The following is a 60,948-nucleotide window of genomic DNA, read 5'->3' on the forward strand; positions in this document are numbered from 1 at the left end:
TATTTCATAAATATACTAACAAGTAAATTTATTTCATTTATAGTATAAAATTATTTATTAAGTGACATGGGATTAATGTGTAATTTAAATAAGTTGTAGGTGTAACTGAAAAAGTATAAAGAGTATATGACTATTTTATTTTTTTGGGTTTGAGTTAGGCATAATTGACTGGAGTAAAACTACTTTTTGAGAGAACTCATACTTAAAAATGAGTTTGAATTTAGTGTGAATGGTTGGAAATGAGTTGAGATGAAGTGTACTAATTAATAATTATAGTAGAGTGGATTTAACCTCTAATGTAGCATCGATAAGATGTTGGAATATCATAGCAACTGATACTTACTACTAATATCACTTCTTAGTACTATCCAAGTTTGAAAAAATAGAAATATTAAGATAACACTTTTAACTATTGGGCCAATAAAAGAAGTAGGCCCATGACTGTGTGATGAAGGACTCGAATTTTCTCTATAAACAATGAAAAGCTTTTCCAAATAGATTTAACAATAACGATAACAATAATCTCTACAAGTTGGTAGCGCATGAGTTAGTAGTTTATAAACTACTAAAGAAAATGACATTGCCTTTTACCTTTATGGTTAACAAAAGATAAATAATGTCCACAAAGCATGAAATTCGCCTGAAATTTAGCTTCATGATTTTAGGTGTGATTTGATCATTTACTTAATACTTTGATTGAAAATAATATGAATAATTTACACTCACTACTATGAACTTTGAGTTTGTGAATATTGTTACGTGGTCGAGAATATATGTAAATCCTACAACACTTTCTCTGTGTTGAGCGGTCAAATATGTCATCAAATACATAGCAATCATAATTCATAACGCATATGACAAGAGTTATAACATCACGACTGAATCAAGAAGTCAAACCATCAACTTTGACTTTCAATTTCGTACACTACACCAAACCTATATATATATATACAACCAATCAAAACATTACCAAATCCAATTCAATTAACTAAAATACTGTAAATAAGAGAAAGATAGAAAGTAAAAGTGATGGAAAGTGCATCAGAGCCGAAAGCAGCCAAGTACCGAGGAATCCGGAGGCGGCCGTGGGGCAAATTCGCAGCTGAAATACGAGACCCCAACCGCAACGGCGCGCGTCTCTGGCTCGGCACCTTTGACACGGCCGAGGACGCAGCCCGTGCCTACGACAGAGCCGCTTTCGCTCTAAGGGGCCATCAAGCCATCCTCAACTTCCCTAACGACGGCCATTATAGAAATCCCCCGCATCAACAACCACCCTCAGCAGCGCAGGCGGGGGTGGAGGTGGAGGTGAATGGAGGGCGGCGCCGCCAGCAAGATGGGGTGATCGAGTTTGAGTATTTAGATGATAATTTGTTGGAGGATCTTCTCGCCACACAAAACGATTCTACAAGATTTTGATTTTGTTAATCCCATTCATTTTTCCTTTCTTTTTATACTTCAGCATTTCTTTGATTCATTTGTTTGTTTTTGTTTCCACTATTTCAAGTTTTGATTTTTTTAATAATTTTTAATTTGAGAATTATAGATTTTATGTGATAAATGAGAACTATGGTTACCAACATATTAATATAAATATACAATTTTACTAATTTTATTATTCATCCAACTAAAAACATACATTCTTGTTGATTCCTATGTATAGAAAAGAGTTCGGATATAACCAAATAAATAGTAGGAGTATTTCTTTTTATTAAGTTCAAATCTATCATGAACACTAATGTTAATAAACAAACACTAATGTGTGCTCGTCAAGTTACAGACCATTTAATTTCACCCTAATGTTAATAAACAAACACTCATGTGTGCTCGTCAAGTTACCGACCATTTAATTTGTGAAATGAAATGATATAGAATCCATCTATGATCTGAATAGATGAATAGATGATTGTGATATATTCATTTTTTCTTAACCGATCTCGGTGATTGAAAAATAATGAATTAAAGTACTCCTATGTCCCAGTAATATGGAGTTAAGAGATTAATTAATTAATCACACACTGGACACGTAGACCAAAACACATGGCAAATAAGCATGCATGGCTTCACACGTAATCGTCCATGCGTGCACATTGATCGGATTGTCCAGGTACGTCTCTGGAACGAACAACTACATGAGATGTGTCTAGATACATCTGTTCATGTTCACGTTCCATGATAGATATCTATAACGTTTGTAATATTCGACTGTTATTAATTGCAGAGTTGACTTTGCATTGATTACACTAGCTGCACTTGTACTAGGCTTGGCCTATAAATAGAAAGGCAAACTCATGCATTCTCTACGCACCACGACACATGAAATCTCTACATGCATTAGCATAAGTTCTCTCTCTCTCTCTTTGTTAGTCGAAGCTCTACCCTTGCTATTATCTAGTTAGTCGGAACTTTATTGTTAGCGATGCTGCTACACCAGATACGAAGTCGTTTTACCTTCGGAGATGAATCATCAAATCCGAGATCACTACGGGGTATCTCGTCATACGGAAAGAAAATTTTTCAACTCGACTAATATCTCTATGGTTTTAGTTTCAATTTAATTTTTAGTTTATTTAGTGTAATCTTCTTTTTCTTGTTCATTTTCTAGTTTCTATTCGCCATACCTTTACCTTACCAAAATTACCGGATGCCTCATTTTGAGTATGAAGGATTTCAATATCGATATTGTACCTCATTTTTTTAGTATGAAAAATTTACCGAAAAATTAAGACAGTTATTAAAGTTCGTTATTTATCTGACTAACTTTAAAGATTGTGGAAAATACCAAATTTCAGCAGTAGTTCAAAATTTTTCCTACCAATTACGGTATAACAAAAATTTTGTATTTCTAGTATTTTTCGTTCCAATTAGGCCGGTACCGGGATATTCCGGTATTTTTCACCATCCCTAGCCGTCACCCAATTCAAAAAACAATGGTAATGCTCTTCATGTTGGGCCTTCGCAATCGTCGGTACTGTTGAAGGAGCTTATCATATAGAGAGATGTTGTCTCCTAAACCTGTCCGCTAAAAAGCTTCTCGATCGTAGTAAAGCCCAAAGTCGCATGTGTTGCGATGCCTTTATTTATATTGCTGGAAATGGAATACACACGGAGGAAGATTATCCCTATCGGGCAAAGTCTGGAATGTTCTGGACAAACAAGTTAAAAGGACGCAAAGTTGTTTATATTGACGAGATTGAAATGCTACCCCTTAACAATGAGGGGTGTGTAGACAAGATGAAGATACAAAGGTTTGTTGTGAAACAACTTCTTCGTTGTGTTATATCTTCAAAATACTTGAACTATTATAAGGATAATGGTTTATTCTATATCTGGTGGACAAACAAATTCAATCATATAGTATTAATCGTGGGGTATGATACGTCTAAAGGTGGATACAACTATAGGATCGTAAAGATTTCATGAGGTCTGAACTAAGAGAATAGATAGGTATATACATATAATACGAAATTCAGGTATCTCCCAAGGTATATGCTGGATCAACAAGGAAGCATACTACCATGTCATATATATTAGCCCAATTTCATCTGTGTTGTCAAATATCTTTTGGATCTCTAATTCTATAGTGTTTGTAAGGATGTCAATTTAACTCGAAATGCACAAAACAACATAATAATCCGGTAAAATTATATTGTTAGGGCTATATAATTTTATAACCTGAATAATAAACAGGGTCATCTAGGTTAGCCCATTCGGGCTGGTGGGTTACACTGGTAGGGTTGTGCGTCAATACATCGAGTTGCACCGGTTAATTTCAAGGCATAACAATCGGACTATAGCATATTCCATAAATAATGTTTAAGAATTTTTATTAGATAATGATGTAAAAAAGAAAATAAAATAAAATGTGTACGTCGGCCAAGGCTTTCTTGGCCTTGGACGCAACGTACGCGCACATCAGATTGCACCGCCCCTGAACCTCCCGCTCGGTGGTCAGTGAAATAGCTTTCTCGGCTATTTCACTGAGAAATGCCGCCTTCACGTCCCAATCTCCCGGCGGAGTTGGCGGCGCATCCGCCTCGTACCGAGATGAAACTCCAACTTCTCGATGCTGGTGTACTCTTCTTCTTCCAACCTCTTGACGATTTCCCGTCGCAGGACAAACCTGAAATTGAAACCCAAAAAATTGAAACTGAACCGCATTTTGCCTTGAAATTGAAGCTGGACTTAGAGATATTGAAGTGAAGTGAAGTACAGTAACTCTCAGTCTCTCAGCGAATAAAATAGGAGTACTAAAGTGGCGATTATACTCCTTATGTCCCACTCTAAGTGGGGCATTTCTAATTTGGCACTTTATACGGATTATTGGCACCCTTATGTGGATTATTGACACACTCAAATGGATTATCGGCACTCCTATGTGGACTATCGACACCCTTATGTGGGTTATCGGCACCCACGTATGGGTTATCGGTACCCCTATGCGGATTATTGACATACTCATATAGTTTATTGTTACTAGAATGTTCACGAACTTATGATTTGATATTGAGTAATAGGAATGTTGATATTAAAAATGTGATTCATGACATATTGCCAATAATGAGACAATACATCGAGTTGCACCGGTTAATTTCAAGGCATAACAATCAGACAATAACATCTACCATAAATACTGTTTAAAAATTATTATTAGATAATGATGTAAAAAAGGAAACAAAAAAATATGTGTAATGATGTCGAATCACTTTCTCCAAAAGAAAAAACTGTTTAAACACGAATTAATTTAATGTTAAATTATGGCATTAAAAAATAAGATTAATTAGCATTGGGATTGTCCACTACCATATGAGAGGCGTGATGGTTCGTAAAATGTAAATCGGATTATAAATTTAATATTGATATACATTTATACTTTTAAAATGGATGCCAGCGGTAAAATATACTAACAATACCAATAATATATGATAATATCCATAATAGTATGTGATTTTATATAGGGTTAGAATATGTTAAATCATCCAGAAAAAAAATTGAAAATAGGAGAATACATAAAAGTGGAAGTGATATATTTAATTTATTAATGCTTAATAGAGCTTATTATTGTTTTAATATATCTAAGGTACAAAGTAAAACCACTATTTATGAAAAAGGTGAAATACGTGTTCAATTAGTTATTCATGAGAATTCGGTGTTTATATTCAATTTGTTATCATGAGAATGAAATTAATATATATAGCCCGATTGATCCGATGGGTTAGCCAGAAATCCGAAGATTTATGGTTATGGCTGAAATTTATAGCCCGAAAAATTCAAACTCAAATAGTATGCACCCAAATAGTTCGATAACTGAAGTGAGTTGACCAGATTGACATCCCTAATTGCTTGCAAGAGAAAGCTTAAGAGTAGTACCGATTGAAATATTTGACACTGGTAGGGTTGTGAGTCAATACATCGAGTTGCACCGGTTAATTTTAAGGCATAGCAATCAGACAATAGCATCTGCCATAAATACTGCTTAAAAATTATTATTAGATAATGATGTAAAAAAGAGAACAAAAGAAAATGCGGGTAATGATGTCAAATCACTTTCTCCAAAAGAAAAAACTGTTTAAACACGAATTAGTTTAATGCTAAATTATGGCATTAAAAATAAGATTAATTAGCATTGGGATTGTCCACTACCAGATGAGAGGCGTGATGGTTCGTAAAATGTAAATCGGATTATAAATTTAATATTGATATACATTTATACTTTTAAAATGGATGCCACCGGTAAAATATACTAACAATACCAATAATATATGATAATATCCATAATAGTATGTGATTTTTTATAGGGTTAGAATATGTTAAATCACCCAGAAAAAAAAATTGAAAATAGGAGAATACATAAAAGTGGAAGTGATATATTTAATTTATTAATGCTTAGTAGAGCTTATTATTGTTTTAATACATCTAAGGTACAAAGTAAAACCACTATTTATGAAGAACGGTGAAGATGTGTTCAATTAGTTATTCATGAGAATCCGGTGTTTATATTCAATTTGTTATTATGAGAATGAAATTAATATATATAGCCCGATTGATCCGATGGGTTAGCCCGGAATCCGAAGATTTATGGTTATGGCTGAAATTTATAGCCCGAAAAATTCAAACTCAAATAGTCTTCACCCGAATAGTTTGATAACTGAAGCGAGTTGACCTGATTGACATCCCTAATTGCTTGCAAGAGAAAGCTTAAGAGAAGTACCGATTGAAATATTTGATCCACTTGCAAATTTGAAATTTTGATCATATGATTTTTTTAAAAGTAGAATCAAGAAGTGATAGTACAGTCAAAACACCGAAAACTTTTGGTCCTTGCTACATTATTTTCACTTTGAATTAAGAACCAACATCAATCAGAATAACCTTTGTTGGCCAAATAGGTTACACTGGAGAAAAACTGTTCAAAGCTAAATTGATTCAAATTTTCAGAACTACACTTGAGTGTTAATTGATCTGTATGATAGTTTCAAACTTTTAGGATGTAAATGGCTCCTTAAACGTAAGTTTAAGGAACATGGAACAGTTGATAAGTATAAGACTCGATTAGTGGTCAAATACTTGAAACGAAAGGAATTGTACGATTTCTTCGATATCTACTCACCTGAAATGAGGATTTTACCATTCTTGGGGTTCTCGTGATTGTTACACTGTACAATCTTGAGATTCACCAAATGCATGTTAAAACCGTGTTTCCAAATGATGACCTTGAAGAGAAAATCTTATGGAACAATCCGAAGGTTTTGTAGTACCTGGACAAGAGAGGAATGTATTGAAATTGGTAAAGTCAATATATAAATTGAAACAAGCATGGTTACAATTGCGGTAAGTGACCGGCTCTCGTTGACATTATTCTCTCTCACTTTACTTTTTCTCCACTTAAACTATTTATTACTATGTGTGAAAATGAAATGTCTCGCTTAGGCTGGGACGGAGAGAGTACTAGTATAGTAGAAGCTCATATTTGAATGTTGAATATATACTTTTTCTTTGTTCAGACATTCCTTTTGAGAAACTTAAATTCTAGAATTTTGAATAAAAATATACTCCTAATTTTATGATAATCTAATTTGTGGGAAATACGAAGTTGAAATATGAGTTTCAAAAATAGAAGAGTATTGTTTTCGTTTTATCTATATTTTGCCGGGTATATATTTAATTGTTTCGAGATCAGAGAGGATGATCGTCTAAATCATCAATACACATATGACATATATGTTGCAAACTGAAGAAAATCTATGCCAAATGGGCCTTCATCAAATTGCCTGACAATTCTTATTAGTGGATTGATCCAAATTAACACACCTAATTCATTCTAAAATCCGCAAATTACGCATTAATTGTAGTCTCTTATTTAATGATATAACATAAATTTTATTAGTATATATCATCTATAGAAATAAATTGGTTCAGTATTGGGACCAGAGGCCCAAATCTATACACACATTTTTCTCACAATATTCTTGACTTGATTACTTGATTATCATACTAATTTAGAGCATTTGAAAGATTAGTATGCATTACAAACTTTATAATATTCGTTTTTCTCGCCATTTTGGTACTAACTACTTCTAACATATCTTACCAAATACTAGTAATAATTTTTGAAATGATATTCTATTTTAAAGTGACCGAATATTTACTGTACTAAATATAAATTGGAAAACATCTCGTATGTATGGGGATGGATTCGCCACATACGTCACGTTAGTTGCATCACATTGTTGCATCATGATTAATGACATAGTAATGTTTATTAAAAATACAGAATCGATTATAGTAGTAATATAATTAGACGAAATGTTCAATTATCAAAGCACGTGGCCGACGGTGCAGTTAATTGGGCAGCCGTTTCAACACTTATAATTTCCAGATGTTTTTCTTTAATTTAATTAATTTAATGATGTTGATTAGGAATGGATAAAGAAATCGCACTGAGTCGAAAGTGGCGAAATCACAATCAATGAGTCTAAACTAAATCTTTGATTGATTTGTGAGTTGGTCAGTCTAATTATTCAGGCTTATATATCTAAACTATAAAAAGATGTCATTTTCCCTAAAAAAAGTGTACTTGTCAATTACTCCATAATCAAATTCAACCCGTAAGAAAGTAAATTGAAAAGTTTGACATCATTTTTTCTATAGTAATTTAATTAAAAATCTCATTAGTTAAGTAATGGTTTTATTATAATTAGTTGAACTCTTAATATGTGAATACGTTCGAATCACCAAATTTTTGTTGTAGTCATTAAAGAACACTGTCAAACACCATCATGCTGAAGCAAGCTTTACCTTGTTGGCAATCATGTCATTTCATAAATTAAATACTAGTAAAGTTGCATTATAATAAAGTTGTGTTGATATTACATGAGAGGTCGAAGAAATTTTTTATTGACATAATTGAATACGTATTTAGAATATTATAATTGCAATTGACTTACTGATGATAATGTAGTGACATGTACACAATTGTTAACCAACGAAATGGTGATGTCATAACATGACATACTTCAATTAGGGATGTCAATCGGGCCGGCCCGTCGAGTTTTGGGCCAACCCTACTCGGGTTGCGGGTCAATCGGGTGCGGGCTAATCAGGCTGTGATTTCTTTTGGGTTATAAAAGCTCAGCCCTAACCCTAAAAGCTCGGGTTTCGGGCTAGCCCGGCGGGTTAATCAGGTTGCTACGGATAATATTAACATGCGATTAATCCAATAAATAATGATTAAAATTACTAATATTCATACAATGCAAAACAATTAATTATGATATATTTGAGATATATGCTTAAACTCAATCATAAACATGATCAAATACTAATATTTGAGATATTTCGTAGAATTTTAATGCATGTTTTAGAAATTTAAATATTTGTTTTGTGAATTTGAAGTTTTTAATTTATTTATCAATTATTATATTAATAAAATTTCAATATATAATTTGTATATTTAATATAAAATTGAAAGTTATTTTTTAGTTAAAATTAATCAATGAAATGTCGAATTAGAAGTAAAAAAATAGAATAATTGAAATTTTATCGGGTTTTCAGGCTAGCCCGTCGGATTTTCAGGTCTGACCCTAATGGGTTGCGGGCTAATCGGGTGTGGGCTAATCGGGTTTTGATTTTATCGGGCTAGAAATTTTCAACCCTAACCCTATAAATTTGGCGGGCTATTCGTACCAGCCCACGGGTTACGGGCTACATTGACATCCCTATCTTCAATTATTTCATTTCCAATGGAATAATCACAAAAAAGAAAACTTTTCATTTTTAATGGAAGAGAGAAAATATAAAACTAATATAAAAGTGAGATTCGAATTTCACTAATATTTTCAGTTAATTTTATTTAAATTTCTTAAAATTTGTGTCCAACACAGGTGGACTGAAAATGAGGAACATAGAAATAGAAGTACACGAAAATTGAGACTCACATTTTACTAATATTGTGGTCATATATTTATGATTTATGGATAATTTTTTTACTTTTTTGGAACCATAAATATAATTAGTGCATACTTTAATTCAAATTTTAAAAACGATAGAAAGGAAATTCATGAAATATAAAAATAAAAAATAAAGCTAAAAGACTAATAAGTCTTTTTAACTTGTCCACTCACTACATTTATTATTTTAATATATAATTAATACATCAAATTATTAATATAACCTATTTTGGTTGTATAAAATTTGGTTGTTTTTCATCACTCATTTACAAATGGGGCGGTTGCTGTTAGCTTGGATTAACACATCCTTGATTAGTCACCAATGATGTCATTACAATTGCATCATTAGGAGCTGATCAGTCAATCTCGTGTAATGATCAACTTGTAGTTTATTTCTTCCTTAAAAAAGCAGTAGTTAATTTCAATGATTTTGCATTAATAAATTATGTGAAAACAGACAAAGTGATTATGTAGTAGATGAGAACTTGGAATGGCTTGGTTCATTTCGACATGCGTGACATAATATAAAACACAGGCTAGCATACATTATTCGTCTATGAATAATATTTAAGACATAGCTTTCGAAAATGCCCAATATCTTTATTTCTATACTTTATTTCTATATAAACATGATGATGTGTTGGGAATGACGTCAAACAATTCGTCACAAAGTATTGTCACGTTCTGACGATTTATTTGTTGTTTTCTTTTATTTACTACTCACTCCGTATTAAAAAAAATATGCACTTTGAGTTCGACACGGATTTTAATGCAAAATTGGTAAAGTAAAAGAAATTTAGAGAGAAAAAATTATTAAAGTATTGTTAGTGAAAAATGGGTTCCACTTCATTAGGTAAAAAGAGTTTTCAAAATTGAAAATTGCATATTCTTGTGAGACGGACTAAAAATGGAAGAATGCATATTCTTGTGGGTCGGATAGAGTACTACTCCCTCTATCTCCAAAGAGTATACATTTTGGATTCGGCACGAATTTTAATGTAAAATTGATAAAGTAAGAGAGAGGTTGAGAGAAAAAAATAATTAAAGTATTGTTAGTGGAGATTGGGTCCCACCTCAATAGAGAGAAAATAGTTTCTAAAATTAGAAAGTCTTTTGGGATAGACTAAAAGGGAAAGATTGCATATTCTTGTGGGACTGGGGAGTATTAAGTACTAACTCACAATTGTCTTATGGTCGATGTTCTCGTGTTTTATTGAATTGTAACTAATAAAAAAAATTTTACGAAAACGGTGCGTGATCATCTATTCGAGCATATTGTATCTTAATCAAAACATAATACGAGATATATAAGCACATTTGTAGATGTTGATTAGCCTGTGAAATTTACATTGCATTTAAAAAAAATTAAAGGTACTTCTTGTCAGTAAAATAGAAAAACCAATCAGAAATTGTCATGTTCATTGTGATGGAGTTAACATTATCACATGGTTAACTAAAAAACTATATATATGTCAACCAATTTTTAATTAATCTACTATAGTCCATCAAGAACATCAATTTTTGTTTCTAAATACACCATTTATGTTAATTTAATTTTGATTAATCGAACTATTTTTAATTTAGCAAAAGCACTGAATCATTTGATTATTCACCTGTTGAAGATGAGACGTCCGTTATTAGTCATCAATGATATCACTTCTGCATTTGCGTCATTATTCCGTTAGCACTAATCATCCAATTGATGCAAAGTTAACTTTTAATAATGACCAACTGATTTGGACCTGAAAGTCTTGGTTCATTTCAGCATGTGTGATAGGATGATAATTGGTCAGTTGACCATATAATAATCTTATAGTAGTAGTAGTAGTATTATTATTACAATATTGGAAAATGGAAGAGGCTAGATATATTATAGGAGTATTTTTTATTTACTCTCCCATAAAATATTTAAAATGGCATACTGCCAAATAAATTATTAAAGATGATCAAAATTTGTAATGTTTCACAATTACCACATCCGTATGCTTTCCGGCAAGTTACACATTGATATGACAGTTGATATTAAACAGATAAAAATGTTATGACTATATTAGGAATGTTAAATATCTTCTTTTAGGGAATGTAGTGTGTGGCATGTTTAAAATCGTCCGCGCATTTTGCCGAGATGACATAGAAGAAATAATTGCTAAAATTGCAAAATTCAATTTTGAAAAATATGGGATTGATGGATCGGCGAATTTTCGATGGTGATGAATGCAGGAAAATGCAGATCACGACACAGAGATTTACGTGGTTCGATTTACTGAGGTAAATCTACGTCCACGGGAAGAAAAGAGGGCAGAGTTGTATTGCTTGATCTGTTTTCTACAGCTTACAATACAGACTTGCTATTTGATATTTTATCTCTAGAGAGCGAGAGAGTCTAACAGAAATTAACCCTATCTATCTGATCTAAGTTCTATTTATACATTGAACCAAGATCGTGGCATGCAGCTATTTACTAGGTAGTGGATGTCGTGGAGATCGTGGCGATCTTGCATGGGTCCACTATCCTGCATGAGTTAATGACTGCTTGACACCACTAAATAGATCGTGGGTGTAGTGGAGGTGGAAATCCTGCATGAGTCCACTATCTCCTAGTTCGGTCGAATACTGAGACCGAACTACTGAATTATTGCCGAGCAGCTTTTGCCGATCTGAGAGTAGAGCTTGATGCCGACCTGAGAGCAGAGTTTGATTGGTTGGCTTTTACCGAGCTGTAGGCTGGGGCCGAACTCTTTGGTTGTGCCGAACTGAACTCTTTAGTCATGCCGGACTGATACTCTTTAGTCATGCCGAACTGATACTCTTTCTTGGGCTTTAGGCTGATGGGCTTTACTGCTGTTGGGCTTGTTTAGTACGTACTCCATCACTACCCCCCCGGAAAGCGAAGTGAATTACTTCGGCATTCTGGATAAAGATACGGGGTAAGTTGATGTTTGTCCTCGGTCTTATGAAGTGAATTCTTCTTTGACCGGACTCGTCTTTGGTCTGATGAAATAAACATCTTTGACTGGACTCGTCTTTGGTCTGATGAAATAAACATCTTTGACCGGACTCGTTTTTGGTCTGATGAAATAAACATCTTTGACCGGACTCGTCTTTGGTCTGATGAAATAAACATCTTTGACCGGACTAAGCTTGTGTCCTAATTTGGCGAGTTTTATCGCTCGGATCGGACTTTCCGTTGTCCTAATTTGGGGATTGGACTTTCCCTTGTCCTAATTCAGGCAAGTTTTATCGCGAGAATCGGACTTTCGTTGCAGTTCGTTTCAGACGAAGTGCTTGATTCTTAAGCTGAATTGTGGTCTTGTATCCTCTTTAGAAGCTTGGACTTCACAATCGTTGGCTTATTGCAGTTCGTTTCAGACGAACTGCTTGTTTAAGCTGAATTGTGGTCTTGTATCCTCTTTAGAAGCTTTGACTCACAATCGTTGGCTTGTTGCAGCTCGTTTCAGACGAACTGCTTGTTTAAGCTGAATTGTGGTCTTGTATCCTCTTTAGAAGCTTTGACTCACAATCGTTGGCTTGTTGCAGCTCGTTTCAGACGAACTGCTTGTTTAAGCTAAATTGTGGTCTTGTATCCTCTTTAGAAGCTTGGACTCACAATCGTTGGCTTGTATATGTTCTAAGAAGGGGATCAGCCTTCGAAGAACAAGATACCTCAGTAACATTTGTAAGAGACGACACGCACAGAGACGGACAAAACACACAGACAAAACGCACAGAGACAAATAAAGACCAAGCAAACCAAATAAAGCACATTGACCGGACAGGACTCAAGACTGACTGACCGGACTGTCTCTTACAAATGAAACTTCTTGAGGTTGGAAATGTGCCATGTTCGGGGTACCTGTTCTCCTGACATGTGAGCCAATTTGTAAGACCCTTTGCCGAGGACTTCTGACACCCGATACGGACCTTCCCATGTGGGTTCGAGCTTGCCCAGCTTTTCTGCTCGGCTTACTTCGTTGTTTCTCAAGACGAGATCTCCCACTTGAAATTGCAGCTTCTTCACCCTTTGGCTGTAATACCGGGCTACTTGCTCCTTGTACTTGGCTGCTTTTATGCATGCCAATTCTCTTCTTTCTTCGGCAAGATCTAGCTCGGCTCTCAGTCCGTCGTCATTCATTTCTGCTGAGAAATTTAGAGTTCGGGGACTGGGTATGCCGATCTCCACCGGAATCACGGCTTCAGTGCCGTACACAAGACTGTACGGAGTTTCACCGTTGGAGGTTGTGGGTGTAGTTCGGTAGGACCATAGGACTTGAGGGAGATTCTCTACCCATTGTCCTTTGGCTTGTTCTAACCGAGCTTTTAACCCTTTCACCAGGATACGATTTGTTACCTCCGTTTGTCCGTTTGCTTGTGGATGAGAGACCGAAGTGAACCGCTGTTGAATATTCAGCTCTTGGCACCAATTCTTGAACGTCTTGTCGGTGAACTGAGTCCCGTTATCCGAGATGAGGATGTGGGGTATGCCAAATCGGCACACTATGTTCTTCCAGACGAAATCCAATGCCTTCGAGCTCGTTATCGTAGCTAATGGTTCAGCTTCCACCCACTTCGTAAAGTAGTCCACGGCAACGATAAGGAATTTCATTTGCCGAGGAGCTTGAGGAAGTGGTCCCACTATGTCTATGCCCCATTGCATGAAAGGCCAAGGGCTTTGCATAGTGTATAGATCGGTCTGCGGCATCCTTGGGACATTTGCATGAATTTGGCACTTCGTACACTTCTTGACGAGCTGCACTGCCTCTTGTACCAAGGTTGGCCAATAATATCCCCATCTTAGAACTTTTTTAGCTAAAGCTCTAGCTCCGATGTGGCTACCGCACGATCCTTCATGAACTTCTCTGAGGATGTAGTCCGTCTCTTCTGGTCCTACGCACCGCAATAACGGCTGGAGGTAAGACTTTCTAAAGAGGACTCCTTCATGAAGTTCGTACCGAAGTGCTCGGCACGTGATCTTCCGAGCTTCTCTCTTATCCTCGGGCAATTGTCCTTGATCCAGATACTGCAAGATCGGCGTCATCCAGTTCGGCGAGCTGGATACTGAATGTACCTCGGCTTCATCAATGCTTCGATGCATTAATTCTTCCGCCTTTGAGCTCGGATCTGAGGCCAACTTACTTAAGGTATCTGCTCGGCTATTTTCCGCTCTGGGAATGCGGATTATCCGAAAATAGGAGAAACTTCGGCTGATGCTTTGCGCTTTGTCCAAATACTTCTTCATTCTCTCGTCACGAGCTTCACTTGTACCCAACATGTGATTTACTATGACTTGTGAATCACAATGGACTTTGAGAGATTTGACGAGCAGACTTTGCGCTAACTGGAGTCCGGCCAGGAGGGCTTCGTACTCGGCTTCATTATTAGTAGTGGGGAATAGGAACCGAAGTGAGTAGGTTACCTCGGGTCCGTCGGGAGCGATAAGCAGAATACCAGCTCCACTTCCCGTTTTATTCGAAGCTCCATCTACGAATCCGCTCCAGCAGTCCGGCGGCTCTTCTTCGGATTCCAAGGGCTGTGCTAGTTCGGCATTGGCAGAATTTTTCTGTTCGGCAATGACAGGGATTGCTTGATCGAACTTGGCCTCTGCAAGAAAATCTGCCAAGGCTTGTCCCTTGATGGCTTTTCGAGGTAGGTACTCGATTGAGTGTTCTCCCAGCTCTATGGCCCATTTGGCGATTCTGCCTGATGCTTCTGGCTTGGTCAAAACTTGCCGAAGAGGCAGATCGGTTAAGACGCATACCTTGTGAGCATAGAAGTATGGCCGCAGTCTCCTTGCTGCATTTACTAACGCCAGAGCAATTTTTTCCAGAGGTTGATACCTTGTTTCTGGACCTCTTAATGCTCGGCTTGTAAAGTAGATGGGAAACTGCTTTAGGCCTTCTTCTCGTACAAGCACCGCGCTAATGGTTTGATCGGATGCCGCTAAGTATAAGAAAATCACTTCGGCATCTGTTGGAGCAGAGAGAATTGGAAGCTCGGCTAAATAACTTTTGAGCTCGTCAAAAGCCTTTTTCTGCTCTATGACTTCAGAGACGATTTAGTCTTCTCGGCAGGGAGAGCGTCAATAGTTAGGATTACTCCATCATATTGCGGCTCGTTATCGTCTTCGGGATCCCGTTGCCTTTTCGGATCCTGAGGAGCGCAGTTCGCACCTCCCTGCTTTTTGTTCCTTTTCGGCTGCTTGCTTTGGTATTTTTTTAATGTCCCTGCTTTCACAAGGGCATCAATACCTGCAGCCAAATGTCGGCACTCCTCGGTATCGTGACCGTAGTCTTGATGGAAGGAGCAATATTGATCCTGAGGTCGGCGCGCGGCCGATTTCGTCATCCGCCTTGGTTTTTCGAACATATCGGAATGTAGTTCGAAAATTTCCGCTCTTGACTTGTTTAAGGGTACGAACTGAGCGGGCGGCTTCTCAGGATTGAGACGTGGCCCCAATCTGCCTTGTACCGGTGCCCTTTGAATTCTTTCAAAAGGAGTTCGGCGAGGAAGCCTCTGATCGCTATGATCGGGCTTCCTTCTGTCTCCTCGGGACGATGAGCTGTCTAACGACCGTTTGCGACGGTCTGCCTCATCAGCTCGGGAGTACTGGTCCGCAATGTCCCACATTTCCTGAGCTGTCTGCGGACCGCACTCAACGAGCTTCCTGTAGAGAGCTCCGGGCAGGATTCCATTTTGGAATGCCGAGATGACAAGCAGATCGTTGAGATCGTCTACTTGCAGGCATTCCTTGTGGAATCTTGTCATAAAGTCGCTGATCTTTTCGTCGCAACCTTGACGTATAGAAAGCAGCTGAGCCGAAGTACTTCGGGCTTCCGCTTTCTGAAAGAACCTCCTGTGGAAAGCATCCATTAGATCTCGGTAGGATCTAATGCTGCCTTGAGGAAGGCTGTCGAACCACCTTCTGGCGTTCCCGATGAGCAGCTCGGGGAACAGCTTGCACATATGGACCTCATTGAGACCCTGGTTCGCCATATTATACTGATAGCGTCCCAGGAAGTCATGAGGATCCACCAACCCGTCATAAGTCATCGACGGAGTTCGGTAGTTCTGTGGAAGGGGAGTTCGGGTGATATCGTCCGAGAACGGAGTCTTCAATGCTCCGTACATGGCGAACCCGACATCTCTTCGGTATGGAGGAGATGGAGATCTCCTGTGATTCCGGTACCGAGGAGGAACAGGAACATGTCGGGGTTGAGGATTCTTCTTCCTGGAAGACACGGCACTACTGCGGTAGTGACTTTCATGTCTGGATGAGGAAGGAGAATCCACCGTTCTCGTCTTCGGCTCTTGGCTCTTTTGCAGGAAGGCTAAGAACTCATCCTGCTTCTCAGCCAAGAACAGCTTGACAGCCTCATTCAAATCAGGCTGCTGGGAAGACTCGGTGTGTGGACCTTTTGAGCGGCTTGTTCCTTCATCGTGAAAACTGGAAGTAGATGTCTCCCGAGGCTGTTTTCCGGACCTGCGGGCTGTACTAGCTTCCTCATGGTTTTCACGAACGGTATTACGGGTAGTGTGTGATCTGGTATGCATTTTTTTTGGGGTGGAAAAAGGGTCAAAAATTCGCTTTATCACAAATTTGGTTCTCTGCTTCCCACAGACGGCGCCAGTGATGGATCGGCGAATTTTCGATGGCGATGAATGCAGGAAAATGCAGATCACGACACAGAGATTTACGTGGTTCGATTTACTGAGGTAAATCTACGTCCACGGGAAGAAAAGAGGGCAGAGTTGTATTGCTTGATCTGTTTTCTACAGCTTACAATACAGACTTGCTATTTGATATTTTATCTCTAGAGAGCGAGAGAGTCTAACAGAAATTAACCCTATCTATCTGATCTAGGTTCTATTTATACATTGAACCAAGATCGTGGCATGCAGCTATTTACTAGGTAGTGGATGTCGTGGAGATCGTGGCGATCTTGCATGGGTCCACTATCCTGCATGAGTTAATGACTGCTTGACACCACTAAATAGATCGTGGGTGTAGTGGAGGTGGAAATCCTGCATGAGTCCACTATCTCCTAGTTCGGTCGAATACTGAGACCGAACTACTGAATTATTGCCGAGCAGCTTTTGCCGATCTGAGAGTAGAGCTTGATGCCGACCTGAGAGCAGAGTTTGATTGGTTGGCTTTTACCGAGCTGTAGGCTGGGGCCGAACTCTTTGGTTGTGCCGAACTGAACTCTTTAGTCATGCCGGACTGATACTCTTTAGTCATGCCGAACTGATACTCTTTCTTGGGCTTTAGGCTGATGGGCTTTACTGCTGTTGGGCTTGTTTAGTACGTACTCCATCAGGGATGAACCCGAATTTGGTGATTTATTTGTGATTTATTTGAAAATTTGTCATATTCAATATGAATATATTTAGAATCAATTTGCAGCAAGAAAGGGTTTGATTGCAGTAATCTTAGTACAATCAGTCTTAACTGAAAAAAAAAATTGTTTGAAACATATGTTAATTAATTTTGAGGGTGGGTTGATGGCATATCAAAACTTATAACTTTAAATACTTCAACAATACTACTAGTATAAATGCATTATAATAAAAGTATATCTCAATCTTGCACTGCTGAATCAATGCAATATAATTTGTTAGCATGCCATGGACCCAAATTTTCAAATTTAATTTAATTTAATTTATTAAGCCATTACTCTGTTTAACCATGTGTTACTCTGTTCTACCATTCCCGATTGGCTACGTGACATTCATAAGCAAAGAAACTATAGTAAAGTAGGAGTAATAAATACGATGATTACTATTTAGTTGTATTTTTTTCTCCAAATTCAAGAAGATCCTCCAGCAACTTGTTATCCAAGTACTCAATCTCGATCACTTGTTTCCCCTCCTCCACTTCATTTCTCGGCGCCACGCCGGATAAAGCCGAAGACGAGGATGACGACGAGGACGAGGATGAGGACCGGCAAGCGAATGCGGGATACTCGTGGGGGAAATTGAGGACAGCCAGCTGTCCTCTCATGGTATACGCGGCCTGATCATATGCTCTGGCCGCCTCCTCAGCTGTGCCGAACGTCCCAAGCCAAACCCGGGCGCCGTGGCGGTTGGAGTCGCGAATCTCGGCCGCGTACCTCCCCCACGGCCGCCGCCGCACGCCCCGGAACTTTGCGCCGCTGCTGCTCTCTTTGGGATTTTCGTCCATCTGCTCTCCTCTCAAATTATGGGAGTAGTAACTATGCATATATATATAACGAAAAAGGGCAAAAGCAAATAGGGGTGTCAAAAAGTCTTTATGAATATGGGAATGGGATTGCTGATTTCGTCACTGCAAGAATAAATCATCTCAAATACTATGAATATTTAGTATGCTGAATCTTTATATATTGACGGGCGGCTCGACTTTCTGTTCAACTTTAGTGATTTATGTGGGTATTAATTAGAAATTATATAAGTCAATCTTCAGAGAAATCATATTGCGAAGCTCTTGTTTTATTTGGTCAAATACACAAGCGACGTTGTCACTTCGTCAGCGTGGCCATTGCGTCATCTGATGATGTCAGACTGAAATATGTAATATAGTTTCTACTCCATATCATATTATGCACTATATAAAACTGCATTCTATCAAAAGATGTTTACCGTTTGTGAATTTAAATCATGAACGGAAGGAAGGAGTATATTTTAGAAAAAACTAAAGGGTGACATCCCGCATTTTGCAGCCGGTCGACTCGATCCATCCAATGGCATTGCGGAGGAGAATGAGACAAGGAGAGGTCGGAGAATGAGACAATTTATTTAACGACTAGTTGGAATCAACGGCCAGGAAATAAACTTCCTAACCAACTCTTGATTGGACGACTCCTCAGCTAAAAGCTATCAACAAGCTTGATCTTCACTCCTTTCTTCTTCTTATCTCCTCCTTAGGGAATCCATAATGGGGCGCCCTAAGAGCATCCACAATGGGGTGCCCGAAGGCGCGCCCGATGCGTGCCATCGTCCTCGGGCGCGCCATCGGGCATCATTGTGGGTGCCCAGACGATGCGACGCCCTAAGCCCACGCCCTATGCTTTGTCCGCGGTAGAAGCTCGCCCGATAGACCATCGAGCGCCATTGTGGGCGACGAGGACTATGGCGCGCCTGATGGCACGTGTTTTTTATTTTTTTAATGCTAAATTCGAAAACTTTGTTTAAATACCCCCTACCCCACCTTCATTTGTAACATTTCATTTCACGTTTCCATTCTCGAAACTCACATTTACTACGAAATGGATTCAAGTCCCAATAGTCCGATGTTTGGAGGTGATGCGCGTTGGCCGGGTACAGAACCCGATGAATATCGGTCGTTCGACGCTAACGCGCAGTGCGATCCCGAATTCATTACGGATTCGTACGGTTTATCTGACATGGAGCCGTCTCCAACCCGACCCGTCGCCGCTGCCGCCCCCGCCAGAAAGAAGCGGATCCAGCACCGGGCGTACAAGGTGCCACCACCTGAAACGAATGAATAGTACGCCCCCGGGAGGACGAACTACCAACCGGATGAAACCCTCGTCTTGGGGAGGTGTTGGGTAGATATTTCGGAGGACCCGGTATTCGTGAACAACCAGAAGCAGCTTGCGTACTAGGAGCGCATCGCCGAGCACTACAATGAGGCGAAGCCGTCGAGCGCGTACAAGCGTCATAGGGAGTAGCTCCGCAAGCACTGGAACTAGGTGAAGAAGCAAGTCAACTTGTTCCCGGCGGAGTACGAGAAGTGCTCGATGGAGCAGGGAAGCAGCGAGAGCTTGAGCGATGTGCGCGATAGAGCGCTGTTGTCGTACCAGTCCATGTACGACAACTTCAAGAATTTCAACATCTGGGCGCTCTTGAGGGACAAGCAGAAATTCCAAGGTGGGATTCTGCACACCTGTGCGACAAAGAGGACGAAGACCACCGAAGCTGGTGGTTACACAAGCAGCGAAAGCGGAACTCGTCCGGTGGACCTCAACCGGACGTACGCGGAGGATGAGAGTTCCGGCATACCGATGTCCTCCCGGCGTCCCATAGGCGTCAAGGCTGCGAAGAACTAGGGGAAAGCGACGGCGACGGCGACATCATCCTCGACCGCCGCCGCCCCATCGCCGATCCCGGTCCCGATCCAGACCCCGACGGCCGCAGAGTATGTGGAGTTGGCAACAGCCTTGATGGTGCGGACGTTGTTGCGGACGCAAAAGGCCCTCGAGAAGTGTACGGATCCCGCCAAAGCCGAATACCTCCGGGGGTTGATCGATGAGCTGCGCCGGAAGTTGGGAATTTCATAGATTAGCCAACTTGAATCGTGTAACTTTTGCTTAATCAATACATTCTTCGCCGGTTTTTATTTAATCGTTGCGTTTTTTAATTAGTTTGCATTATATATTTTAAAAACATTTAAATTAATTAACTAAACAATAGCAAAACCTATAGGGCGCGACGCCCCTTAGGGCGTCCCATAGGGCGCCCCACTGCAGGTGGAAGGGTAGGAGGATAAAAAAGATGACGTGGCGGTGCATAGAGCGCCCCATTGCTAATGCTCTAAAGCCCGCCCTATGCACCGCCACGTCAGCATTTTATCCTCATGCTCTTCCACCTGCCGTGGGGCGCCCTATAGGTTTTACTATTGTTTTGTTAATTAATTTAAATGTTTTCAAATATATAAATGCAAACTAATTAAAAAACACAACGATTAAATAGAAACGGCAAATAATACATTGATTAAAAAAAAGTTTTAAATGAAATCTAAGGATGAGGTATTTATATAAACAAAATTTTCGAATTAAAAAAAAACGCGTTGCATCGTCCGCGCCATCGTTCGCGTCGCCCACAGTGGGCGGACGATGCCCTATCGTCCGCGCTTCGTCCGCGGACTAAGCTTAGGGCGCGGCTCTATCGTCCGCCCCATTGTGGATGCTCTTAATCACAAACTCCATCCCACAACACAATTCAGCAGCTCAACTCCACATTATCTGTTGACTATAAGTTACTCAACTATTCGCCCACCAATCTCTCATCCGGTTTAACTACAATATATTTTCAATAATTAATTCAATTTTATAATAAAGTAATACTCCCTCCGTCCCCAAAGAATATACACTTTGGATTCAACACAGGCTTTAATGCAAAATTGGGAAAATAAGAAAAAGATAGAGAGAAAAAGTAATTAAAGTATTGTAAGTGGAGAATGAGTCTCATCTCATTAGAGTGAAAAGAGTTTGTAAAATTGGAAAATGCATATTTTCGTGAAACAAAAGGAAAAGACTTTTGTGGGACGGAGGGAGTAGTTAACTAATAAAATTATAATTGCTTACCATGTGTTGAGATGGCCGAGTTGGTCTAAGGCGCCAGATTAAGGTTCTGGTCCGAAAGGGCGTGGGTTCAAATCCCACTCTCAACAATTATTTATGTTTTTTTAATTCATTAAGTTTTCTCCTATCAAAAATAAAATGAAAATTGGAAACCAATTCAATTACGCATCTAGATTTTTAAATTTGCTTATTGTAAAAAGAAAATTTGAAAAGACTAATCTTATGTACCTACCTCGTCAGAAACTAGAGTAGGAAAAATATAAGCATGCAACAATTCGTTGATTTATCATTTTATTGAAAGTAAAAATTGGTCGTGTGTTCTCAGTCAAGATACTAATCTTGCTTAAAATAAAAGATTAAGTATGTTTGCAACATAGACCTACATAAATACTAGTACAGTAGTACTACCTGATAGTAGTAATCTTGTTACAAGTAAGGATTGGATACATTTCACAACCCACTCCAAATACTAAATTTTTTTTTTGTTGGTTAACCCACTCTAATTTCAGGCTATACCTGTGGGCTCCTACTATTTTTATTTGTGTTGGGTTAGAGATTTTTTGCCTAGGCTTTTTATTTTTGTCCATCAATTTCATGCTAAATTAACATCCCTAGATCCAACTAATCGACTTTGATATTTTAGTTTTAGAAGTAATAAGAAGAATTTGAGTTAGAAGGATATACAGAATACGGGCATTTTACAACACTTGATTTTTGGTGATTGGACTATGAAACTTTCTACTCAGTATGGTATAGCCCAAAATCTAAACCGATGCCATCAAAAAAAAATTACTATTGTTGATTGGAGAAAAACGGCTTGCCAATTTGTATTTGATCATATGATCAGTCGATCATGATTGAAAATGTTATGTTTAGTCTATTAATTGGACAAAAATGACTTACAAATTTGTGCTTCATCCGTCTTATAAAAATAGTCAACTTTTATTTTTGGCAAGTTTTTATCTCTTGAACTCATTATTCACTAATAATAATATACAAACTTACAATACTCTAATCACTTTTTTTTTTCTATCTCACTTATGTTATCAATTTTGTATTAAAACTCGTGTCATATTCGAATCTCTATTTTTATGAGACGAATGGACTATTTGGTAATGCAATTTATTTTCATGTCTAAATAAATTGTAAATTTGATATAAAAAAACAGCAGTGGAGTACCAACAATCTATGTATAGTTGTACACCCATTCTTCTTATTCTTCTGTACTCTCCTAATTAAATAAGGTTTCTAAACTAATTAGTAGGTTTGCCGGATTTGTATATTCATTCTTCTTCTGTACTCTCTAATTAATTAAGGTTTCTAGAATGATTACGTCAAAGCCCAAACCCCTCGTGTTCGTGTCTCTCTACCTATACTAAAGGAAGGAACTTTTCTGAGAAAGTAAACTGAAAATGGCGAACCCTCCGAAGCCATGGAAAGCAGAGTATGCCAAGTCATCAAGATCATCATGCAAGACCTGCAAGAGTTCCATCGAGAAGGAGACTCTCAGGCTTGGGAAGATGGTCCAGGCCTCTCAGTTTGACGGTTTCATGCCTGTATTTTCTATTCCCCACTCCTTGCTGTCAAATTAGCCCCTTAATTTTCTGTTTTCTATCAAACCCCCTAAAAATGCTTTCTTTTTGCAACGTCTTTCTTGTTCTTGGCAATGCGGGTTCTGTATTTTGATTTGTTTTTATTTCTAGGTGTATTCCCCTCTTTTTTCCTTGAAGCCCAATTGCCTGGACATAATCCTTTCCTTGTTTTTCTGGCTCCTTGATTTCGAGATATTGACCTTTTCTTACCAAAATTATGTAGTCTGTTCTCTTCATTTCACTTGGATAGCTTCTACTGTGGCTTCTATGGGTTTGTTTTTTTGAACTGGACTTATGCTGTTGTGTTAATTGTTAAATGGATGGATTGAGGCTGCCTCTAAGTTGTTTCTCGTTAGTATTAGTGAATAAAAAAAAATTGTGTATAATGTTGATTGCTTCATTCTTGTCTGGGAGGTAAACTTCTTGTTTATGCCACTTGAGTTGAGTTTATTTCTGGAGCCAGATGTGGAACCATGCTTCTTGCATCCTAAGGAAAGCGAAGCTGATAAAACTGTACGTATCTTTACTACCGGAAAAAACAAGGTAAATAATAGGTAAGGGGATTTTCTTATTCATGTAGCGATTTTTGCAGGGTTGATGATGTGGAAGGTTTGGAGTCACTTCGCTGGGATGATCAGCAGAGGATAAGGAAGTATGTTGAAGATGCAGTTGTATCGAGCTCCACTGCTGTTCAGGATGTAGAGTGTGGTGTTGATGTTTCCCCATCGGCTCGTGCTACTTGCCGTAGCTGCAAAGAGAAGATTGCAAAGGGAGAGGTAAGGCTTATAAGGCCGATCTTGATAAACTATCTTTTCTTTTCATTCTCTAAATATCACCCTGCCTACTCTGGTTAGATGGACATTCTCAGATGGAAATGAATGTCATGTTTGTTTTACTGTATGAAACACGTGTTAACCAAATGTTATCATGATCGTTAATATCATGCCATAAGAGAACCAAATGATGAATTATTTGGCTCTGGATCTGTTGTAAGTGTGGACTGGAATACATATATAGTAATTCCTTATAACTTACGAGTTATGTGCAGGGGCGTAGCCAGGATTTGGCGTGAGGAGATGCAAAAATATCTTTATAAGCAAATTTTCTAGTAAGGAGAAGGAGCATTTAAAAAAGAATTTAAAATAAATTTTTAAATTTGAAGAAAAATGCCATTGATATAAATTTTTGAGGAGGGGCAAATGCCCCACCACCCCTCCATGTAGATCTGCCCATGGTTATGTGACAAGTTGCTCCCCTTATTATTCATTAACCAAAAGGACTTTTACCGAGTTGTCTCATACCAACTTAGAAAATGGTATTTGTAAAGAATAAGTAGTCATGGATACCTTGCATGTTCATCTAGTGACTAATTCTATTTCCTTATTAGTAATCAGCATCAAGTGTTTCAGAGTTTTCTTATCAAATTCAATTCTAGTACTATTTCTATTGTAACGCAGAATGTGATAGCTCGGGTTGTCTCAAACTGTTCATCTTACATACAGAGTATTTAATTTTGCACGTTCCTTTTGCAAAGAATATGAATTTACATGTTTCTTGCATAAACTTTTTGGTCCATGATAAACTTTCGGCTTGATACAATTGTGTTTATCTCACTGGAACTTTATATTGAATAAATTGGTGTCAATGGGTACTTGATGACAATGCTTAGCTACTTATTTGTATGATTACCCATTTCCTTTTGTTTATTGGTTGTGTGTATTAGCTTCGGATATCGACCAAGCCTCAAGGTCAAGGTGCCAGAGCATTGTCCTGGAACCATGCTAAGTGTTACCTGGACACGGCATCAAATCCCCAACTGGAGAAGTTTTCCGGATTGGACAGTCTTACAGCTTCGGACCGAGCTACACTGCAGTCGCTTGTGAAGAAACCTTCTGCACCTGGAGGTTTGAGTTTTACTTTATTTAATTGATTGTTTTCTTTGACTATGTCACTGAAACTGCCCATTGCAGGCACAAAACTGGAGCATGATGAGAAGGGGGATCTCCAACAGGCAGAACCCAAAGGTGGGGCCAAGAGGAAAAGAGCCCTTGAGAGTGATGATACTCCTCTAAGAAAGACCTCATCTTCCAAGAATACTAAAGACTTAAAGGATGAAAAACCTGCCCTGGAAAACCAGTTGGAGATGCAAAGTAAGAGCCTCTGGGCCCTTAAAGATGATCTCAAAAAGCATGTTACTACATCAGAGTTGAAAGAGATGCTAGAAGTCAATGAACAAGATTCAAAAGGATCGGAACTTGACTTGCGCGCACGCTGGTAGTGTATATTCTGCTTTCATTACGATTATGAAAAAACTATGTCGTCTTTTTAAATTTTGATGAAATATTTTCATAGTTAGAGGTAAAATTATTACCTGGTGTTGTGTTTTGGTTCTTTTTACATATTTTGCAATTTTATCCTTTTCCCTGTTTCAGGTTTGAGCTCTTTTTCCTTAATGTAATGGTCTTTTTTTCTTTCCCATTATAATCCTTACTCGCCTATTGATCTTTCTTTTTACTTCATTTTTCTTTACTCATGTGGTTGCTTTTCTCAAACCTTACATCCCCCAGTCTTGTAATCATTAAAAAAAGTAGAATATGCTAAAAGTCTAATGCTAAATCTATCATGAAATATGCATTTTAAAGTTCTTTTTTCTTCTCTGAGGTGTTCAGTGCTGATGGAATGTTTTTTGGAGCACTTGCAAAATGCCCTATTTGTTCTGGATGCCTCCATTATTCCTCCGGAATGTATAGATGCTCTGGGTATTTATCAGAGTGGAGCAAGTGCTCCTATGCTTCGCACGAACCTCAACGTATTAAGGGGAAGTGGAAGATACCTGAAGAAACAAGCAATGATTATCTTGTTAAGGTAATGAGAAGAAGCTCACTAACTTCCACATTTTAACCTTAACATTGGTTGCCTGATGGGTCATTATTTGCAGTGGTTTAAGTCACAAAAAGTAAAGAAACCAGAAAGAGTGCTTTCTCCAAAGTCCCCCGGTGGACCATCAGGCAGTCAATTTGCTAGTGGGCTTAGTCCATCCTCCAAGGTTGAAAACATTGGAGATTTGAAGGTTGCCATCGCTGGAGTACCTGATAAATCAGTGGTATGGTCTTAAATTTATTTTCTTTAGTGTTGCCATCTTATGTTAAAACCTTGTCACTCAGCTTTATTTTGGTGTAAGAGCTAGCTGTATATTTTCTCTTTTTTCAGGAGGAGTGGAAAAACCAAATTGAAGGATCAGGTGGACAAGTTCATATGAAGATTAAGAAAGGTTGAACATTAAAATGATCTAATCTTGTATCTTTTGTATTTAGGAAATTTTTGTTACTTAACCGTCTTTTTGAATTATTTTTCACAGAAACCAATTGCCTAGTTGTCTCTGGTATGCTGGATAACACTGCTGCTGAGGTTAAAAAGGCAAGGTAATTGCTAACTGTTAGACATTTTACTTTAGTTCCACCTTAATTTCCTATTCAAACTGGTAAATCCCTATTCCCTAAAGGGCACGGTGTTTTTAATCAGTCTCATTTTGCATTTGTCTTTTGACTTACTGGGATCAACAATTTCATCTCTGACAGGAGGATGAAGTTACCTATTGTGAGGGAAGATTATCTAGTTGATTGCATCAAAAGACAGAAGAAACTTCCTTTTGACTCATACCGAGTGGAAGCAATTGAGAAGACTCATAGCATGGCTACTATTAAGGTGAAAGGGCAAAGTGCTGTGCATATGCAATCTGGCTTACAAGATTCTGGGCACATTCTTGAGGATGGAAAGAGTATCTATAATACAACATTGAATATGTCTGACTTATCAACTGGTGTTAATAGGTATATCATTCTTATTCTGAATCTTCTTTGAAGTAATGGAATCAGCAGTTTTATTTTGACAAAGAGTAGCATTTTAAACTTCATTGATACTAAACATCTCGTCTGATTATTTATACTTTTCCATTAATCTGTACTTTTCTCTATGTTAACGAAATTATAAGGTGTTCCCTCTTTTGTAAATATAAATGTACATGCTCTGTAATGTGAGCAGAAGACAAAGTTGAATTTATTTTTCTATGTAGTCTCGGTTATTTGGTTAACAATAGCACATGTATCTACTGCATTATATGATGTTTGTATGATTATTTTGCCAATTGCAAACACTGGATCATGAGTGTGTGCCTAGATTTTGTTGCTTTCGATTGTTGAATGCACACACCTGTATAACAAATGGTGTTTTGGTGCTTTGCTCAAACAAATCATCACATAACCTTAACTCCAATGTTGACTACCATGTGAGTCGATGATCTGTAGTTTATTTTTCAGTCTCATTTTAGTTTTTGCTATAATACTATATTTCTGTCCATTATGTGTGTCTTTTGTCTGCTGTTTCTAAAATCTGACTTGGTTAATTTCTTTTGGTTTTTCCTTTAATCTTATATATGTCTGATATAATTTTGTAATCTGCGTGTGAAGTTACTACATTCTTCAAGTCATTCAAGATGACAAAAGCTCCGACTGTTTCGTGTTCCGGAAATGGGGCAGAGTTGGAAACGAGAAGATTGGTGGAAACAAGCTGGAAGAAATGCATAAATCTAACGCAATTCAAGAATTCAAACGGTTATTTCTGGAGAAGACTGGGAATACATGGGAGTCGTGGGAGAGAAAAGAAGATTTTCACAAGCAACCTGGCAGATTCTTTCCATTAGATATTGTATGCTATTCTTTTTCCCTTCACTTAGAAATTCTTTTGCAGTGGGTTGAATGAGAAATTTTATCAAAATCTTGAATATCTATGATTATAGGATTATGGAGTAAAAGACTCATCTAAGAAGAAACAGCTTGATTTCACAAGCAGCAAACTTGCGCCTCAGTTGGTGGAATTGATGAAAATGCTTTTCAATGTGGAGGCATATAGGTTTTGGGATTTATTTGTGATGACAATATTATGTTTTATGATCTACAATATAACTGAAAACCCAAATCATGCAGGGAAGCTATGATGGAATTCGAGATTAATTTGTCTGAAATGCCTCTGGGGAAACTAAGTAAAAGCAATATCCAAAAAGGTACAACAAACAAGCTTTATTGTACGTTACACTATAATACCTCATGTGAATTTTTGTAGGTCAATTGTATTCACTCCTACGTTCAGCTAGAAACCGAGTACTAATTAGTTATATCTATGTGGTTATTATTCATTTTCCAGGTTTTGAGGCGTTAACACAGATCCAAAATTTGTTAAAGAACAATGATTATGATCCTACAGTGAAGGAGAGCCTCATAGTTGATGCTAGCAACAAATTTTTCACTGTTATTCCTTCAATCCATCCGCATGTTATTAAGGATGAGGATGACTTTAAACTAAAGGTACATTGTGATGCTCCTAACTCTGTTTTGTCATTGGTTATTATTCTGTTGAGTCTCGTTGAAACTCATGCTAGTGTTCCCTTTGTATTTCGAAGCTATTTTATGTTATTACCTTAGACCGTGCACTATCAATATGCAGCGGTAAAAATGACTTGTGCATCTTGTCTGCATATGCTAACTTTCTTTTCTGTGATATGAGCTGGTGATGACTCATGTTATCATTGTATCTGAAGCACATATTAAAAAGAACCAAGACGATTCAGAAGATATTGATTAGTAATAGTTTGGAGAAGTTGCAAGGACAATGTTTAACCAGCAAAAATTCTTTGCTAATTTGTTACTTGGAAAATGACGCTTGAATGGATGGCTTCATTCGATTGTAACATGGTAAATCAACAACTTTAAATTATAGAATTGACCACATCCTGCCAAATTTTCATTTCTAACTTAAACCAAATGCAGCTTACTTTCACTACTTTATTATGATGACAAGCTGAACAAAGCAATCCAATGATTCCATTAGGCTCTCCCTTATCCTGTAGTGTCTGTTAAAATATCTTCTTCCATTCTCCGTTTATTCTGACTATTAGCACCTTTATTATAGGTCCAATCTATTAACTTAAAATATAGTTACGTATACATCTATTACCTTTAAAGGGTGAAGCTATGTGTTCTCTGCTTAAAGAAAAACTATTTCTGTATTGTAAGTAAATGGCTTGAATATGGAGTGTTACGTTCTTGTATAGAAACCTTTTAAATGAGTGGAGTACTTTTGATTGAAATAATGAAGTCATTTGACTTGTAAAACACTTAACATGATTGATATCGTCATTGTTTATTTGGTTTATGTACTTTTTTTGGCATTTCAGTAGCACTTTTACTCTCTTTCTTCAGGTGAAGATGCTGGAAGCACTCCAGGATATTGAAATAGCTTCAAAACTGGTTGGTTTTGATGCCAATACTGATGAATCTATTGATGAGAAGTACGAGAAACTATGCTGCCATGTTTCTCCACTTTCTCATGACAGTGAAGAGTTCCGACTGATTAAAAAGTATCTGCAGGCTACACATGCTCCTACTCACACAGTGGGTTATTTTCCCTATCTACTCCCCCCCTTTGCTGCATATTATTGGGAAGCACTATTGGCATTCTCTAATTTGTCCGCGTCACTCCATTTTTTGTTTTTTTCTGTCCATTAAAATGCAGGTGTGTATCTACCTATGTACATGAACAGTAAATTCTGATTTTACCTCAATCCACAGGAATGGGCACTTGAATTGGAGGAAGTATTTTCTCTTGAAAGACAAGGAGAAATGGACAAGTATGCTCCTTATCGATCAAAACTCAAAAACCAGATGCTTCTCTGGCATGGTGGGTTTGTCTATGCATAATTTTAACTCAGCTACTGAGGATATGCTTAGGAAATTGTATATAATATTCTGTTTTTTACAGGATCAAGATTGACCAACTTCGTTGGTATCCTTAGCCAAGGATTACGAATTGCGCCTCCCGAAGCCCCAGCAACTGGCTATATGGTTCTCTTATGACACTCATATTGTTTTAGTTGTAAAGGTTTAGTCAGTAAGCTTCATCCACTTACTTAAAAAGGTTTAATGATTTGCAGTTCGGGAAGGGAGTTTACTTTGCTGACTTGGTCAGTAAAAGTGCTCAATACTGTTTCACCGACAAGAAAAATCCCGTGGGACTAATGCTTCTCAGTGAAGTTGCCTTGGGCGACGTTTATGAACTAACAAAGGCGCAGGTAACATGAAGTTCATATTTTCCACAATGCTATCCTTGGCTTTACTCATTCAAACATACAAGTCATTACACATTTGATGCTAAGTACACTCTCTTAACGTATTTGTTGTATTACAGTATATCGACAAGCCTCCTAAAGGAAAGCACTCTACTAAAGGCCTTGGCAAGAAAGTGCCTTTAGAATCAGAATTTGTCAAATGGAGGGATGATGTCGTTGTACCTTGTGGAAAACCAGTGGATTCGAAAGTGAGGGCGTCAGAGCTTATGTACAATGAATATATCGTCTATAATACAGCTCAAGTAAGTGTTTCGACACCAGATGCTTTCTTGGTGTTGCAGTTCAATCTGTCATTGTAAGGATGGATTCTTTTCTGCACATCTCGATTGTCATCGACACTTTGATGCTATGTTTTTCAATGTGAATTGTGAACATATCGATTTTACATGTTTCCTCCGCAGGTTAAGATGCAGTTCTTACTGAAAGTGAGGTTTCATCACAAGAGGTGAGACCTAATTTCATGGTAGTTAGTTCCTAGCTCGACCTGTACAGTAGTACCGTGGAGAAGGAATCATGCCCTTCTTTTTTGTCTTCGTTCTAGACATTCCTCGAATGTGTGTGTGTCCATGCAACGGTCGACTGGTCTTGTTTCTTTTTCAGCAATGGGAATACGAGTTACATCTCATTTTGGGGTTAGCTGGAGATGTAACTCATATTTTGCTTGTATTAATGATGCTTCTTTAACTCCATATGCCTAAATCTATAGTATTAATTAAGACATTGCATCACATTTAGCCAAATTATTGCACCACCACATAATGCAGGAAATATTAGTACTGGCACTGGTGATCAAGGAAAATGTATACATGCATGTTGGAATGAACCAAAAATTTCTCACTAGAGGAAAATCTATTCTATTGAAGTTAGGCTTTTTTTTATTGTTAAATAAATAAAAATTTAAAGATGAGAAGATTTAGTTATTGTTAATTATTTTGATGGAGAACAAAATGATTGTGTAGGATCTTGTGACAACTCACACGTGCGCTTCCGGCTTATCTTCTAGATATGTATGCCTATGTCCGTGTTATATGAACTATACTAAATAATCATGTTTTCCCTATCCCAATAATTGTGCCTAGTAAAATAAAAAATTAGTAGTACAAACTTTGAAACAACTTCAAGAATTTTATATCAGAGCCAATCGAGTTGTATAATATTTATATTTAATTAGTTATGTCTTAACAATAAATTTGTTAGATTCTAGAATCAATTATTCACGATATCTTTTTCTCTACAGTCGTAGGAATGTGTATTTCATTGACACTACAAAAAAAATTTCGTTTAAGAACACAAAAATTGAATCACAATGTTTGAAAATTTTTAAATAATCATAATTTAGAACGCATAAAAAAGCGTCCCTAAATTGAGGGCAAATTATCTTAATTATTTACTCTCGTATGACGTTTCTATTTGTGTTTCCTAATTTAGGTAGGACACTATAAGGACACTTTATGAAGCTATGGTGGTATAATTAGACATACAAATTAGCGTCCTTAATAGCATTAAAAATTATCTTTATTGGATTTTTTTTATTGTAATGTGCACACGTGTCATCTATTTAGCATGATCATTTTATAATTGCTATATCATAGAAGTATAATAAAGGAGTAATGATGTGAATCAAATAGTATATCTTTATTCCCATTGCTTTATGTGATTTATATGGTTTGATGCTCACAAAAGTATGTTTTATGGTGTAGGAAGCGGAATGCATGGTGAAACGGGACATGGAATGAAGCTCGAATTCAGAACAAGGTCATTGAAAAAAAGTCGTGACAGACTGCCCAATTTGACAGACTGCGCGTCGCGAGTCCAGAATGCCCTCAAAATGAGGCACCCGGCTGGGTGAATTTCGTGCATAATAATGGAACCCGGCTGAGTGACGCGTCTAAAGCACGAGAGTTCCAGTAAGCAATCAAAAATGGGCACCCGACCGAGTGATTTTTATGCCCAATAATTCACCCGACTGGGTAGGATGAAGCAATAACCACCAAATTCAGTTTTCAAATAGTTTGGAGGCAGTTTTGGGAGGTTATTGGGACATTCCAGACGAAAAAAAGAGAGGGGAAAAGAGAGAGAGAAAGAGAGGAGGAAGAAGGGAAGGAAGAAATTCCGGTCAATATTCCAACGATCCATCTCCAAATCCAAATTCCACTCAATGAGAGCATGATTCCTATGGTTTTTATTTCAAATTCCACCATGTGTTTAGGCTAAACTCTTTATGTCGCTCCAAGTTGTAATCTAGGCTTTGTATGGATGTTTCTACACCGTTGAATTCATGTGTTTTATTACCAACAATGTGCTCAATGTTTATTCACTATGTTTTTTGCTAATAATGTAGTGTTGTTATTTCCTTTGCTATTGTCTCTTTAACATAGTTTAAGAATGTTTGATTGTTGGCATGCTATTGAAATAGAATTGTTCAAAGGATAATTAGATAGTGGATTAAGTATGTGATCATAGTAGATGTTTATTTCTCCCGCACTTTCGTAGGAGTTTATATACATTGAAAAATGGTTCATAAGTTATGTGTTCAGCTAATTGTGAACTACTCATCGTTAACATATTCAGTGTATGTGATTAGGTTGATGTTTTAATCACTTCATATGTTTCATTGTTAAAGGTGTAGAGTAATACAAGTCTAGTGAGCAACTTGGAGTGACATTTTTCATGTTTGAATAGTCTTTATTTAGATAGCTTGTAGCTTTATTTTGTCATTAATTTTCAGAAATCAAAAATTAAATCTTTATATGCTTTTATATGCTCTAAGTGTAAACAATCTTTACCTCCCTGAGTACCTGTGGATCGACACTTGAAATACTACTACGATACTGTAATCTTTTAATATTATAATATTATTACAGTTAATTAATTAAACTTGATAATTTGTGTGCACTTGTCTAGATACTCTAAAATACATACTCTAAAATACGCATAAAGTAAAAAAAAAAGTATTAATAAGGCTACTTTTAAATGGACATATATTTGTAATTGTCCATCTGAGATGTCATGTATAAGATTCGAATATCAACTAGAGATAAAGAAAAATCAAATCATTAATATACACACAACACATGATTAAATATTCCCGTCCAATTAAAGGCATTAAGACCGGAAAATCTAAAAGCTATACATATATATCATTATTATAGAAGCAAACGCACGGTTGAGATAAGTATTAGCGTATAATATGAAAGTGGGGTCGTTTGGTCTAGGGTTTATGGTGAAGTAAGTAGGTCTACCTAATAATAGCATAGTGGATATACAATTTTAATAGCTGAATAACAACAAATTAATAGACCACATGTTCCCTTTACTCACTGCACTCTGCCACATCCTTGCTTATGTTGATTTCGAAAGTTTATCAACTTAATCAACAAAATACTTCTTTTCCCAAACCCCACAAACTTACTTAATTTATGATTAATATCAAATGGTTATTAATTAGTTGAAAGGTCATTTTTAGCGCAAAACTAGTTCACTCTTTTTGGGAAAGAAGATGACAAAATGGAGCCTCCCTAGTTGGTGACTTAATAAATTGAATTATTTCATTAGAAACTAAATTTAGTAGGAAGAAAAAGAATCGGAAAAAATCTATCCAAAGGCGTGTATTAATGTAATTCATGGCCCAAATTTCAATGACAGTTCAAACGCTATATTATAAAGAAAATATTTATATTTCAAGTTTGGTTTAATTCATTGTTTTTTGTGTACTGCTGTATTGGTTATAGTGATTAATGAGTACTTTAGTTTTATTAGGCACAAAGCAAGACCTTTTTTTTCATTTTTGAATCATATATTGATTGTTAACTATATGTTACCAAGTAAGAAAAAAACAATAAAGTGATCATAAGTTTGAATGAACCATTATTGCTGGAAAGTATGAGTAGAAGTAGAAACAAATTAAATTAAGTTCATTAGTACTAAAAGAAACGAAAGATATCATTAATAATTCTTCTAGAAAAAGTCATGAAGGAAAAAACAATTTTAGTGAAGCGGAATGTATTCACTTTCAAACTTCATTTCGGCGTTGAGGCAATATTCTGAGATGACAACAAAAGCTTTTAATTAAAATATAGAAGAATAAATTTTCGATGCTCTATTTTGATTTGTTGTTCGAAATTCCAGACACGACTCGGCCATTATTCCAACAGTATAATTTTTTGTTTTTTATATTAATACATTGAACTGCAAAGTATGTTTGAAAAGAAAGTTTTGAATGAAAAGGGCGAACCTAGGGATTGAGGTGATGCAATTATTTTATGTTTTCATTTTCATCGCTCAAGTTCAAAACTTGATAATAAAAGAAGGGATATATAATAAAATATTTAGCTTTTAGTTGCCTTGTGTTAATTAATCGCATTTAATATATGAATATATCTATGGCTATGGAATGGTATTTACATACTATACTAAATAAAAATCAGAATAAATATACAATAATGCATTAATTACAGCGAGGTAACATTTCTGAAAAGGGCTTTTTAAGATGGACAAAAATGGGCTTCCTTTTGGAAACTAGCCCATTTTTTAATTGCTGAAACTATATCGTATTACTCAATAAAATACGTTTTGCAGCATAAATGTCTAGAATAGTTTGGCTTGGCTATTCTTAGGTAAGTTTTGTTACGTCGGAGTGTACGGTATGAGTTTTAATGCAAAATTGGTAAAATAAGAAAAAAAAGTTAAGAATAAAAGTAAGTTAAAGTATTGTTATTGAAAAATAAGATTCTTATTAATTAAAAAGAGAAATTTGCCATAAATAGATTGAAACTAATATGATGAATGGCACAAAATGTAAAAATATGTCTATTTTCCGTGGAATGAGTAAGCATGTGATAATTGAAAAAAAGGGGGAACTTTGGCTCATGTAAATTCCATGTAGTACTGTTGTATTTAAATTGATTGATTATTGTGTAAGATAAATGGAATAATTATGACTAAAATAAAAAAAAATATTTCCATACCATGCAAAAATGTGTAGTACAAAAAGTTGATGACTCATAGTTTAACTTATAGTGATCTAATGTAATTAACAGGCTAGCAAACAACCATCTTTAAAAAAATCAACAAAAAACATATACATAAAAAAAATCTCTCTTTAATTAGGCTCTGAAACTTTCTGTCCTTGAATGTATGGCCAAAACTGATGATACGTTCGGACAATATATGCAGTGCAGACCAAGAACACCTTATAGTATAAAGTATACTAGTATGTGTGTGTGTGTGTGTTATACATAAACAAGAATACATATAATATATAGGACACTGTATCCAAAATTTGAAGCATGATGACCAAGTATGCTTCCACTAATTTATTATCTCCATATAATAAATAATCTTCTTTAGAGAATAACTTTTCTGATCAGCCAAGTATAATGTAGCTCAGCAATAATTAATGAAACATTTATACACTATCTAGCTGATGCATGGCTAGTATTCAGTTATACAAACCAGGCAATCGAGAAACATCCAGTATATATGAAATCTACCATAATCATCATTAGTTTTTTGTTTTGAGACAATTACATCAAATAATTGAATCAAACACCAAGAATGATCATAGCTACATATATAACATGTGTTTATCAAGCACTAAATATTCTCACTTAGTCACTTGATCTACACTTAAATCGTGAGTTTTTGCTGCACTTATCTGAAGCTAGCATCAGATCACTTACACTGTAAATGAACTAACTATAGTTACTTCTACTAATTAATGACTTCGAATCACCAACAAAATCAATAACATACAACTAGCTAGAAAAATAGCAGAACTTACTATCCACAAAACTTAGTAATAATGGAACGAAAAATAAGAAACAGAATTAGGAATTTTGGACAGACATTGGATACTATAATTAGTTTAGGTGCCCCTTCTTAATTATAAGTAGCAATTTTTGTTAAATTAAAAGAAGTATAGCAATTAATTTCAAGATCATAGAAATTAGAACTTTCTGCAGGGTATCAATCAGTATATCATGGTCGATCACAAGAGTTAGTTACAACTTACAACCTAGGAAAAAGGGACAAAATGTACAAGAATGTCAGTGAAACAGAATCTAGCAATTTAGGTTTTATACCGCAAGGGGAAAGTATTACAGTGACTTAATTAGGTTTTAGATGTAGGTGTTAATAGCAAATGAGCAAAACCTGCAGCTAAGTATGAATAAAAAGTAAGCTAGGGAGTACTAAATTATTTCTATTATTTATATTTATCCAAACTCCAAAGTCACACTTACACATGATCTAAGAAAACAATCATAGGCGGCGGTGAACATTTTCCGACTGCACAAGCATTTCTAGGGTTTCCAATTTCACCATCAATTTTGCAGACAAAAGCCACTAATACAAAAATTGGATGATCATGTATTCTGGCAATAAAGCCCTAAATATATAGAAATCAATCATTCAATCCAATATTAATGGTGAATATATCTGAATGCAACTGACTCGAGATCATCTTGAAACGGCCATTGCCTCTCCTCCGACTCCATCTCCCCCGAATCGAAGCTCCCAAAGGACTGATTATTAGCAGAAGAAGCGTTGGGATTGATCTCCGCCCCACCTCCGAAATAGCCCTTGAAATCCGCACCCAATTGGGGCTGATTTTGATACCAGCTCTGCAAATCAGCATTAGGGTTTGCTGCAGTTGCGATGGAATGAGCTGCTTGCTCCTTCAGAGAAGCCAGCTGAGCTTGCAGATTCACAACCTGATCAACATCAAATTAATCCAATATAAGAAAATGTTGACTTCTCGGATGAGTGAGGAAAGTTGAAAGTTGGAAAGCAGTGTTATCTAATCCCAATTAGTTTGAGGCATCAGAAACAAATTTGTGTTGGCAGGCTCGGCCCAAAGCACACAATATCCAAAACAGAAAAGTAATCGGAAATCAATTCAAAGTAGGAAAAGGCAAACCTGCTGTTGAAGGGCAAAGATGTGAGAAACGCAGCCGTAGATGGGATCTTGGAGCCTGGCTTGGGCTTCGTAGGCGATGGTGACGGCGGCCTCGCAGCGGTCGGAGATGGGGAGGTGGGCGAGGAGCTTGGAGACATTGCTAGCGCCGAAGACCTTGTGAATGGCTGAGAAATGAGCGGCGCCTTGTTCGTGGCAGAAATAGGGGGCGAAGACGCAGCCCCTCACGCATTTTCTTCTCAAGAATTTGCAGGCGCCACAAGGGGAACCTGTTCCTGTCATATTCATGGATTGTATTTTTTGTTGTTGTGTTGGTGTTGATTGAATGTTTTTGTAGCTAAGTATAGTAGTTGGGAATGATTTGGGTGTGATGAGGAGTTGATTGCACCATGGTTTATAAGGACAACAGAGGGGAGGGAGAGAGGTTGGATGATCTATATTTTATTACAATTTGTCGCCTTATTGGGTAACATATAACTATTTTTTTATTTAGTGAAAAAATATACTTTTCCATAATTCAAATCCCACGTTAATTAATAGAATATGAGTATAATGGTTTTGATGACGCTCAAGACTATAGGCGACTCCGTTGGCATTAGAATTGCCAAAACAGAATACAGAACCGGAATGGCGCGAAATTCACATGATGGACATTGTTTAGAGGACGACAAAGGTAATAAACTGTTTTTCCGAATTTAGCTTTAATTTTATATATAGTTTCGTTATATTTCCATTTGAGTCCATAGGATTTCCTAAGCACTTATAAATAGTACTCCCTCCGTCTCACAATAATTGTCACTCTTTTTGTGGACACGGGCTTTAAGAAATGTAAAGAATAGTTAGTTGGAAAAGTTACTGAAATGTATGACCTACTTACCATTCATGGTAAAAATGAACTGTGACAATTATTGTGGGACGGATCGAAATGGAAAAGAGTGACAATTATTGTGAGACGGAGGAAAGTAGTAGATTTCATTGTTTTAAAGTCAGATTTCGATTAATAGGAACAGTTTCATTTTCAAGTAACTAGAATTTCATTGATTACTTATCCAATTTAATTATTCTATGCATCTGATTTAGTGGTGTGTGAAATATATTTATAAAATTTTAAATTATGGATGTCCCAAAATAATAAATTGTGACTTTATTTTATGAATGTATGGGTAGTCTTTGACCCTTCGTCCAGATTTTATGCTCCAACTCAGAATCCTTAAAGGATGATTGCTCATTGGGTTATAGAGTACCATTGTTCATTCGTTTTGTTTTTATTCTCCTTTATCAGAAATCAGAATATTTTCTTCTGACATAGTCAATCATGGATTAGAAACATTTTTGAATGTATCAAGTGTTTATTAATCCCCACACACACATTTTCACGTGTAATGCATTTTAGTGGCCTTTTAGGCTGTGTATTAACAGTTCCTTTCAGCTCCAGACAAATTCTTATGATTTGTCTTCTTCAATCATAATGTAAAAGTTATTCTGCTCAATGATCGAGATACACAGAAGATAACATTTATCTTTTCATTTCAAACATACTTTCTTCATTATAAATTATACCAAGAATTCCATACCAACAAGTTGTATTTCCAATAAAGATACTTATTTTGGGACCAAGTGGGATATTTTTTTTAATCGAAATAATACATTCAAAATTTATATAGGGTCTTTTGGAAATTTTTGCTACTATCTCACTAATATAAATAAATAAAGGAGTGCCTAATAATTTTTTAAGGCTCCACCACTGCATACACAAATATGAATGAAATCAAACATAGAAGTAATTAATCCACATTGATTTTGAGAAGAGTAGGACTTGAGCTGGCTATGAGTAGGCTAATAGAGACACACACACATCTAGATGAATAAGGCGGTGAAGGTGATGGATGAAATGGGGAATTTATTTTTGCATATGCTTACTTAAATCATGGCCAAATAATTATATAAATAATACAGAGAAAATTCATATTTGACTGGTATTTTAGTCTGTTGTATAAGTAGTTATCATGCATACAGTTCACGCCGTCGAGATTAATAAAATTCTTTTGACTATAATCCTTTCATGTTAATTCTTGGACACTGTAGATGTATGACTCTTTGTCTTCTCTCACTTGTAAATGGAGAAGATTAATAATGATCAGCAAAGAATTTTTGCAGAGAGAGGTAGTTTTTTGTGCTCCAACACAACACGAAAGGTCTCAATAATGACATAATTATTGAAGAATTGTGACACTTAATAGATGTCACTAAATAAAATTGTGACACATATATGAGGAGGGTTCGTAGATGCACGTCCGAAATCACATTAGCATAATAGTACTTACTATTTGATCTTGGGACACTTAATGCTATAAAGCCTCCTAATAATGGAGTTGGGATATACGGTATACCTCGACGAACCCTCTGAATAGAGTACTCACGGTTTTGTTCATGGGCCACATCATCCCATAAAGCCTCGTACTAATGGAGTTGGGTATACATCAACAAATCCTCACATTAGTATAATATTGTTCACTTTGAGTCGAACCTGTGTGCCTCAAGGTTGGTTTACACATTCCCGATGTTCTTGTGTTAGCTTGATCAAGACCTGTGGTGGCATATGTGCAGCGCCGGTCTTGAGGTTCCAAAGACCCGGGGCGAGACTAAAAGTTGAGGCCCTATTTATATATTTTTTCCTTCCATTTTATAATAAGTTTCATCCAGCAAAAAACTAATAGCATATCAAAAGAAATTCACTTCAAATAATTATTACATATTACCTTCAAAATTTTCTTCTAACATTTCTTGATGCGAAGTCGTTGATGATGGTGTTGCTGTCAACCTCGTCTAATAATTTCTTCTCAATACATAAAGTGGCAAGCCCGTTCAGCCGTTGTTGAGACATCGTAGATCTTAAATAATTCTTCAACAGTTTCAACTTTGAAAAGCTTCTTTCTGCCGATGCCACAGTCACAGGCACAGTAAATAATATGCGATAAGCAATTGAGATATTTGGATAAGAATCCATTTTTCTAACATACTCAAAAATGTCCATAGAAGACATTGGCCTTTCCGGCAAACTTAGCTTCAAAACCTTCAACTCAGATATTAGATCATTTACCTCCACATCAGATGTGTCATGCGAAGAGAATGTTTTCGCAAATTTGGTGCAACAATCTTCTAATTCAGTATCATTTAGTGACTTCAAAGTTGTTGAGCTAAGTAAAAACCCAAATATACTTTTAAATGTTTGTAGTTCTTCAAATCTACTTTTCAATGAGGTGTTTGCCATATCAACCACGACCAAGAAGTAATTGATCTCAAAAGCCTTCTCAGCTTGTAGAATTTCTTCATTGGTGTCAATTTCATCAAAATGTTTCTTCCTTTGAGTCTTGCGCTTCACTGAAAATGATGGCTCTACACCCATTTCAGATGCAATACTTTTGGCAATGGTCATACTAGAAGCAAATCCTTCATTCCTGTAATTGTTGAAATAATTCCTCATGTCTTCAATTTGCTGCAAGGTAGTATCAATGCACATAGATGGTGATTGCAACCTCTTGCTTACAGTATTTACAGCAAATAAAATGTCATACCATATAACCATGCCAAGTATAAACTCAAAGCTACCAAGAGCCTTCAATAAGTTGTTTGCATCAGTCTTATCACTTAGTTCTATATCACTAGCTTGTTGTAACTGAGACAAAGCTGACCTGAGCTGAGGTGCTTGATATCTAATTGCTTGAACACTTTTTATCCTGCTCTCCCAACGAGTATTGGATAATGATTCACTGTTAAACCTAGAATATGATCAAGCAAAACATTCCATCTTTTAGTAGAACCAGAAAATAGTATATATATCCGTTGCACAATTCCAAAAAAGCTAGTCGCTTTAGCACAAGATTTAGCCATATCACAAAGTGTAAGGTTAAGACTATGACAAGCACATGGCATGTATAAAGCTCTTGGATTAATATCAAGCAATCTCCTTTGTACTCCCTGATGTTTTCCTTTCATATTAGAGCCATTGTCATATCCTTGACCCCTAATATCATCAATATCAAGACCAAAGAGCTTGATGGAATCAACCAATACTTTAAACAGCCCTAAACCAGATGTGTCATCCACCTTCATGAAACCCAAAAAGTACTCTTGAATTTTTATTTTGTCATCACACATCTCAACACATCGAACCAATAAAGTCATTTGCTCTTGATGACTCACATCTGGGGTACAATCAAGGATAATAGAGAAATATTTGGCATCTTTAACAACCTTTATGATAGAGTCCGTAATGCTAGAAGTCATAAGATAAATCAACTCATCTTGAATTTTATGACTCAAATAATGATAATGAGTCTCTTTGTTTTGAATACGTCTAAGGTGGTCCTGCATGACAGGATCAAATTCTGCAATCATCTCAACACAAGCGTAGAAATTACCATTTTGATCATTATAAAGCTGCTCATTAGATCCTCTAAAAGCCAAGCTGCGTTTACCAAGAAACTTCACAATGGCAACTAGTCTTAATAAAACTTGCCTTATGCGTTCTTGCTCCCTCTTGATTTCTTTTTGTATCTCTTTGTCAATTGTTTCATCTTTGCCCATTCTAGCTCTAAGTTCATTCCAAGTATTCATATTGGTGATATGCTCCACACTAGTTTCATGATCTTTCAGTTTGTCAATGATATGCTTCCAATCTCCAAACCCATCATGTGCCAAAGAACTTTTGCAACTTCTTGAGTTGAAAATCTTACAGCAAAAACAGAACACTTTATCAACATGCTTGGAATAAACTAACCATTTTCTGTCACGCACCTCTCCATTTTTCATTTTCCTAGAGTAGTGGGCATATGAAAAATGTCTTGCGTTGCCATCCTTGGGGAACACAATATTTTCTTCTCTAATAGGACCCTTCTCCACTAATATGTCTCTAGCTTTGTTATCAAGACTATTCCAATTTCTTGGATCATAAATATCCGTGGTATAAACAAATTGTTCATGACTACTAGCAGGTTCTGTAGCAGGCTGGTCATGATCACTTACATAGTTGTCATCATTATCCTGCATCGGGACCTCATCTTCTAAATTAGGATTAGTTTGCTCCTCCACAACAATAAGCGCCAACTCATCTGGGTTTCTGGACGTGCTTGTACTTGTTCTGTTTGAAAAAAATCTGTCCATAGCTCCTCTTTGCGATTCTATCAATTCATCTACTCGCTTCCTCTTTTTCCTTTTTTCACTACCTGATGCATACTTCCTTGTTGACATGATCTTGCTAAAATTTAGAAGAAAAAAAGAACTGATCAAGATCAATTAATCAATCAATCGGTGTTGAAGCCAAAAGACATGAACGTACTAGTACTACATGTCTACTGTCTACATACCTTCTTGACTTCTTGTGTTCCTTAATCCTTGCTGCTTGGTGACTTGTGTTTCTAGCTGCTTGATAAAGGCTCACGATCACGATCGGTGGATGAGTAGCAATATCAAAACAGAGAATCTGGATAGCTGACACAAATAACAAGAGAAAACAAATAAACAGTTATAAACAAACAATCGAAGAAATAAACAGTCGACTACGCCCAATCCTGTGAAAATATACCCCAAAGCCAGGCGATCGATCAAACAAATCAAAATACAACAAAAAAGAAGAGTTTTACCGGTGCAAATAACGGGGGAAAGGACCACAATTCCACAAACGAGCTCAAATAAATCAAAAGAGAATCGAATGAAGAAAAAATCGAATTTCAATTGCATACCGACATGGCGACATGACTCTTGAGCGAGAGATATTCCAAAGCATAAAATTAGTTGAGGAGCGAATTGTAGAGAGAGAAAGGTAGAAAAGGATATATGGGTTTACATATATAATATATATATATATATATATATATATATATATATATATATATATATATATATATATATATACCTGAGGCTAGGGAGGGGCCCTGCAAATTTGGGGGCCCAGGGCGGCCGCTCCACTTGCCCCCCCTCAGGCTGCATATGTGGTCTTGATTTTGTAGTTTTCTATCGGAGAATAAGTAAAGTTGCAAGTGATATAGTATAAGAACTACCCCTAATTCTATTAGAATGAGGCTTTTGAGAAGTGTCCTAATAACAAAAGCTTCTCCTCACGCACATCATATATAGACGGATAACTATTATGCGTGTGACAATAGTTATACTTAGTTTTGTGTAGATCAATTTGGTAAAAGAGGAAACTCAAACGTAAAATTAACAGTGTGCCTATTTGTGCATGGCGTCGCTTTCCTAGCAGTCATTATATATCCTCTCTCTCTATAAATATATAATTAATATATATATCCGTTAATGTTCTTTAAGTCATGTGTACTTGTTGGCCACTTGAATCGAGAAAAGAGAAAGAATGATGAATGATCGTTGCAGACAAGAACGCGTGTTAATTAATGTGGATCCTTTAAATAATCGTCTTTTAGAGCAATAATGTTGAATGTTTGTTCAACTAATCTTTTAAGCCTCTATACTTATCTGTTTCATTAATGCTTTTACCTTCTTAAATCGAATACTTATTCACCCCTTAGCCTTAATCTGCACGTTCGCACGGTGTCCATTGAGATAATTAAGAACATTATTAAGTATATTAAGAAATAATGAGGATTTTCATGTGTGAGTTAGAATGAACATTCATTGGGCTTCTCCCCACACAACAAAGAGATAAAATACTATACGTAATGACTTGCGATGTGTGTTGGCTTAGAATAGAGTAAATAATGTCTGAGGCCAAAGAAAGTCTCGGGTTCGAGTCTGCTATAATACGGCTTTTAAAATTTTATGTTCATTTTACTTATAAAAAAATAAAGAGATCCACGTCGATTTTGGACCTGCTCTACTACATTGTAAAAATGAGTCACTACAATATGGATGAGGTTTTTTTCAATCAGTGTCATGCTATTGGTTAGTTAAATCTTTGATGGCCTCACTTCTTTAGATTTTACATTGTATACATACTTTCAGTAATTATTTACTATATATGAGTTCATTTTTTTCAAATAACAATACTCCTTTTGTACATGAATAGTCTTATTTTGGGATGTCCACAAAAAATTATATTATTCTTAAAATGAAAAGTTTTTCTCTCATGTACTCTTTTCGCCCCATTCTAAGTGAACCGTTTTCATTTTTGGTATGTTACACTCTAAATGACACATTTCTAAAAATAGAAATATCACTCTCTCTATTTTTTCCCTCTTTCTTACTTTTTTCTCTTGCTTAACTCACAAAAAGACATACATATATAAAATCACGTTCCTGAATAGAAATGCTCCACTTAAAGGAGGACGGAGGAAATACTTTACTTACTTTTTACCCTCTCTCTCATATTTTATCCACTTTTTCTCTCTTTCTTTTTCACTTTATCCACCTTTTCTCATTTTCCTTTTATTTTACTGATTTTTTTATTAAAATTCGTGTCATTCACTAAAGCTATTTTTTTATAGATGGAGGGAGTATAAAAAGGTTAAGCACACAATATGAATAAATTAATGTCTCCCGTAAATTAATATGAATAATTATAGATAGGTACATAGTTTTAAAAGAAATAATAAAAGATTCTGAAATTCTCAAACTCGTAGAATTGATTTTAATGACGAAACGTGGCCGATGGTTAGCACTTTAAGAGAATATTCAGTTCCATTTCCATTAGTAAAGCTGCAACATTAGTTAGCCCACTTTTTCACCTTTGGGAGCATGAAAATCTGACAAAAGGAATGATCTAGATAAAAAATACTTTGTTAACTAGTTCTTGAAATATGATTGTACGGGATATACTATAAAATAATGCTAATCAAGAATATTAGGAACGACATTAATTTTATAATATTCATTTGACAATGTACATACATTCCTGGCTCTCAATAGCTGTCCACTAATATGTGCTTAGGGATCATAATCATGTTTATAATATTGTCTATGTTAAAATAATTACTGCTACTATTATTTATATTTAAATACTTTTAGTTCACTCAAAATTTAATCAAATTCAGACTAATTTCAATTATTTTACTAACCTTGCTACTGTAATGTAAATATATAATCACATGTAGTCAAGGATAATGAATGATTAGAACTTTCTTAAATGAAACTTGCAAACTATTCAGAAACTTGATTTTACAATTCCATTGTAAATAACTTTCTTTTGCAATCATGAGCTTACATTTAGAAAATGATTGAATAGCTTCAGTTAATTAAGAATGTTGGAGGAAAGTTCCATGCATATATGATACACATTTTGGTGAAGATTGCCGATGAAAATTAAATAGATGCATTGTACCACTTTTGCTTCCACAAAATCATACTTGTCCATATGCATAAATACAAATTATCAAATATAAGTGGGGGGCAAACGTGACAACCCGCTTAACTTTAAGCAAAAATAAAAAAAAATTAAAGAAAGTTTTATCAAAAACTCAAATTAATTTATTCTCTAATTACTTCACAATTAAAATACTTTTATCTTTCGAATTCACTTTTATTAATACTATTATATACTACTACTCCTAGTATTCAATAAGCTTTTTCCCTTCCTTTGTTGTACAAATAAATGGCTAGAGAGGTCAATGCCCGAGGTAAAAGGTCTCAGATTCGATTCCTTCGTGGCACGACCTTTAAATTTATGTTTATTTAACCATAAAAAAAAGTGGCCAAATTAATGTATAAAATCCGGTCAAACTCATAATATTATTAATTAATTGTTTGTTACACCAAAATAAAAGAAAACAAAATTTGAACGGGTATATATAGTGAAGCAAAGGTTGTGTTTTATTATTTGAGATAATATTTGGAGAAAATATTGATGTTGGAAAGTGATGAAGACATTTGGTGAATGGTCAAGCAGACAATTAGTTTGCACGTGGGTCCGACGCACGTGCGTGGGATGATTGCAGTGTATCTAGGGTTTGGAATATATATTTATATACTTCACTCAATCTAGAAGGAACATTATTTTTGTAGAGAATTAGAAAAAGAAATGAAAAACACTCACCAAATTAACCAAACTTGTTTCCAAACTGCCTTTAAGGCTTCAATAGATTAAGGACTAATGACGTGCTTAAAATTTGGAGTATAATGACTATTTTGTCCTGTAAGATGTATAAAATTTACCAATCACAACATCAAATGTGGTGGCAAATTTGATCTTGAATTCAATCAAATATAACTTCGGATGTGATTGTGGATTCGTTGAATGTATAAAGTGGCTATGTGATAATATGTTGCTCAATCATATGTGCATCACAATTAGTTGGATAATGACTTTTTCAATGGGTTATTAGCTTTTAATATCACGTAATTATCCAAAATATTACTATTTGTTGCAGACTTTAAAATTAGTAAATAATATCATTAATTTATCTAGGATTTTCAATTAGTAGAGTGGTGATGGGTTTCGTCTTAATTTAAACTGTGCGGTATTGAAATGGTGATTACATATCATTTTTTTTAATTAGGGCACTAACTCAATCACTTCATTGCCACACTAGTGAGATTATATTGGAATCTATCACCGGTCTACCAATTAGCAACCCTAAGTAAGTTCAGGATATTATTTATCAATTTTGAAATTTGTAAAAAAAATTAATAATATTTTAGTTGACTGGTGACAAATTCCGTCTTAAATCTTAATTTTACCTATGTGACAATGAAGTGGTGATTATGTGATAATTTTTTTTATTGATTAGGACACTGACTCAAATGTCACGTAATCATTACTTCATTGTCTCACTGTCTAAACTAAGAAGGAATCCGTTTCTAGTCAACTAATTGACAATCCTATATAAGTTCTTGATATTATTATTAAGTTTGAAATTCATGAAAACAAAGTAATATTTCATAGTATAATTGTATGATATTAACGCTAACAATCCTTTTTAAATTAGTTATTGATTAGAAGTTAAGTGGCATTCTCGGATAGAATCACACGCTTGCTTAAACATTACGACCACATGGAACATTACATCGACAAAATTAAAATAATGTGTGTCCAAAATCCAAATTCCTAAGAAACAGATAATTAATCTGCTATATATAATTATTTGGGCCCCACTAACGGCTCGTGAACAATGGGATTATAGACTTTCAATCAGCATTTTTCGATCCGACAACAAGTATGGTTAAAAATAGCCCATTGCTTAAGTTTGCAGACAAATATTGGGAGCTTCATTTTCAAGACTTTAATTCAATAGTTTGGTTATAATTAATCATCTCTAAAAACGCATCGATGTGTTTTAATTAAAACAAAATGTACTTTGAATGGGAGGCAAATCTTCAAAGTCCAAACCATAATATAGGGATTGATCATATTAATTATTCATTTCTTATACAATTAAGTATTGAACCAAATTAATTGAGTATGTCATTTCAAGTTGTAAAGAGGTAGTTACTTTGGAAAGCGATGTTTTAGTTCGTCATTATTAAGATTAATTATTGAGTTTTAAATTTGTGTAATCTAAAACACGTTGATTTGTTCAGTTCAGACTCATGTCATCACATACCACTCTTTAGAAGAATCAAAATAGAGTGATTTAATAAGACTTTATATGTGTGTTACTTAAAATGGAAAACAAATGTGTTAGAAGCTTGATCGTCTCTAAGTAAAATTGATTTCCAACATAACTGAACATCGATGTAATCGCCTTCAGCATTTTATTAACGATGCAAATATTATGACCTGAATTTGATATGAAAAATTAAAATAAAATAAGGACATTTGCTGCCAAGTTTGATTAGCAAAGTGGACTATATAGTGTTACAATGTCGTAGATATTGGAGTTTTTTCAATTTGCAAGATTATATCTCGAGATTAAAATATATATTTTGTTTGGTTCATGATATTGAATCTCATAACTTAATCCTAGATGAATAATTATGTGATAATTAGTCATAACCACCTCACTCCAACTAAAATAATCTCACTACTCAATCATGGCTAGATGTATTATCACATGATAATTAGTCATGTCAACCAAACAACACCTATGAGATTACGAGTGTGTACTATTAACCACTTTAAATTACTCCCTCTATCCCCAAAAAGATGGGCCCTTCCTTGGACGGCATAAGACGGGCCCTTCCTTCGAAGTCGGAACATTTGAGTTAAAGGTGGGGTGTAAAACCATCCAGCCACTCATACTTCTTAGTTAGAAAATCTCTATAATACTGATATTTAGCTCGATTTTGGGGTACAATGGTACCCCTTATTATGAGCTGGCTCCGCCACTGCGGTATATATATTGACTATGTTGGAGTAACTTATAATAGGATAATTATAATCATTGAAAAATAAATTATCATCTAAAGGAACACATATTTTCTTTTCTCTTTTAGGAGGTACACCCTCATTTGGTTTGTACTATATTCTACCTTACTCTCACAATATATTGTAAAATAGTCATAACTTGTAATAGGCTAGTTATAATCATTGATAAAATAAATTATCATCTAAAGAAACACACATTTTCTTTTCTCTTTTAGGAGGTAAAAGGCACCCACAGTTGGTTGTACTAAATTCTAGCTTACTCTCATAATATATTGTCATACTTTACAGAGGAAATTATTGACAATTGAAATTAAAAATAAAATATAATTACATATATCAGTATTAAGAAAGAATATAAATCACTATATAAATTTCATAAATCTCTCCTTCAATCACCAATTAATTTTACAATGAAATTTCATGAATTTCTATTAGAAAACTCCCAAAAACAAAAACACAAAGACAAAGGACTAAGTAAGTCCCCACCCACATGACTTTGTCTCAGTTAATCATTTTATTAGTCGAACTCTTTGTTTTAGGGGCATTAAATAAAGCTTTTTGGTTCTTCATTTAAACATTTTTTGACTTGAACAGTGGACATAATTAAATAATGGATTATATTATCTTTTTACTTTATTTTTAATGGGCTTCGATGTCCAATTTCTGTTTCGCCTTTCCGTTGGCCCAACTAATTAAGTGAAAACATCATATAAAATTGTGTTTACTTTTCGATTGTATACTCTATTTTACATATAATTCATATTTAATATTGTCTGACAAGATATAATGGTGTTGTATTAGGATGGGTCCATGTCTAAGCAAAAGTTATATGAAAATTAATCCCATATCAAATTTGTGAACTACATGATTAATCAGAAAATTATATTGTTTGATTAGTGGATTATGACAATGAAGCACTTGCGCCGAGTACATTTGTATAAATACATTCCTTGAAACAAGTAAAGTTATATAGATATACCATGCAAAATTTAATGTACTTTACCCTTGCTAATTTTAATGTAAGGTTAATTTTTTAATTTAGTGTGTATATATGTCTTATTTAATTGTATACCAGTATACAATAAGAATCTCGTTGTACGATTGTATTTATAAATATTTATCTATTTAATAGTAATATATGTGAAAACTGTGTGCATTTTTAGCAGTGGCAAAGCCACAGGGAGGGGGGGCCATGGTCTCCCATCAATTTATATATGAGGGAACATCTTTTTTGATCCACGAATTTTGCTAAAGTATCATTTTAGGTATGTGAACTTTGAAAATATTATTTTAGGTCCGTCAACTACAAGTTAATATTATTTGAGGTATTTTGAACTTTTTCCGGACGAAAATGCCCTCAAGGCCTTCAAAGGGCAATTTGGAAAATTCTTTCGCCACTCATCTTGCGTCAGAGACCTAGGGTCCAACAATTTGTAACGCCAAATTTTTATACTATTTAAATTCAATTTGGATGGTAATTGATCTTTATTCTGAAATTCATATAAATAATACTCTGAATGACAATCCAAATTAATAGCTATCTAATTTCAAAATAAATAAATTAAATATAATTCACAAATCACTTATTGTAAGTTCTTAAAATGCAGTTTAGATGTAAAAAATAAAATAAAGTATCAAGTCTCAATTCACTATTCCTAGATAATTGGTCATCTAATAATTGAAAAATTAACACATGTTTTTTACGGCAAATTTTAATTATATTTAAATTCAATTTGGATGGTAATTGAATTAAATAGTAGTAAAAAAATTGTTGGACTCTAGGTCTTTGACGCAAGATGAGTGGCAAATGAATTGTCCAAATTGCCCTTGAAGGCCTTGAGGGCATTTTCGTCCGGAAAAAGTTCAAAATGTCTCAAATGATATTAATTTGTAGTTGACGGACCTAAAATAATATTTTCAAAGTTCACGGACCTAAAATGATACTTTGGCAAAGTTCGTGAACCTAAAAAGATGTTCCCTCTTTAAATAGTTATTATATTATATATTTGTATATAAGTAATACAAATGTGGGTGCCTAGCGCAGGTGGTTGATTGTGCTCTCTGCCCTTTTTCCTATCAGATTTAGTGTTTGGATCCCTTAAGTCACAGTGTTCAGTTTTTTATATATTTTGTTTATTTTAGCTTTATAAAGTTCCTTTTATTTCGTTTTATCCTTAGTTTTTGTTCCATAGAATTCTAAGATATCCATACAAGTATCTTATAAATATTATTAGTAACTTCAATTTTAAAGTTATTTCGCACATATTATCCATCTTTCTCAAAGTCCCCCTTAGGTTGCATCAATTTTCGGCGAAGACAAAAGAAAATAATATCTCACAACTAAGAAGAGTAAGTTGGCATTCCCAACTTTAAAATTCTGGCTTTAGTACTGATTTTTAGTCGACATGTTACCAAAACTTAAAAAAAAGCAAAAACTGCAGTCTTAGATTTGATCTTCAGATAGGAATATATTATTGTTATTGCATTCTGAAAATGATATAATTAGCCAAAAATGGATGCACTTTAAACTTTTTCTTGGATACTACAACCTACATAGCTAGTCCATATAGCCAATAATTATCTATATCACTAAGCTAGGCATTAGTACCTAATTACGTCCATTATCATTAGACCAATAATTTGTCTCTAAAGTGAACATGATTAATATATTTAATGTTGAGACCGTTAATCTCAAGTTCTCAACCTTAAACCATATTGTAATTATCTAAATTCGATCGACATGGGCTATGTATATACTTGGTTACAAAATAGATTGCCTCCGAAAACTAGTTTAGTTTGACGGCTATAAGAATACATAGGTAGGTATTTCCAAAAAAAAACTTAGCTAATTTTTTAATTAAGTGACTATAGAGTTATAGAGAATGAAAAGTGGCTATGTATCGGTTTGCCCATGTATGATCCAACTTTAAATGGGCTTTCGTTATTTTAATAAGAGGGATAAAGAGGTAAGGATCCACTCTTTTATAGGCCCAATATTGAAATCATAAACCATGATTTTCGAATATTTTAATATACTATTCCAACTTTATCGCACTATATGATTTTTAAATTATATTTCTATTATAAAAGATAATCGTGATGTATTAGATAAGCCATCAACATTGTTCATGACCTTTGAAGTCCAATTCGAGACGCCAAGAGAATTACCAATTTCAATTTTCAAAGATGTGCTCAAATTCCCTATTTATAATTCTCTATATAAAATGCTTTTTCTCAAGAGTGTATGAAATGTAGCACATAATGACATAAATTTCCTACCGGCCTATTCAGAATAATCCAATTCCCAACTGCTCTTCAATTACTCTTCTATATTTTTTTGTCCTCAGTATTTATTTATTTAATCTTCATCTATTAAATACTCTCTCTTTTATGACATATTCCCATCCACCACTCTTCATTTAATGTTTCATTTCAATTCTACCAATTCATCTATTAATACTATAATAACACCACCCCTTACCAGCATTTATTCTTCCACTGATCAGGTAACCATCATTTTTCTCATAACTTCTACTCTTATTCCAAGTTAATATAATTTTCATAGATAAAACTCTCAATTTATGCTAGACTAAATAGTTATCTAGAATTGTTGAAAATTTTGCTATGATTACATCAACATTTATACTAGTGGGGGAACTAAATTATTGTAATTAATGAAAGCATGTTCCACATATCTTTGTGTAGTATGTGAACTAGTAGAATAAGGCATGAATTTAGCATGATCTTGATTTATATAGAATTTTGCAACCTCAATCCGTGGCACACAATGGTGGCCCTGGAAGGCCACCAAATGTGGCCCGGCCACCATTCGTGGCTCTCATGTGGCCCTCCGCAATGGTAAAGTAACAAAATTAACAAAATTAACAAGGGCAACCAAATGTGGCCCTCTATAAAAAAAAATTTTGTTTTCTTTTTTATTGTTATTTTTAATTTAATTATGTTAAATTTTAGTAGACTAATAATTTGGGAAATAAACATAATTTAATAAAGTTACGAATTAGAGTCAAATTTTCGTCGTACTATTGATAGGGGAAAATTCTACAAAGAAAATTTTTAAAAAACACAACATCTCCACCTTGCATTTTTTGTAGGGATTGGAAGTGTAATGAAGGGATTGGAGGTATAGAAAGAAGTGAAAAAAATGGAAATAGAAGTTCATATTTATAAAAAAATTTCAAAAAAAAAAGAATAATAATTCGGCGGCCCAGCCGCGAAACGCGGCCCGCTGCAGTGGAGGGCCGCGGCTCACACGGCTCAGCCGCGTGAAGGCCGCGGCCGCGGCTCGCCCTCGCCTCTCGGCTCTCTGCAATGGGGGGCCGAGCACCGAGCCGCGGGCCGCGGCTCCCCCATTGTGGACACTCTAAGAAACGGATGATTGATTGCATAAATATTAATAGTATACATAAAGTAGCTAAAGTCAACTAAGTAGCAAGCTGTCCACAATGTTCCCCACATGTTTGCTTAACCTATAAATTTCCGAATTCTTATAATCAATTTTTCTTACATTAATTCAACTACTTCTCCCACCATCAAAATTAGAAGAAGCATCGGAAATTCTATGGAGAAGACCGATGACAACAATGATTATTATGATTGAGATAAAGAAGTGGAGGAGTTCGAGAAATCCAAAGGCGGCGTGAAGGGCCTCGTTGACTCCGGGATTACCCAAGTCCTGAGGTTCTTCATCAGCCCGCCCGAGCCTGACGATGCAAATCCTGGGGCCCATGCCCACCTGGACGCCCTGATCCCGATCATAGATTTGGAGGGCGTCCGGGGAGGGCTTGATCATAAAGCAGGTGGTGAAATTCGAACCGCGTCACGGAAGTGGGGATTCTTCCAGGTAGTCAACCACGGAGTCCCCACTTCTGTGACGGACGCCATGCTCCGTGGGACGCGGGCCCTGCCCGAGCAACCAAGGAGGCAAAGCAAGAGCTTTACACCTCGGACGGCGCGCCCGACGTGAGGTTATACGCGATAAACGGGCGGCTCGAGGAGGGCGACGCTGCGAGCTAGAGGGACGCGTTCACTTGCAAGTTCACTGACGACAAGATCGACCAGGAGGTCATCCCACCAGTCAGCAGGTGTCTTACCAACTAAACTACGCTCTTAATGAATGAGAGTGTGTTTTTTTGGAATTTGGGTTTATGATTTATTGTGTGATGATGCAGGGATGAGATAATGGAGTACATGAAACATATGAAAGTTCTTTCTATTTTTGTTCTAGGCTACTAATAGAATTTTATTTTAATAAAAGAGTGTAGTTTTATTCCGATTTAGGGAGTGACGCATAACTGTTATGCGTCTTTATTAATGAAACGCACAACTCTTATGCGTCTTCGGTTAGTAACGCACAACCATTATGCGTCGTTAAAGACGCATAACCCTTATGTGTCTTAGTGTAATGACGCATAACCCTTATGCGTCTTTCAGTCAGGTTTTAACAGAACGCAGAAGGCAGAAGCAGCGCACAGAATACACTTTCAATTCTTCTCTCGGGTGTAGGCGATTTCTGGCTATTTCTCCATAAGATCCGGTAATTGTTCTTCAATTTAGCTACATTCATCATTATTCATGTTTATTTTGCTTTCATTTGTTAGTTTTACCCAATTTATTAAATTAGGGCTTGTAGGAAAATTGTCCGTAATTGTTGTGTTGTCGGACGTTGGGGGCGAGCAAGGAGTTGTTGGGGGTGATGCAGTGCATGGAGTCCAGAGCCTTTGTCCTAGCGGCAAGGAGCTTAAACATTATTGCATAAGGTGCCGAGTTTGAGCCCTCTTGACATCAGTTGTAATTTCCTCCTATCTATAGTATAAGAGTTTATTTGTAATTTCCTTCCTTATATAGGAGTTTTTTTTTAAAGAGATGCAGTGCATGGGGAGCGAGTATCTCACGTGCCTCTATTATCCGGCCTCGCCAGAGCCGAATAAGAGTTTGGCCACGGTCACGCACTCTGATCCAACAGTGCTCACGGTTTTACTGAAGGACGACACTGGCGGCCTGCAGATAAAACACGATGGATGTTGGATCGACGTGCCGCCCATGCCAGGGGCTCTCATAGTCAACATTGGTGATTTCCTCCAGGCATGGAGCTTCGATTTATAGATTTGATTGGAGTAGTGTATGGTAGTTTGGATATAGTTAATGTGTTAATTGATTGAAATTCCCGTAAGTAGTTTAATTAATGAATGGGGCAAGGGTAGTATATAAAAATTGGAATTATATGGGTTGACTTACATTAGGGAGTAATAAATTAATTCGTTGTATTTGAAGCTCATAAGCCATTTATTAGGCGTAATTAGAGTGTTTTTGTCGAAACAATATGTAATGTAGGAATAGATCTTGTATATCCTCTTGGAGTCTTGGCAAATAGGTATTGTTTTAGATTTGGAAATTGATTGGAGAATTTAATTTTATATGTGTTGGATAGTTTATATCTAAGTGTTTTGGATCATTAAATTGCAGATTCGTTAAAGAATTGAATTGTTTGAGATGAGTAGATTTAGTTTTGATGGCTATTGGTCGAAGAATAAAGATGGAGTATTAATTGAATAGATTCCACGATTCCTTGAACAATTAAAATTTCTTTTTAAGTTGTGAATTGAACCAAACAAAATTAAACTTGCAAGCATAAATTTGGAGATAGATGCTTGGTGACTTAGTGTTGTCAATTTTAAGTATATTTTTAATATATACGAGTAGGAGGTGATCAATTGTTAACTCACTCCCTAGTTGCTAACTACAACTAATTTAAGACCATAGGATTTTAAAAATCTAATGGTCTAAAATTTGCCACGCGTAATTTTCGTTTTTATTAATTAAATTAAAATAGATAAAAAAAACTACAAAATTAAGGTTTTGGATGGAAATGTCAATATAGTGTTTTGAAAATATCAACACAATGCTTTGAGAATGTCAACACATTGCTTTAAGAATGACATTCTACGTGTATTATATTGACATATTTTATATACTATATTGACATTTGTTGTTGTACGAAAAAAATTAAAAATTTTCAAAAAAAAATTCAAATTGTGACATCGGAACATATGCTAGTGAGATCTCGTTAGAATCCTTATGAAATTATCTTTAATTTTATATATGTTGTGCGAAAAAATAATTTAAATCGATAAAGTTATATGCGTTTTAAAGTTATGTGATATTTTTCAAAAGTTAGTTACAACTAATTTGTTGTAAATTGACCTTAATATCCTTATTGACTTTTTTTGTTGATGTTATTGATATTGATGATCTAGGCCTTTGATTTAAATATCTAAGGGCTATTATTTAATTGTAATTTAGCAATTACGTATTGAGTTAGCAATATAACACTCCCCATACGAGTAGTATTTATTTTCATACATAAAAAAGATAGAACTAAACTAAATTCCCGAGTAATTAAAGGTAACACTAAAATATAAATTTCTCTCAATACAACAATTAAATATATATTTTTTTTATCATATCGTTTTAAATATGTGCATGCATGTCTTCTTACCGATCTTATTAGATTGGATAATTTAAATTTTAGAAACCCTGAAAGGAAGGATTGGAACTTGAATAAAACCTATATCACTCGACCAACACACACACACTCATGTGCAGCTGAGTAATGACAAATTCAAGAGCGTGGAGCATAACTCATGTGCAGCTGAGTAATGACAAATTCAAGAGCGTGGAGCATAGAGTGTTGAGTAGGTCCAAAGTGAGCCGAGTCGAGTTTCTGTTGCTTGCTTGCTTCTTCCCTCGTGGTCAAGAAATGGCCAACATTTATGCACCTATTTAAACAAGTCATCTCTCCAAATAATCCACCTATGACTATAAACATGTTAATTACATAGATTTTGTCACACACTACCAAAAGAGAAGCTCACGAGGTGGCCATTCTGCCCTTGCAAATTACAAACTCGACAATATTAATTGATTAAGGTATGTTAAATTCATTGATTCGTTGGTTTGTAATGATTAATTTGTGAAAAAATTGTATATCCTTTTCTTCTTTCTTCACTATTTGTTGTTTGTTTGGATTGAAAGAAGAAGTTGATTTATGATAAAAGGGTTGCTTTTGCCTCAGCTGTTCGGTTTTCTTTCTGTGCAAAGAGTAATTCCTAATTACATCAACGGTTTTTGTATTGTTTTATTTAATCGATATAATTCAAATATTAGGGACAAAAGGAAGTGGTCTTTTGATATATGATATGCTTAAAAATAAAATTACTCAGCAGTTTGAAATTTAAATAAATATTTCTTATAATTTAAATATTCATTACTACTAAATAGATACTCCCTTCGTCCCAAGATAAGTGATGCAAAACTTTTCGGCACGGAATTTAAGAAAATGTGATTTTGTTAGTAAGTGGAAAGTGAATAAAGTAGAGAGAAAAAAAAGTAAGAGAGAGAATGCCAAAAAAGGAAATGGCGCAGTGAGTCGCTTATCTTGGGACAGAGGAAGTACTAATTTGGAGTTTAAGCCTTTAAGATTATTTATAGCCTATATTGTTGTAACTGGATATATTTAGGCCCACTAAACTAAGCTTCATATATTTGGGCAGTTGGGCTTATAAAGATACATGTCTTGGAAGATATCAAATGGTGCAATATTGTTTGAATGATAAAGATTTAGAACCGATGACGTTGTTATAATTTTTTCCTCAGGGGATCAATCCTACTTACAAATTACAATAAAATGTAAAGAATAAAATCAATTTTGTAACAAATAAAATTATTATTTGAAGTAAGTACATACATTGAATTGTTAAAAAAATAATAGCTAGACATTATATTTTCCGAATAAGTGGACTTCACACTCCATTTAAATATATTAGACTCATATTTCATTATAAAATTAATATACATGAAAGTAAAACTTACCTTCTATTAATTTTTTTCACTCATTTTCTTTAATACTATTTCATAAAATGTGTACTAAGTCAAAGCGAGGATTTAAATTGTGGACAACAAGAGTACATTTTTCTTGTCGCTATACAAATTGAACGTATGCCATTTTGGGTCAATTTTGAGAAATAACATACACAAGTAGTATAAGGTTTGTGATAGACCGATTTTAAAATTTGTGAGATAAATCAAAATTAGGCCATAGTTTGTAAGAACTTAGTAGATTTAGGAATTCAAGTTTGTATTTTTTATTCTTCATTAATTTCTTGAGGTTACGTGCCTTTTAGTCTCAATGGAATATATTTATTGTTTTGGGTTTAGCAATTTAAAGACCAATTAGTTTCGTTAAACGTTAATTTTATACGTACTAGCATTTCAGTTTCATTCGTGCTATATATGTTGGCCACTGGCCCACTGATATTTCCCCTTTTGATGCTTAAATCTCAGTTTTAAGATGAAGTTTTAAGTTTGTGATAAAATTAAATATTCGTCCAAAATTTGTAGTCTACTAACAAATAGTCCTAAATATACTCTTAATCCACATAATTTAGTCTATTTTTTCCATCCACCAAATTAATTAACGCTCCATACTAAAAATGAAAAATTACTTTCAATTTATCTGTATCATCCTAATTTAATTTATTCACAATTTATTTTTATTTTTTCTATTATATCCATTTTTTCTCAATTTTTATCAATTTTATAGTATTAAAATTTGTAAAATTCATAAATGAGATTATTTTTATGGACATAGGAATATAATAAATATTCATGTATCGTAACTTCGTCGAACCTCACTATATAGTAAGACTGTAAGAATACAATTAATTAACCACCTATTTAAACACAGTTAATTTACATGTGTGAAATTGTGAACGCTGCCGTGGTGATTAAACTAACACTATATATTTCAGCTTCCCTTTATGGGCTTTATATTATCGTCATTGTGAATACATTCACTGGCTCGAATATCTATGACTAACATGTCAACAGCTACAGGATTTACATAATACTCCCTCTATCCACTAAGAGTATCCGCAGCGGTGCTCGCTGGGACGGATGGCGTCCGTGCCGCTGGCGCGGCAACACGCTGTCCGCCACTGCGCTCTCGCCACTGACACGGCGCTACTCGATGCATCGAGTTCGTATGTGCCGCTGAGCAGGCGACGTGGCGCGTTTCTATTCGCCAATGGATTATCCGTTGGATTTTTTTAAAATCGAAAATAATACCAAAAATTTTAAAAAAAATCAGATTCCCAAAAATATAGTTGTTTTATTACCATTTTTTAGAATTTTTTTTATTTTTTTTAGAATTTTTTAAAATCTCAAAATCATCTATAAATACACACATTCATCATCCATTTTTTACATCAAATTATCTCTCATTCATATTTTTTCATACAACTCATCTACATCTTCCTCTCTTAGTCAAACCCTCTCTAAAAATGGATTTCACCAATATCATGGCTAAATCAGAGTGCGAAGAACAAGAATACTATGAACAATATTGTGCCGCCTATGAAGCCTATGTCGCCGCCACCACTCCCACCCCTCCTCCTCGACCAACTAGATCAATTCGCCGCTACATACCTCGTGACCAGGAGGGAGCCAACGAAAGGCTCGTTGCCGACTATTTTTCCAACCAGCCGCGGTTTCCGGAAGATTACTTCCGGCACCCTTTTCGCATGTCAAAACGGTTGTTTATGCGTATTGTCAACACATTATCCGCCCGTGTTGAATACTTTCATATCATGTAGAGACGCAACCGGTCGGCAAAGTCTCTCGGCGTTGCAGAAGTGTACTTGTGCCATCCGACAACTTGCTACTGGGCAAACGACTGACCTCTTCGACGAGTATTTGCATGTGGGTGAGTCAACTGGAATCCTATGCCTCAAAAATTTCTGCGACGACATTCGTTCTGCTTTCGGTGAGGAATTCCTTCGGGCACCCACCACCGAAGATTGTCAACGACTGCTTCTCCTCACGAAACAGTCCACGGTTTTCCCGGTATGCTTGGCAGCATTGACTGCATGCATTAGAAGTGGAAGAATTGCCCGACTGCTTGGAGGGGGCAATACTTAAGCGGCCACAAAGGCGGCGGCCCAACGCTTATCCTTGAAGCGGTCGCCGACTACTGCCTATGGATTTGGCATGCATATTTCGGTGTTGCCGATCCAACAACGACTTGAACGTGCTCTATTATTCACCACTCTTCAATGATGTTTTGAATGGTATAGCACCGGCGATAGACTTCACCGTCAACGGAAATGCATACCACATGGGCTACTACCTCGCCGATGGTATCTACCCAAGGTGATCGACTTTCGTGAAGACGTTCAGCAATCCGCAAGACCCAAGACTGGTTTTTTTTGCGCAGCGTCAAGAGTCTGCTCGGAAAGACGTCGAAAGAGCTTTTGGGGTCCTTCAAGCCCGATTCAACATTGTGAAGGCCACGTCTCGGATGTGGTATGTTAAGAATATCGCCGACATCATGTACACGTGTATTATCTTGCACAACATGATTATAGCTGACGAAGGACCGATGACGGCTAACTTTTACGACGAGGGTGAAGCCGGAAGATCAACCGCGAGGTCTCTCCCACGTCGAGGTGTGCATACGACGGTGTGCGAGAGGATCGAAATAATACACACAATGCGCGATACCAGAACCCACATTGAGCTACAAGAAGACCTAATCAAACACATTTGGGCAAAATTCGGCCACGAGTAGTGGATTTTTTAATTTTATGAATTTAATTATGTAATTTTTAATTTTTAGGATTTAAATTATATAATTTTTAATTTTTTAGTAATTTGTAATGGTATGTGATATTTTTAATGCATTTTAATATTGTGGAAATGTTTTTAGTAATTGAAGTATTTAAATTAAATAATGGAATGGTGAGACCATTGATCATGTCCTTGCGAAAGAGCATGGATGTGGGTGTTGTGCTCTTGGGGAAGAGCAGGGAGTAAAAAATTAATAAAAGTGGGTCCGGACCCACATCTGTGCTCTTGCCAAAGAGCACGGATGTGAATGCTCTAACTGGATTTGGTTTAAATAAAAGAACACATTTGATCAGACAAATATATTTTAAAAAATATAATAAAAAATGAGTTGAAAAAATTAATGGAAAGTGAGTCATACTTTTATATTTTTTATAATAGAATATAAGTGAGTTAAAGTTAGTGAAATGCGTGGTCTATTACCATAAATAATTAAAAATAAATGAGAAATTTATTGGTTGATGGACGAAAATAATGGTAAAATGAGAATTTTATTAAAGACCGAAGGAGTATAAAATATGAGAAGAAGGTGAATTA

At 35.8% G+C, this 60,948-nt stretch overlaps 4 protein-coding genes, 1 non-coding gene and 1 pseudogene across 6 annotated transcripts; 4 read left to right on the forward strand and 2 right to left on the reverse strand.

The window, feature by feature from the left end:
- The first annotated feature begins 988 nt into the window (after positions 1–988).
- Positions 989–1,571, forward strand: LOC121773896 (ethylene-responsive transcription factor ERF098-like). Its single transcript, XM_042170822.1, has one exon. It carries the CDS (start codon positions 1,030–1,032, stop codon positions 1,417–1,419), a length of 390 nt encoding a protein of 129 aa, XP_042026756.1. The 5' UTR covers positions 989–1,029; the 3' UTR covers positions 1,420–1,571.
- Positions 1,572–18,225: 16,654 nt separating this feature from the next.
- On the reverse strand, positions 18,226–18,627 carry LOC121779555 (ethylene-responsive transcription factor ERF096-like). Its single transcript, XM_042176902.1, has one exon. The coding sequence runs from the start codon at positions 18,625–18,627 to the stop codon at positions 18,226–18,228; it is 402 nt and encodes a 133-aa protein (XP_042032836.1).
- A 3,129-nt stretch (positions 18,628–21,756) lies between these two features.
- Positions 21,757–21,837, forward strand: TRNAL-AAG. The gene has a single exon. It is a non-coding gene; the product is annotated as a tRNA-Leu (tRNA).
- Positions 21,838–23,014: 1,177 nt separating this feature from the next.
- LOC121792632 (poly [ADP-ribose] polymerase 1-like) lies at positions 23,015–32,809 on the forward strand. 2 transcript variants are annotated; one of them, XM_042190643.1, is made up of 21 exons: positions 23,015–23,304; positions 23,804–23,853; positions 23,933–24,116; positions 25,064–25,244; positions 25,311–25,614; positions 26,010–26,205; positions 26,279–26,443; positions 26,551–26,611; positions 26,699–26,762; positions 26,919–27,170; positions 27,807–28,044; positions 28,136–28,248; positions 28,323–28,399; positions 28,540–28,700; positions 29,595–29,786; positions 29,964–30,072; positions 30,154–30,236; positions 30,326–30,463; positions 30,580–30,762; positions 30,922–30,965; positions 32,221–32,809. In XM_042190643.1, the coding sequence occupies exons 1-21, from the start codon at positions 23,161–23,163 to the stop codon at positions 32,237–32,239; spliced, it is 2,958 nt and encodes a 985-aa protein (XP_042046577.1). In that variant the 5' UTR covers positions 23,015–23,160; the 3' UTR covers positions 32,240–32,809. The 2 variants fall into 2 exon arrangements, with proteins under 2 accessions (XP_042046577.1, XP_042046578.1); XM_042190644.1 differs by lacking the exon at positions 32,221–32,809 and having other exon boundaries at positions 30,922–31,236.
- Positions 32,810–36,810: 4,001 nt separating this feature from the next.
- Positions 36,811–37,780, reverse strand: LOC121771922 (LOB domain-containing protein 29-like). Its single transcript, XM_042168828.1, has 2 exons — positions 37,440–37,780; positions 36,811–37,233 (listed from the first exon to the last, which is right to left on the reverse strand). Exons 1-2 carry the CDS (start codon positions 37,722–37,724, stop codon positions 36,943–36,945), a joined length of 576 nt encoding a protein of 191 aa, XP_042024762.1. The 5' UTR covers positions 37,725–37,780; the 3' UTR covers positions 36,811–36,942.
- Positions 37,781–53,290: 15,510 nt separating this feature from the next.
- Positions 53,291–56,653, forward strand: LOC121779563 (annotated as a pseudogene).
- The last annotated feature ends 4,295 nt before the right edge of the window (positions 56,654–60,948 follow it).

This window comes from Salvia splendens, chromosome 2 (assembly GCF_004379255.2).
Source record: "Salvia splendens isolate huo1 chromosome 2, SspV2, whole genome shotgun sequence".
NCBI lineage: Eukaryota > Viridiplantae > Streptophyta > Magnoliopsida > Lamiales > Lamiaceae > Salvia > Salvia splendens.

Bases quoted from the DNA above. Each gene is read 5' to 3' on its own strand.
- LOC121792632 (XM_042190643.1), top strand. From the start codon at position 23,161: ATGGCGAACCCTCCGAAGCCATGGAAAGCAGAGTATGCCAAGTCATCA. The intron at 27,171-27,806 runs GTATATCATTCT...CTGCGTGTGAAG, and splicing joins TTATCAACTGGTGTTAATAG to TTACTACATTCTTCAAGTCA. The intron at 30,464-30,579 runs GTAACATGAAGT...GTTGTATTACAG, and splicing joins ATGAACTAACAAAGGCGCAG to TATATCGACAAGCCTCCTAA.
- LOC121771922 (XM_042168828.1), bottom strand. From the start codon at position 37,724: ATGAATATGACAGGAACAGGTTCCCCTTGTGGCGCCTGCAAATTCTTG. The intron at 37,234-37,439 runs GTTTGCCTTTTC...GATGTTGATCAG, and splicing joins TCTTTGCCCTTCAACAGCAG to GTTGTGAATCTGCAAGCTCA.
- LOC121773896 (XM_042170822.1), top strand. From the start codon at position 1,030: ATGGAAAGTGCATCAGAGCCGAAAGCAGCCAAGTACCGAGGAATCCGG.
- LOC121779555 (XM_042176902.1), bottom strand. From the start codon at position 18,627: ATGGACGAAAATCCCAAAGAGAGCAGCAGCGGCGCAAAGTTCCGGGGC.